Here is a 70447-nt window from a genome sequence, read left to right as displayed (position 1 = left end):
AGATCGCAAGTTATCATCTCTGCCTTATATTAGTTGATGTGTATGCTAGCGAGTAGCATTTGACTCTAGAGTGGGTTACGGATAGAAAAGGATAACCCTGATCTCCTCTAGAGTTAGTAGGGAAAGGCGTAGACGTGGTGTCTAGGCTGGACTATACCACTCAGTTGTCTGATAGTCCCACAGTTTGTAGAGGTAGCCGGCAGGGGGTGACAGCCCTGTTCGAGCCTTCTAGTAATCCTCCATGTTCGGATATCGGATAGAGCATTATATTGGAGCTATCGGCTTGTATAAACCAGTCGATGCCTTTAGCTCGAAGTATAACGGCGACGTGATCTCTTCTTCTAGGCATATATTCTAGATATAGAAAGTCCTCTCTTTTCTATCCTCCTACACCAGTGTGTGTGTCCTTGGACAGCCTGAACCCGTAGTTAGTGTACTCACGTTCCCTAGTGGATACGATACCCTAGAATACTCTTGAGTGAAAGCTACACCGGTATCCGTGCGCTTGCAGATTTATTCATGACGTTACAAAATACCAACACCTAGCTACGGGTGCATAGGTTTCACCGAAATCCAAACCTTCAATTTTTGTGAAGCCTTGAGCAACCAACCTTGCCTTGTTTCTTGTTACCACGCCATGTTCATCTTGTTTATTTCAAAAGACCCACTTGGTTCCTATGATGTTTTGTTTGGGTCTTTCTACCAAGGACTAGACTTCATTCCGTGTGAAGTTGTTTAATTCTTCTTGCATAGTCATCACCCAATCCGGATCACCAAGTGCTTCTTCTACCTTGAGAGGTTCCAAAGAAGAGACAAAAGAGTAATGTTCACAAAAAGTTGTCAAACGAGAACGAGTGGTTACCCCTTTACTTATGCTCCCAAGGATGTTATCCACCGAATGATCCTTTTGAATGATTTGATGAATTCTTGGATGTGGGATTGGATTTTCATGTTGAATTGGTTCAACTTCTTGCTCACTATGTGGTTGATCTTGATTTGAGGTTGATGGTTCTTCATTGGTTTTACTTGTTTGGCCAGTTGAAGTGGATGGCCCATGAAACATCAACCCATCATCTTCATCTTGATCAGCTTGTTCTTGAGGTTTTACTTCACCGGTAGCTAACTTCTTCATAGCCTTGCTTGATGGTTCCTCTGAGCCTACAACATTAACAACTTGCTCCCCTTGAGAGCCATTAGATTCATCAAATGTCACGTCACATGCGACTTCAACACAACTGGAGGTTTTCTTAAAGACACGATAGCCATGAGCATTTGATGCATAACCAAGAAGAAAACCTTCATCAACTTTAGGTGCAAACTTAGAGCTTTTGGGCTTCTTGTTGAGAATGAAGCACTTACTTCCAAAAACTCTAAAGTAAAACACGTTAGGCTTTTTACCAAGTAGTAGCTCGTAGGCCGTCTTGTTCAATATCTTGTGTAGGTAGAGGCGGTTGATTGCATGACATGCCGTGTTGATTGCTTCCGCCCAAAATTGATTCGAGATCTTGTATTCATCAAGCATTGTTCTTGCGGCTTCAATGAGGGTTCCATTTTTTCTCTCAACAATTCCATTTTGTTGAGGGGTATATAGAACCGAGAACTCATGACCAATGCCCTCTTCATCTAGAAACTCTTCTATGTTGGTGTTCTTGAATTCGGTGCCATTGTCACTTCTCATTTTCTTGATCTTGGTCTCAAATTCATTTTGAGCTCTTTTTGCAAACTTCATGAAAGTCTCTTGCACTATACTTTTGTCATGCAAAAAGAACACCCAAGTGAAACGAGAATAATCATCAACAATGACAAAACCATATTTGTTACCACCAATGCTTATGTATGCCACCGGGCCAAAAAGATCCATATGTAGAAGTTCAAATGGCTTGACGGTGGTGACTATGCTCTTTGATGGATGTGGAACACCAACTTGCTTTCTGGCTTGACATGCACTACAAACACGATCTTTCTCAAAAGAAATATTTGTTAGACCTAGGATGTGATCCACCTTTAGAATCTTGTTGAGATTTCTCATCCCAACGTGAGCTAGTCGGCGATGCCATAACCAACCCAAGCTAGACTTTGCTATCAAGCAAGCGTCAAGTTGAGCCTTCTCTTTGGAGAAATCCACAAGATAGAGCTTTCCCTTGAGCGCCCCCTTGAAAGCAATGGAGTCATCGCTTCTTCTAATGACGGTCACACCCTCGTTAGTGAACAAAAAATTGAAGCCCGAATCACAAAGTTGTGAGATGGACAACAAATTGTAACCAAGTGACTCAACTAAAAGAACTTTTGAGAGAGTGAACTTTGAGTTTAGAGAGATGTTACCGGTGCCAAGCACTTTTCCCTTTTGATTTCTGGAAAAGGTTATGAATGATCTCCACTTGATGCCGTTATAGTTTCAAACATACTTCTTTCTCCGGTCATATGATTTGTATATCCACTATCAATCACCCAAGTTGATCAACCGGAGGAGTATCCCTACAAAACAAGTTTAGTCCTTTCTTTTAGGTACCCAACAATACTTGGGTCCTTTAATGTTAGTCACAAGAACTTTGGGCACCCATACATGGCTTTTCACTTTTGTGTTCCATGTACGGTGTCCTACAAACTTGGCAACTACTTTATCACGGTGGTTCCTTGTCAATACATAATCGACATAAAAGGATACATGAGATGATTCTTGTGCCTTGATCTTGGTTGGGTTTGAGGCTTTGAACTTGTCTTCCTTAGATGAGGATGCAACAATCTTGGCACCCTCATCACATGTTGTACCTCTCTTAACAAACTTGACATGACCACTTTCTTGAGTCACATCATTTGTCATACGGACGGGAGTGGTCATGTTCACTAGACCTCCTTGTGCACCCAAGGTGGTCTTGTTCTTGTTCTTAACAAATGGAATGGCTTGTGGAGTACCTTGCCCATTCCTACCAAGTCCCTTACCTTTCTCAAACCCAAACTTGCTCATGTATTTTGATCCAAATTCCTTGGTATGCTTCTCAAACTCACCTACCCTTATTGAGGGATTTTTCTTTGAGACTTGCATATGAGATGGAGCTTCTTCTTGCAATAATTGAGTGAGTCTAGTGATCTCCTTCTTCATTGCATTTATTTCAACATGGTTAGTAGCACAAGTTTGCACATCAATATTATAGCACCGTGCACAACCATTACTTGTTGAGGGACTAGATGAGTCGGATGTCTCTCTAGTTTTAGAAGCACTTTCCCAAAGAGTATTAAATTGAACTTCAAGTGCCGTGTGATTGGCTTACAAGCTTGTTATGCTTTCTTAAAGTTTCTCATTATCTTTCCTCAAGAAAGTGTTAGTGTCATTAACAAAAGAAAATTTTCTAGTCAAGTCATCCACTTTTTCTTTTTCACTAGAGAGCGACTCTTTCATCTCAAGAAGTATGCCATCCTTGACTTTGATTGAGTTCAAAAGCTCCTTGTTTTCCTCCCTTTCATTGGCGAGGTTCTTTTCAAGTGCCTTGGATTTTTCTCTCTCAAGTCTAAGCAATTCTTCTTTTGATTCAAGAGTTTCATCCAAATCATCTAGTTTCATTATTAGTTTTATCATTTTAGTTGCAGATCCTTTGCCATATTTTTTGATTAGATTAGCAACTTCATGTTCATCATCTAGTTCATCATCCGATGAGCTTGGAGAAGTTACCTTGAGATTTTTGGCCATGAGACACATGATGGGATCTTGATCCTCATCGTCGGTGAGATCTTCAAATAAGCTTCTGGGATGAGGAGATGGTGCCTTGAATGCCATTGTTGCAACATCTTCCTTTTCGGATTCACTTTCTTCATTTGAATCCCACTTTTGACCAAGATGAGCTTCACCGTCCTTCTTCTTGTATCTTGATTTATCTTTCTTGGATGAGCTCTCATTGTTATCTTTGTTCTTTATCTTTTCTTCCAGACAATCCGCAATGAAATGCCCAACTTTATTACAACCAAAACATGGCCTATTTGATCTTCTTCTTGACTCATACTTCTTGTTCTTGCCAAAGTTTCAGAAGTTGCCTTTTCTCAAAACTCTTCTAAAATTCTTGATAAAGAATGCCATTTGTTCATCATCAAGCTCATCATCTTCATCATTGCTAGAGTCTTCATTCTTTGAGGATTGAGTGATCTTGTCTTTGCCTTTTGACTTTGCTTGGAGAGCCAAACCATTGTTCTTTGCAGCTTGCTCTTGAAGTTCGGCCAAATCTTGATTAATCTTGACTCTCTTTATTTGATCATGGTGAGCTTCAATTCTTCCTAAGACATTTTCAACAGTGAAATGCTTGAATCCTCTTTCGGCTCTTATTAGGCTAGGCAAAGTGACATCCCTAGCCATGTAGACGGTCAAGAGCTTGTCTACAATCTCACGGTCACCCCACTTGTCACCTCCAAGTGATTTGATTTGATTTGTAATCTTCTTCATGCGGTTGTACATTTCTTTGACACTTTCATCTTTCTTCATGGAGAAGAGACTCAATTCATCTTCCAAAGTTTTGATTCTTGATTCACAAACTTTCCTTGACCCTTGATGATTTACTTGGAGAGTGTCCCAAGCATCTTTGGTGGTTGGAGTATCTTCAATCTTGTCAAATTCTTCGGGACTCACGGAAGTATGGAGAATATTCAATGCTTGAAAATTTCTTTGTAGCACACCCTTTGTAGCACATATGCTTAAACCGGTGTAGGAGTCTCATCTTTATCCGGAATATCACATCCTACTTCCACAACTTTCCAAAGATCCTTATGGATTGCATTCAAGTACCCAAACATCTTTGTCTTCCATTGATTGTAACCGGTACCATCAAAGTAAGGTGGCTTGCCCATATGAATTGATGCATTGTGCTCACTAGGAATTTAAAATGTGTAATCAAGAGACACTCTACGATAATCACCCTTTCCTTTTGATTTTGATGAGCTGCCCTTATTGGAGGAGCGTGAGGCTCTTCTCTTGTAGTCGGTGTCGGAATCATCACTTGAGTCAATGATAATCCGGGAGCTAGATTTCTTTTTCTTGCGTTGCTCCTTCTTCTTCTTCTTCCAAGCCTTCCATTCTTCATAAGACATCTCATCGTCGGATGTCTCCACTTCACTCTCATTTCCTTCTTTCTTCTCTTTGTTAGATGGCTCTACTTCCTTATCCTTTCCTTTGTTATCGCCGGTGTCACCTTTTCCACTTTCATCAATTGGATTCTTCGGATCTCCTTGTTCACCCGCCATCTTGAACTCTCTGGACGGTTAAGCCCTTTGAATGGAGAGCCAAGCTCTGATACCAATTGAATGGATCTTGGTGATGCCTAGGGGGTGAATAGGCAAACCTGTGAAAAACCTGAAAAATTCTTCGCAGCGCATTAGTCTATCGGAACTTCCGACCCTGTGAGGGGAGTTCCGAGCAACGGAACTTCCTACACTGTGAAGGAACTTCCGACGAGAATAAGAATTTGAACGAATTACAAGTTTCAAGGAGAACCTGGGAAAAGTGTTTGAATAAAAAGTTCACCAGTAGTTCCTAGAGTAACCTGCAAGTGGTCTAGCACAAAGGAACACTCCACAAAAGTAGATCGGGACAAAATGAGTTCAAGGTCAACAAGAACGAGATATAAGCAAACAGAACAAGTGACACTCGATTTGTTTCCCGAAGTTCACACCCAAAGGTGCTACGTCTCTGTTGAGGAAGGATTCAAGAGACGACGCTCAAGAACCCCTATGCTCCTCCCCAAGGGCGAGATCACCTCTCAAGCCCAAAGTCACTTACTATGAGATGTTGTTGTACAAACTTCCCAGGGTGCACACACACGAGAGGACGCTCCACGGGCGGCGCCTAACCGTCTAGAAGCAAGCTTCAAGAGTAACAAACACGAATCGACGGGAGAAGATGCTTCTAGTGCTCTTGAGATGGGAATGGCTGCTCACAAAAGTCAAATGCTCAAGCTCACACTCAAATCTTGCTCTCACCCAAGCCCTAGCTCAAATCCTCACAAAGTTTAGCTCTTGGAAGGATTGGGGAGAAGTTTTGGAAGCTCTAGAGTGTGTTTAGTTCGTGGAGGCAGGCGCCCTGAGTGGAGGAAGTGAAGGGGTATATATACCTGTGGCCCAAAAACTAGCTGTTGCTGTGCAGTTAATGTGTTTGTCGGAACTTCCGACACTATATCGGAACTCCCAACAAAATTAAAACCCATTGGCCGAGCACCCTCGGATGGAGGTAGTGTGAAACTTTTGAGGGGGGTCGGAACTTCCGTACCCATGTCGGAACTCCCAACACAATTAAATCCCCTGGCCGAGGACCCTCGGATGGAGATAACATCGAACTTCTGGTGGGGGTCGGAACTTCCGACACCATGAGGGGACTTCCGACCTATACAAAAACTGCTGGTTTAAGTGTTTATGTGAGTGCTTTGTCTCTCAAGTTTATGTTAGCATTTCAAGGGCACTTTGGCATCTTCAACCAGACTTTTCGCATCCCTCTTAATAGTACGGTGTTTCCTATACTCAAATTCAAAATAGAAATTTATAAAAGATCTTCAGTGTAGCTCTAAACACCATCTTATTAGCAAATATGACATCGTTCATTGCTCTTTTGCATTTCAATGATTTTTGAACCTGCTCATCACTTGACAATCGCATTAGCTCCTTAATTGTGCATGTCATTAACACCAAAACCAACATAGGGGGTCAAATGCACTTTCAATAACTTTGGATCGAGTGCTTTGCTTTTCCAAAGGAGATTCGTGTAGGGGTAGAGTGAGGCCACAACGGCTATGCTTTATGGTCAGAAAAAAAAACTTCAGGAATTTTGGAGGGTTTTGGAAAGAAGCAACTCGGTTTCGTCAGCATCTGGAGATTTGAAAGGAAAGTTCCTTGAAATCTACGGTTGGGTGGTACTTCACCAATTCCATGCCACAAGAAGTCGTCAATGCCTTGTGCTTGAGTTTTTTTTATGTGAAGGTTTTTTTAGGGGTGATGGAAAGGTCTTGTGATTATTTATATGAATCTAATATGTTTATGCCGTTCGGCAAGGCCTATGAAGGAGCCTTCAAAACGACGTCCGGCAAGGCCCAGCCTAAGAATTTCGGAGTGGTACTAAGGTCCGTCTTAGTGGAAGTGTCATCGACACAGTTACCAAGACTGGAAACTTGAAAACTGTGCCAGCGAAGTGTCATGGTGATGACACTCCTCTTATATTTCATGACACTCCTCTCTTCCTATTAATACATGTTAGCAAATTTAATGTCTATGACACTCCTATAATACTCCCACTGATATTGGCCTGAGCTCGCTAGGATCAAAGCCACTCCGCGTGACGTTGCGGGTGAGGGTGGCGCAAGGCCCCAGCATAGGACACCGGGACACATCGCTCGGCCACGACGCATCAAGTCGATTAGTCGAATACCAAGCACGGCCCGGCGCGGGTGCGGTTATATGTCACCGGGATGACAATTCCACCAACAATCATATAAGGATTTTTTCATCATCCATTCTATACTATAAAGGATGAAAGAATTGAAATCCTTTCTCGCCAAGAATAGGCCCACCTTACTCCTCATAGAGGCTCCACTTGTCAGCGTGAGAGGTTTGACAAGAGATGTGGAGACCCATAGTTTTGATGTTTCTAAAATGTTTCTGCCAAAATGTCAATATTTTTTACACCAAGCACTTTTGTTTACCCACTTTTGTACCCACTTATTACTTTTCTTGTGTAATCTTAGCATGCATATTATTTTTTTTCTAAAATTTCTCTATTTAGTTTCATTATTCACTAGAATTTATTAATTACTTTTCTTGTGTAATCTTAGCATGTATATTATTTATTTTCTAAAATTTCTCTTTTTACTTTTCTTATTCACTTAGAATTGATTAATTACTTTTCTTGTGTAACCTTAGCAAGCATATTACTTTCCTTGCAGATCGATGCCCAAGGCCTGCACATCAATGAGAAGTTGAGTACATCCAGCACATCAATATGGTCGATTATGATGCTGCTTGGAATGGATCCACATAAGTCGCACCATTGTACAGTGGGGCTTGTAATCGACTTAGGAGAAGACATGGTGAGTCGGAAAAGCTAATGACTTTCTAGAGAGGGAAGAATGGCAGGGGCGTGGAATTTTTCTTGCATCTCTCTAAATATACACATGACTTTACATGCTAGGGATGTAATCACATGATGCTTTCCTATAGAAAAAGATTATATAAATCACTATATATCGAATCAAATTATGTAGCTTTCCAATAAAGATATTTACATTATGGATATTATTATAGATGAAAATCAATCGTGCATTCTCTGATCTAAGGAAATAAATAATGTATGATTATATATATGGCATGGATGTGAACAATAAATGCATGTCTCATGGAACAAATTATCAGCCTTGTCTTTTGTTGCACCCAAATTTAATTTATTCCTAAATTACTGTTCCTATTATTTGGTCATTAGTATCAATCAATTAATCAGCCTCCGCACCTCCACCCCATCCCCTCGCCCGGCGCCATGCGGCTCGCGCCTCCCACTCCCGCTCCTGTCCCCATCCCCCGCCACTCCCCTACCCCTTCCTTCCCATTCTTTCTGCATCTCACCGGTGCACAGGGGAAGGTGACGGGAGCCGTCCTTGGGATCCTCCTTGCCGTCTCTGAAGTAGACACCCGCCCCGCCGTGCCGCGCAACGCCTCCTGCTCTGCATCCTCAAACACGCGGAGTGGGGATGCTCTGCATCCTCAAACACGCGGAGTGTCCCCACTCCGGGAAGGAGCGTTGTGGCCTCCCTCCTCTGCTCGCGGCCATGGGAGGCGCGTGTCCGTCGCCAGAGTCGTGCCCGTCGTGGAGGTGGCAAGGGTAGCTGCCCTAGGCCGGCTGCTGGGCTGCGGCGGTGCGACATCGTCTCCACCGATGCCACTATGGAAACAGCATCATGACCACGACTTGGAGTCCAGACTCGGCGACGTCTGAGAGCAGCGGGATAAATTAGTTCACATCGTGGAACAATTTAGTCTACAAATCGAGCAAATAATTTATTTTCACGAACAAATTAGTATAAATGAATAAAACATTATTTTTCATAAAAATAATGTTATTATTTTACATGGGGAACAAATATGTCCACAAGACCAACAAATTATCTTTACGCATGAAAAATTTAATCTCATGGATGAACAAAAAAAGCAAATAATAATATACAAAATATTATGAAAACAAAAAGCAAAAAATGAATATAGGAATAGAAAAACAAAAATGAAATAGAGAGGGTAGTATACAAAAGCAAATAAAAAAAGAAAGGGATGAAAAATGGACAATAAGTGAAAATAAAAATAAAAATAAATGAGAATAATAATAAAATAAAATAGTATCACCAAAATGAGAAAAATGTAAATAAAATAAAAATACGAGGAACTTACTATTAAAAAATAAAAAATATAAAAAATTAAAATAAAATGTTACAAAATTTCTACAAGAAAAAAATGGAAAAATAATGTAAAACAATCAAATGGATACAAAGAAGAAATATTAGAAATAAAAAACACAATTTGCATAAAAAGAGAAATATCAAATGAATAGAAAGAAAAAACAAAAATAAAATGAAATAAATAGAACCAAAGAAAAACTAAGAGAAAAAAGTAAATAAAAATTAAGAGATAAAACTAGAAAAAATAAAAAACAATGAAAAAGTAATGCACAAGGTAAAAACAAAAAGAAAAAAACAAAACAAAAACAATTAAATTGATAATATGTTCGGCAAATGGGAGAGCTCGGTTTGGGAGGTGTGATCCATGGCGTGGTTGGCTGTGTTTCGAACATGATTTTTTTGGACCACTGAACATTTCAACTACAAAGTTTTAAATCTAGTTGAACTCTATAATTTTTAATATATTTTATTTTTAGCTGAAGTTAAATGAAAATTACGAATCTATTTGCACCATACTATTTGGAGAGACAGACCACCTTAACGAACAACTCTACAAATTGATTTAGAGGGACGTCTACATGTAGAATATCCTTAAAAATCGGCCCATTTCTTGGAGTAGTACCCGTAAAAATGATGATTTTCAAATAAATCAGTTCTGGAAATTAATTTTCAAAGGCAGACCAGCTGCAACAGTGCTGCATGTGGAAGGGAGTAGGGGCGGATGAACTCTTCGTCTGACTTGAAAAAAAAAACAGATCATCCTACAAATTATTTTTATAATAGTGCTACTCCATAGCGTAGTTAGATATGACCATGAAACTTGAGCCGGCCCCAAATCAGTAGGAATCTGCTATCATCGTAACTCGCAAGGACGAACCAATTATACACATCACACTGCATCACCGCTATATTGGTTATATTATATTACCAACAAGCAATCATTCATTACTATTTTACTATAAAAGATAAAAGATCAATGAAACAAACATAAACTGCGCCACATGCATGCGCCATCACATTCTGCAAGCTTTTCCAGGCACCACATTACATAGATGTAATTAGCTTGTGTGAGGTGACATTATTCAATCGATGAACACGCTCACGACTGACGGCTTCAACACCTTACTATTATGCAACGACAACGTTGACTGACCTATTCTTCAGCTACTTAAGAGTCTTGAACTGATCGTGCCACTCTACCATGCCTTCCAATAGAACAGCCCACGGCCGGGCAGGTGAGCACAGGCACATCAACGATCGTTGCCACAATAATACATCGCCGAGCGGCCATGTTCGTGATGTTGCTCGTCGTCATATATATATTCTTCACCACGTACGCACAGCAGCTACCAGCCGGTGGTGGTAATTTTGTGTAGCAGCACCGTCTAAATTAAACCGGCTTAAGTGCACTAACCATCATCTTAATACTTAATCAAGTTACTATGCACTTAAAACGGTATAATCTGACAGGCTGTCAGGTAAATCCCGATTAAACTACTGTACTCCATGATCACAATTGCACTAGTAGACACGTATGAAGACGAGCACAGGTGATACAAGCATACAACAAAACCAAATTAATTTACAACACTGAGTTTTACATATAAGTTCGATATATCAAATACAGTGCTTTTAAACGTACAGCAGAAGTTTTAAACGGGTTTCCGAATACAATACGGTAGATGCAAACGACGATAAAAGGTGAGCTCCACATCCTGCCCACCGATGTGATGCCGACCTGCCCGACCTTCACGAAGAAGACGGGACCCACTCAACAGTCCACCCAGGAGGAAGTGGTTGTCCAATCCAAGACGCACAGACCTCCTCGAAGTCAGCGGAGACACAACCTGCTCAAAGGGGTTACAACAACAACCCGAGTATACTAATACTCAGCAATTCTTACCCGACTAGTGGTATATACTTAGCCGACTCCTAGACATGAAAAGCTTTTTGGCTCTGGAGTTATTTTGCTGAAAAGCTATTAATAGTGGATCCTTACTTTCAGTATTTTAGCTCAAGTTTATTATACAAATACTGACTAGGTTTGCCTGAACATCTAGAGCACGCATGGTTGATCACATTATCTTTTCAGAGTAACACAGTCATACCTCATATTCTCAACTTTCCATTTGCAATTCAATCCTTTACTACGATGTGACAGAGAGATCAAGGTTCTCATATCCGCGAGTCACAGCGAATCGATTCGATTTAGCCTTGCAAGGTAGACCTAACCAACACGACACATGTAAACCTCATAGGGCCACAAGCATCAACTGTTTCCATCGTTACCACGACATTTGAATCACGCCTGCTAAAACCCAGGTGTTGGGCCCCTCACGGTGAACTCCCAGAGAACCCGAAGGTGGCATCCATCCAACACCCGCCAACTCCCACGCCCAGCGTAGCAGGTAGGAATTCAAAGTATCGTTGTAAAGCGGTACACAGCTTACCGGTTTCGACTACCTCCTACTTCCGGCATGTGGTTAGTACTGTTCAATCCTCGATCAGTAGTGCCAACAACGGTACGGTCCTCAATCGACACAGGCGGAGGCTCACTTTCCTTACATTCCATATCCATAACCAAATTCCTCTCCGCCCGGTCTCCATTTTTCCTTTCTTTTCTCAAGCCATAAAGCCATGAGTAACAAGAACCTATAACTCGCGAGTGACAGGAATCACTCGACATCTACCGAATCTTGATTAAGCATTGCAGTACTAACGACCTGTACACTAGTAGAGTGACTGAGGAAACCTAGGGATCATGCATCTAAGGTTTCAATCAACTCCTAGAAACTTAAATGCACAATAAATATATAATAAATATTGAATACTAAAATTAAGGGTTATGCTCCGGGGCTTGCCTTGCAGGTCAGCAGGGTTAGTGATTTCTCCGGGAGCTTGATTAACGGCCTCTTCGGTCTGCTGCTCTCCTGCTGGTGGCTCCTGGACCGTCTCGGCAATCAGCTCGTAGGCAACTTCGGTTCCAGCATCTACGCGAATAAAATATGCCATGCATGAAACTCATAAAATGATGCACTACAATGCAGTACTCATAAATAGAAGCGTAGGCAAGACTAGTAAACAGGACTCTCAAAACTATGGCTCAAAGAAATGGTGTAGTGGTGAGATGGGATTTTGGCTTCAAATTCTCTTTAGCCTGAAGTGTCTCCAACAAGAAAGACTGGGGTGCATTTGAGCAAAACAAGCTCAATTCCAACTCGAAAAATGTAGTTCCAGGCTTTGATTGCTCTTAAACAGGAACCAGCAAAACCATCTAGCAAAAGTAACAAAACTCTCAATTTCATGGTTCTATCAGATAGAGCATGAAATTACGAAGCTAATGCAACTGGTTTTGCCTTTTTAGCATTTTTCTAAGATTTTCTACGAATTTTGGAAGATTTCAGCCATTTATTCAATAAAAGAAATAACCTAAATTGGCTGACAGCTGGGCCCCACATGGCAGTGGAAGGCCCAGCCTAGCCCTCCTCTGTTTTGCGCCCGCGCGTGCCATGCCATGGCCGGCAGCGCGGCCAGGCACGGCGGCGGCGCTCCTGCCGGCGGCGGCCAGCCAGCGGCGCGGCAAGGCCAAGCCGCAGCCAGGGCGGGCCTGCGGAGCCGCGGCGCGCGCAGGGCGGGCAAGGCGCCCACGGGGCGGGCGGCGGCGCTTGGCGTTCCGGCCGGTGCGGCGCAGGGCAGCGGAGGAGCGGAGTGCGGCCGCGACCAGGGTGACCGGGCGGCTGTGGGGCGCACGGCAGTGCTGCAGGGCCCCGCGCAGGGGCGCTCCGCGGCGCGCAAGTGGCGGAGGCCGAGCGGCCACAGCGGCGCGACGGCACCCCGACGCCGGCGGTGGGGGATTCAAGCGGGGAAGAGGTCTGGGAGGAGGAGGAGAGCGCGAGGAAGCTCATCACGCGTTCGATTTGGGCGGAGGGAGACCGGAGAGGGAAGTTCGAGGTGCGGGGCGGAGCTCGATGGGGATGGTAATGGCGGCCGACGATCTGGAGGCCGATCCGGCTGGGGAGCGGCTCAATCGAGCTCGAGGAGGGGTGGTGGAGCTTCGGGGCGAGGCTAGGGAGGTCGGGGCGCGAGGAATTAGGGCGGGATGGCGAGGTTCGGCCGGAGGGACGTCGACGGCGAGCTTTGCTCGGCTTGGCTCCGCGCGAGCGCGAGGAAGGAGAAGGGGATGAGGAGGAACGGATGATAGGCATCGCGAGCGGATAAGGACGCGTCCGCGTGGCGTGCGATGATCGCTGACGGCCGACGCGTGGAGTCGCCGGCGGTCGGTCGCGGTATGGGCGCCGAGCCCAGTGGAGCACAGGGAAACATAGTGTTTGATTTTTGACCGTTTTTAGACTCACGTTTGACCATCTGAATCTCAAAATTTGATATAGGAACTTGAAATTTGGCCAAAATAAAAGTTGTAGAGGAAGAGAAGATCTACAACTTTTGTTTTGGGAGAAAGTTGATTTGAGACCCAAATCAGAGAGAAAAACGCTGTCGAACACGGCTATATCGAAGTTTACTATGCGAACTCGATTAGCGCTAATGACATCGTTTAGGTCCATGATTAGCGATTAAACATGTGATTAGCAACCTTGATTAACACAGGGGTGTTACAGCCTTTCCCCCTTAAAAGAATCTCGTCCCGAGATTTACGCACGATAGAATATATAAGGCGATAAGATTGAAAGGTGAAGTACCTGGATGAGCGTTTAAAAAGTCCGGATACTTGGATCTCAGAAATTCCTCTTTCTCCCAAGTAGCTTCTTCTTCAGAATGATTGCTCCATTGAACTTTGTAGAATCGGTTGGTGGTGCGACGAGTAAGTCGATCCTTGCGATCAATAATCTTGATAGGATGCTCAGAATAAGTGAGATCAGACTCAAACTGAATTGAGTCACTTTCTACAGCTTCAGTCGGAACTCTCAGACACTTTTTGAGTTGCGATACATGGAAAATGTTATGAATTACGGAGAGATTTGCTGGAAGATCCAACCGATAAGCCACAGGACTGCATCTTTCCATAATTGGATATGGGCCAATGTAGCGGGGAGCTAACTTTCCTCTTACTCCAAACCTTTGCACGCCTTTCCAGGGTAATACTCTTAGGTAGACATGGTCACCGACCTCAAATACCAGCGGCCTGCGCCTTCTATCAGCGTAGCTCTTCTGCCAAGACTGCACGATCTTCAAGTTCTCTTGGATAAGACGGACTTGTTCTTCGGCCTCTTGAACCATGTCGGGCCCAAAAAATAGTGCTTCAAATGGCGCCATTTTGATGCTTTCTTGATAACTATTGTTATAAGAAAACTCAGCCAATGGTAAGCACTCATCCCATTTCTGTGGATAGGCTAAGACACAGGCGCGGAACGTATCCTCCAAATTTTGATTAATCCTTTCCGTTTGGCCGTCTGTTTGAGGATGATATGCAGAACTACGAATAAGATGGGTACCCAAGCTAGCATGTAGTTGTTCCCAAAAGCAAGCAACAAACTGGGTCCCTCGATCAGAGATGATGGTTTTGGGTACACCGTGTAAACACAAGATACGGTTAATGTACAACTCAGCATACCTCTTTGCCCGGTAGATGGTATTAATTGGAAGGAAGTGTGCTGACTTGGTCAGTCTATCCACCACAATCCAAATAGAGTCGTAACCCTTTTGAGTTCGAGGTAAACCGACAATGAAATCCATGATGATGTCTTCCCATTTCCATTCAGGAATATTCAAGGGTTGAAGAGTTCTAGCTGGTCTGAGATGACTGGCCTTAACCCTTCGACAGATGTCACATTCGGACACATACTTGGCAATTTCTCTTTTCATCCTCGTCCACCAAAATCGTTGTTTCAGATCTTGATACATTTTATTGCTACCAGGATGGATTGATAGCCGTGAAGTATGAGCCTCATCAAGAATTTGTTTTCTGAGCTCAAAATCCTTAGGCACCACTAATGTGTTTTTGAACCATAACACATTCTCATTATCTTGGTGGAAACAATTGACTTTAGGATCTCCTTCTGATATCCTTCTCTGAATTTCCTTCACCCCTTTATCTTTCTTTTGTGCCGCGATGACGACATCACGAAGAGAAGGAGTGAGTTCTAGATGGGCCAATGTGCCATGTGGTACAATACTCAAGTTCAACTTTTCCATTTCAAAGCAGAGAGACTGGCTTAATGGTATAGCCGAAAGACAATGACAGTGAGCCTTGCGACTTAGTGCCGCAACTACATTTGACTTGCCAGGATGATAATGTACTTCGAGCTCATAGTCTTTAATCAACTCAATCCATCTTCGTTGGCGCATATTCAGATCAGCTTGAGTAATGAGATACCTGAGACTCTTGTGATCTGTATAGATATTGCAGAGTGTACCAATAAGATAGTGTCGCCAGATTTTCAAGGCATGGACCACAGCTGCTAATTCAAGATCATGTGTAGGATAGTTCTCTTCATGACGCTTGAGTGATCGAGAAGCATAAGCAATCACCTGATTTTCCTGCATTAGAACACAACCAAGTCTTGTGCCTGAGGCATCACAGTAGACATCAAATGGCTTTGCAGTATTATGTTGGGCCAAGATTGGAGCTGAAGTGAGAAGTGTTTTCAATTTCTGGAAAGCTTCCTCACATTGATTACTCCAATAGAACTTGACACCCTTCTTCAGAAGCTCAGTCATAGGTTTAGCTATTCTGGAGAATTCCAAAATGAACCGACGATAATAACCAGCTAAACCCAGAAAACTGCGGATTTGAGGAACTTAAGTTGGAGCTTCCCAATCTAGTACATCTTGTACTTTACTGAGATCAACAGAAATACCTTCAGCAGATATGATATGACCTAGAAATGGAACTTCCTTCAGCCAGAAGTCACACTTGCTGAATTTGGCATATAGCTGGTGCTCTCTGAGACGCTGAAGTACAATATGAAGGTGTTGAGCATGTTCTTCCTTATTCTTGGAGTAGATCAAGATATCATCAATGAATATCACGACGAACTTATCTAACTCTGGCATGAATACTGAATTCATGAGATACATGAAATAAACAGGAGCATTGGTTAATCCGAAGGACATCACCAAATACTCGTAAAGACCATAACGAGTTGAGAAAGCTGTTTTTGGTATATCTGTCGGTCTGATTTTGATTTGATGATAGCCAGACCGAAGATTTATTTTTGAGAATACTTTAGCTCCTGCTAACTAATCAAAGAGAAGGTCAATACGAGGGAGTGGATATTTGTTCTTGATGGTTACCGCATTCAGGGGTCAATAATCGACACATAACCTCAACCCTTGGTCTTTCTTCTTTACAAACAGAGCTGGGCATCCTCAAGATGAAGTACTCGGTCGAATGAAACCTTTATCTAGCAAATCTTGTAACTGGATTTTTAATTCAGCTAACTCACTCGGAGTCATTATGTAGGGCCTTCGAGATATTGGTGCTGTACCAGGTTGTAATTCAATAACGAACTCAACATCTCGATCTAGAGGCATGCCTGGCAATTCCTCCGGAAACACATCGGAGTATTCACAAACCACAAGAATTTCTTTTAACAGTTTCCCTTCCAAATGATAAACTGTACTTTCTGGGATCTCGTAACGAGAAAGATGAACATCCATCGGACCATATGTAGAAGAGTTTAACCGAATGATGCGAGAAGTGGTATTAATGATAGCACCGTGCTTTTTCATCCAACTCATTCCAAGTATGACATCTATCCCTTGACTTGGAAGGACAATGGGAGTGATCGAGAAATTTTTTCCACCCAAGTTAAGAGTCACATTCCGAACTACCCTGCCGGTAGTTAACCGTGTGCCTGGTGTCTGAATAATGTAGGGTCTTTCTAAGTATGTTACTCGTAATTGATGTCGAGCAACACATGCTTCACTGATAAAGGTATGGGATGCTCCAAAATCAAATAACATAGTAGCAGTGCAGTGATCAATGGAAAACATAACAGCCATCACATGAGTACCCTCAGGAACATCCTCCAGTGTGGTATAGTTCACACGTCCGGTTTTAGCAGGTACGATCTTCTTCTTCTGATCTTGCAAACTGGAACCTTGACTCGAAACGAAAGCCTTGTAGTTATTCTGCTGAGGTGGCATAGGGCAATCACATGCGAAGTGCTCCAGATTACCACAATTGTAGCAAGGGTAGTTGTTGGGACGTGTAACTTGTGGCACTAGAGACCGCTGCCCCTACTGCGGTGGTAGAAGACGTGGTGCCCATTGCGGCTGTTGCTGTGGTGGCCTAGCGACCCAATGACCTTGCTGCGGAGGGCGGCTTGGAGCCTGCTGAGTCCCGGTCTGAACCCACTTGTACCTCTGGGGTGCATGGCTGGAGGATCCCACAGGTGCCTTTCTTTTCTTGTCAGCCTTGTGTGCTAGCGTGGCATCTTCCTGAATGATAGCCTTATTAACTAGCTCAGTGAAATTGTCACAAGTAGTGAGAGCTAGCTTATCCTGAAACTTTTGTATTGAGTCCCCTCCTGAAGCAATCTTGTTTTTTTCATCAGTATCCACATGATAACCACCATATTGAGCTAACTGATTGAAAGTTTGGGCGTATTGAAGAATAGTTTGACTTCCCTGCTTCAGTGCTAGGAATTCTGCCATCTTTCTCCTCATCAAGCTAGTAGGGATATGGTGGGCTTTAAAAGCTGCCATGAACTCATTCCAGGTGAGACGCATACCAGCGGGGAGTAGAGCCTTGTGATTAAACCACCATATCTTCGCTGGACCTCTCAGCTGTTGCGCTGCAAAGGCGGCCTTGTCTACTTCTGTGCAATTGAGGATACTAAACTTGTCCTCAATGGTACGAATCCAGGCATCGGCTTCAAGGGGATCATCTGCCTTGTGGAACAGAGGTGGTTGGGTGGCTAGAAAACTGACGTAGTCAGTTTCTGCTGGTGGTGCTTGTCTGCCTCTGTCAACATTGCTTTGCACCAGTCGCCTCAACAATTCGGTCTGCTCATTGCGGTCGGCGATAAGGGCCGCAATAGCCTGAGCCAAGGAGGGAGGTGGCGGTGGCTGTGATCCTTGACCCCCATTTCCATGGTTAGCAGCATTGTTATTGCCCATCTGCAAAAGCACCATCCCTTGATTAGCCATTCCGCTATCGGGACTAATCCATGCAAATAAATAATGTGCATAATTAATATGAACACACAACATGAATTGTTCCCTTCGCGATATGGTTCACCAAGAGAACAAAATGACTTGCTTCAATTGAAACCGCATCTAATCGGATTGAACAGCAGGTTGGTAGTTCGACTAGCTACAACGTTGCAGTCTTAAGGTTGCACAACTATTAACTACGAAGCGACCAACCAACTCGAATATGCAAGATGCATGCACGTTCTATCGTTTCTCACCCAAACAAGTACCAAAATATGGTATACGAGGACGACCGGTGGCACAATTACGTACTCTCACTATATATACTAGTCGTTCCTACGATCAAAGATTTCATAACGCGCTTAACGTGGTTAGTTTCCTGCAGAAGAACACAGAGTATATATAACCACTTTTGGACCCTTCGTGCCAGCACTCACGAACGGCACCCATGTGTCCTACGCCACACGGGTAACGCATATGCAGTTTCCCACATATTCACACATACATTACCATCCACTTTAGAGATGGCACCCAAACGTTCGACGCTGAATGGCCAGCGCTGCATACGTTACCGAGGCAATGTATTCACTTCCCGTACAAATCGCCTTACAGGACACCCAAGGGTAAGCGTGTCCCAAGGTACACGATTATGACCAACTGCATAACGAGTCTTCATCTCGTAACATTGCCTTAGATATGGCCGCGATTACAATCACACAGTGGGAAGTCCGCACTCCATATCAGGCGGCAGATAGCGACAGGCTCGTTTGAATTGAGTATTATCACCTCCTCGTATGCCCATCATACGGGACCCGCGCACGTATAAAACACGTGGGCTATTCTAAAGGACTACCAAGAATGCTTACCTTAGTGTAGGTGCGTCGTTACCGAATATAGACACCAGTTGTGCACAAAAGTAAGGTTTAACGAAAAGTAAATGCTGGAAGTGCTGGAATAAAATAGATACCTAGTTGCTGCCTAACTCTTATAACATATAATTAGGGCATATGAACTATCTATCATATTCCTTAGTGCATCTAGTGTCAACTTTCCGAAAAACCCGAAAGTTTTTTTTGCAAAACAAAAGTTGCTTAACTTAATTAAGCACACAAGTAATTACCCCCAGTGCAATTTAGCTCTGATGCCAGCTGTAGCAGCACCATCTAAATTAAACCGGCTTAAGTGCACTAACCATCATCTTAATACTTAATCAAGTTACTGTGCACTTAAAACGGTGTAATCTGATAGGCTGTCGGGTAAATCCCGATTAAACTACTGTACTCCAGGATCACAATTGCACTAGTAGACCCGTACGAAGACGAGCACATGTGATACAAGCATACAACAAAACCAAATTAATTTACAACACTGAGTTTTACAGATAAGTTCGATATATCAAATACATTGTTTTTAAACGTACAGTGGAAGTTTTGAACGGGTTTCCAAATACAATACGGTAGATGCAAACGATGATAAAAGGTGAGCTCCACATCCTGCCCACCGATGTGATGCCGACCTGCCCGACCTTCACGGAGAAGACGGGACCCACTCGACAGTCTACCCAAGAGGAAGTGGTTGTCCAATCCAGGACGCACAGACCTCCTTGAAGTCAGCGGAGACACAACCTACTCAAAGGGGTTACAACAACAACCCTGAGTATACTAATACTCAGCAAATCTTACCCGACTAGTGGTATATACTTAGTCCACTCCTAGACATGCAAAGCTTTTTGACTCTGGAGTTATTTTGCTGAAAAACTACTAATAGTGCTTTCAGTATTTTAGCTCAAGTTTATTATACAAATACTGACTAGGTTTGCCTGAACATCTAAAGCACGCATGGTTGATCACATTATCTTTTCAGAGTAACACAGTCATACCTCATATTCTCAACTTTTCATTCGCCATTCAATCCTTTACTACGATGTGACAGAGAGATCAAGGTTCTCATATCCGCGAGTCACAGCGAATCGATTCAATTTAACCTTGCAAGGTTAACCAACACGACACATGTAAACCCCGTCGGGCCACATGCATCAACTGTTTCCATCGTTACAACGACATCTGAATCGCGCCTGCTAAAACCCAGGTGTTGGGCCCCTCACGGTGAACTCCCAGAGAACCCGAAGGTGGCATCCATCCAACACCCGCCAACTCCCACGCCCAGCGTAGCAGGTAGGGATTCAAAGTATCGTTGTAAAGCGGTACACAGATTACCGGTTTTGACTACCTCCTACTTCTGGCATATGGTTAGTACTGTTCAATCCTCGATCAGTAGTGCCAACAACAGTACGGTCCTCAATCGACACAGGCGGAGGCTCACTTTCCTTACATTCCGTATCCATAACCAAATTCCTCTCCGCCCGGTCTCCATTTTTCCTTTCTATTCTCAAGCCATAAAGCCATGAGTAACAAGAAGCTATAACTCGTGAGTGACAGGAATCACTCGACTTCTACCGAATCTTGATTAAGCATTGCAGTACTAAGGACCTGTACACTAGTAGAGTGACTGAGGAAACCTAGGGATCATGCATCTAAGGTTTCAATCAACTCCTAGAAACTTAAATGCACAATAAATATATAATAAATATTGAATACTAAAATTAAGGGTTATGCTCCGGGGCTTGCCTTGCAGGTCAGAAGGGTTAGTGATTTCTCCGGGAGCTTGATTAACGGCCTCTTCGGTCTGCTGCTCTCCTGCTAGTTGCTCCTGGACCGTCTCGGCAATCAGCTCGTAGGCGACTTCAGTTCCAGCGTCTACGCGAATAAAATATGCCATGCATGAAACTCAAAAAATGATGCACTACAATGTAGTACTCATAAATAGAAGCGTAGGCAAGACCAGTAAACAGGACTCTCAAAACTATGGCTCAAAGAAATGGTGTAGTGCTGAGATGGGATTTTGGCTCCAAATTCTCTTTAGCCTGAAGTTTCTCCAACAAGAAAGACTCGGGTGCATTTGAGCAAAACAAGCTCAATTCCAACTAGAAAAATGTAGTTCTAGGCTTTGATTGCTCTTAAACAAGAACCAGCAAAACCATCTAGCAAAAGTAACGAAACTCTCAATTTCATGGTTCTATCAGATAGAGCATGAAATTACGAAGCTAATGCAACTGGTTTTGCCTTTTTAGCATTTTTCTAAGATTTTCTACGAATTTTGGAAGATTTCAGCCATTTATTCAATAAAAGAAAAACCCTAAACCCTAAACTGGCTGACAGCTGGGCCCCACATGGCAGTGGAAGGCCCTGCCCTGCCCTCCTCTGTTTTGCGCCCGCACGCGCCATGGCCATGGCCAGCGGCGCGGCCAGGCACGGCGGCGGCGCTCCCACCGGCGGCGGCCGGCCAGCGGCACGGCAAGGCCAAGCCGCGGCCAGTGCGGGCCTGCGGAGCCGCGGCGCGTGCAAGGCGGCCAGGGGCGCGCAGGGCGGGCAGGGCGCCCACGGGGCGGGCAGCGGCGCTTGGCGTTCCGGCCAGCGCGGCGCAGGGCGGCGGAGGAGCGGGGCGCGGCCGCGACCAGGTTGGCCGGGCGGCGGTGGGCCACACGGCAGCGCTGCCGGGCCCCGCGCAGGGGCGCTCCGCGATGCGCAAGTGGCGGAGGCCGAGCGGCCTTGGCGGCGCGACGGCACCCCGACGCCGGCGGTGGGAGATTCAAGCGGGGAAGAGGTCTGGGAGGAGGAGGAGAGCGCAAGGAAGCTCACCACGCGTTCGATTTGGGCGGAGGGAGACCGGAGAGGGAAGTTCGATGTGCGGGGCGGAGCTCGATGGGGATGGCAATGGCGGCCGGCGGTCTGGAGGCCGATTCGGCCGGGGAGCGGCTCAATCGAGCTCGAGGAGGGGTGGTGGAGCTTCGGGGCGAGGCTAGGGAGGTCGGGGCGCGAGGAATCGGGGCGGGACGGCAAGGTTCGGCCGGAGGGACGTCGACGGCGAGCTCTGCTCGGCTTGGCTCCGCGCGAGCGCAAGGAAGGAGAAGGGGATGAGGAGGAACGGATGATGGGCGTCACGAGCGGATAAAGACGCGTCCGCGTGGCGTGCGAGGATCGCCGACGGCCGACGCGTGGAGTCGCCGGCGGTCGGTCGCAGTATGGGCGCCGAGCACAGTGGAGTACAGGGAAACACAGTGTTTGATTTTGACCGTTTTTTGACTCACGTTTGACCATCCGAATCTCACAATTTGATATAGGAACTTGAAATTTGGCCAAAATAAAAGTTGTAGAGGAAGAGAAGATCTACAACTTTCGTTTTGGGCCAAAGTTGATTTGAGACCCAAATCAGAGAGAAAAACGCGGTCGAACACGGCTAAATCGAAGTTTACTATGCGAATTCGATTAGCGCTAATGACATCGCTTAGGTCCATGATTAGCGATTAAACACGTGATTAGCAACCTTGATTAACACAAGGGTGTTACACTTTTCAGCTCCCAGTGGAAATAGCACATGTTGGGTGTTGATCTAGTGGAAATAGCAACCTTGATATGGAGCTACCATTGTAGATGTAGCCATGTAGGATATATAGGAACATGTAAAATAAACTCAAATATTCGCAGCAACCTAGCGTATTACTAGCTTCAGTCAACAGTATTTTCCGTCTAAATGTTCACTATTATTGATTGGAGGTAGTAATACAATATTTGGGTCTGCATTTTACCTGCCCTAGCTCGTTCTTCAAAAAGTTAGTTTATGCGACAGAAACCAGTAAACCAGGTTTGGGTCAACTAACATGTCACCTTCGGCAATTTGAGCAGAAACCAGTACATAGATGTAAGCTTGCGTGAGGTGACAAGCAATCAATACCTCGCTATGGACTTGATGACTTTTCTCTTTGGCCAAGACGTTGAGTGTCATTGACGGACCCAGTCTATTGCAGACAACTGAGTAAATGACACATTATTAGAACTGACGGTGCCATTATTGCTACATACCATGCATGCCTTCTGATGGAAGGAACAATATCCATGGGCAGTTTAACATAGGAGAACCGTCGATTGCTGTTGCCATTGCCATTGCCCATCATGCATCGCCCAGCTTCTATTTTCGTGTTGCTCGTCATCACCTGCAGCTTCTTCCTCACCACGCATGCCCAGCAGCAGCCCCAGCCACCAGCTGGTGGTAACACTGCGAGCGTGAGCTGCCTCCCGCACGAGAGGGACGCACTGCTGGCCTTCAAGCACGACGTCACCAGCGACCCTACAGGGCTCCTCAGCTCGTGGCGGCGAAATGGTGGCCACGGCGAGCAGGATTGCTGCCGGTGGAGAGGCGTCCGGTGCAGCAACCGGACTGGCCACGTCCACAAGCTTCGACTTCGCAACACCGGCGGAAAAGCTTTGGTGGGCCAGATAAGTCCTTCTTTGCTTTCTCTGGATCATCTGGTGTACCTTGATCTCAGCAACAATGAACTTGAGGGGTCAACCGGTCGTCTTCCCGAGTTCTTGGGTTCTCTGAAGAGCCTCAAGTATCTTAACCTCTCCGGTATACATTTTCGCGGTGGCTTGCCTCCCCAGCTTGGCAACTTATCAGCGCTGCAGCATCTGGATCTTTCCTCAATGGGAGGCACAAACTCAACTGACCTCTCATGGTAAACACGACTTTCTTCCCTACAATATCTTAACCTCAACAAAGTGAACCTCAGGCCCTCAGCACAGTAGAGGATTGGCCACATGTCATCAACATGATTCCTTCTTTGAGGGTCCTTGATATTTCTAGTTGCTCTCTTGCAAGAGCAGACCAGTCACTGCCACACCTCAACCTCACAAACCTTGAGGAGCTGGATGCCTCCGAAAACTCCTTCAACCATCCATTGGAGACCAGTTGGTTCTGGAACATAACAAGCCTCACGTACCTTAACCTCGGCTCCACTAGTTTGTATGGTCGAATTCCTGACACACTGGGAGACATGGCATCCCTGCAAGTCCTTGATCTTTCATATCATAATGATGATGACATGAACATGCGCATCATGACTACAGACATGAAGAATCTATGCAATTTGGAGGTCCTGAATCTTCGTTGGGCTCTATTTTATGGAGACATAACTCAGCTGTTTAAGAATCTACCTCGCTGCTCACCCAACAAATTGCAGGATCTGAACCTCGGTGGGAACCAATTATCCGGGATACTACCAAGATGGATAGGGCAGTTAACGAGCTTGGTCCTTCTGGATCTCGGTTGGAACAACATCACAGGACCTCTCCCAACGTCTGTAGGGCAATTTACTGGTTTGCGAACCCTTGACCTTTCTTGCAACCACATGACTGGACATGTTCCATATGAGATTGGTATGCTCAGTTGCTCACTAATCTTACCTCACTTTACTTAAACAATAATGATTTGGATGGTGTGATAACGGAGAAACACTTTGCTAGCACGAGGAGCTTGCAGTACATAGACTTGTCTTATAATGCCCTGAAGATTGAGCTCAGGTCAGACTGGCAACCACCATCTAGACTAACTACTGCACACTTTGCAGCCTGCCAAATGGGCCCTATGTTTCCTGGGTGGCTTCAATGGCATGTTAGCATTACCGACCTCGATATCTCGAGTGCAGGCATAGCTGATAGGCTTCCACAATGGTTCTCTGATGCCTTTAGAAATGTTGAACTCTTGAACATCTCCAACAATCAACTCAGCGGAGGTTTGCCTACCAATATGAGCTATATGTCACTTTCAGAACTCCATCTCAGCTCTAATCAATTAACTGGTCAGCTACCCACTCTGCTACCAAATCTACTCATCTTGGACTTGTCTGATAACTCCTTGTCGGGACCTCTGCCTGCTGAGATTGAAAACTCAAATCTAATAGAGCTGTCTCTATTCTCCAACCAAATAACTGGCCATATTCCAGAGTCTTTTTGTAAATTATGGTTGGCTGTGCTAGACTTATCCAACAACTTTTTGGTGGGAGAATTGCCACCATGCCTTGGGGTAATGGAAGATATGGAATTTATGGCCTTAAGCAACAATAGTTTTTCGGGAGAGTTCCCATCTTTTGTGCAAAACTTTATAAGTGTGCTATTCTTAGATTTGGCTAGGAACAAATTTTCTGGAAGATTGCCCATGTGGATTGGAAAGTTGAAGTCACTAAGAATTCTAGGGTTAAGTCACAATAAGTTCTCTGGGAACATTCCAGTGAACATCACAAATCTTGATTGTCTTCAGTATATAGATATAAATAACAATGAGATATCAGGCTCTTTGCCGAGCTACCTGTCAAATCTGAAAGCAATGAAAAAGACAGACACGACAAGGGTATGCTACGAGGGTGATATAGAACACTTTCATCTTATTAGTTTGTTTCCAGTCTTGAAGGGGAAGGAACTGAACTACGGTTCCATTAGTAGAGTCTTTGACATAAATATGATGAGCATTGATTTATCTTCAAACAATTTAAGCGGCGAAATTCCAGAAGAAATAACTACTCTTGATGCGCTGGTGAATTTGAATTTATCACAGAACCGCTTCAGCGGAGTTGTTCCAAACAAGATTGGGGAAATGCAATCGCTGGAATCACTCGACCTCTCAAGGAACAATCTTTCAAGGGAAATACCAGCCTCTCTGTCAAGTCTGACATTCTTAAGTTACTTGGACTTGTCGTACAACAATCTTACAGGAAGAATTCCATCAGGACAGCAGCTTGATACTTCTTTCAAAAAAAAAGACAGCAGCTTGATACGCTGTATGCAGCAAACCCATCTATGTACATTGGTAACATTGGTCTTTGCGGGCATCCTCTTCAACACCATTGCTCAAGGGAAGGTGATATATCAAAGCAAGGTCGCCTAGGAAGAACTGAAGAAGGTCATGGGATAGAATTCTTTTATCTTGGACTTGGGTGTGGCTTCGTAGTTGGTACCTGGGTGGCTTTTGGTGTTCTGTTGTTCAAGAGAAGCTGGAGAATTGCTTACTTCCAGCTCCCGGACAAGTTGTATGACAAAGTTTATGTCCTTGTCGCTACATGGACAAGGCAACCATAAACTGGTAACCATGAAGCGGATGCAATGATTGATGCTTCGACTAAATTTGGCCAAGGGTTGAATGAATAAATCGAAGCAGAGAAGTCTGTTCGCTGGTTCGACTTCTGTTACTATTCCATATTGCTGGTTTTCTTTTTTTCAAATGAAATGTAATATCCCTGTTATAAGTCCTGCCCCCACCCACATTCTTTGGGGACACGAGTTGTGTAATATTACCTTTATGGGATGGTGAATGGTATATTTTCTTAATCAGGTACCAAGAGCCGAAACGCCAAAATGGCGCAACATAGGTGCAGGGTCAGGGTTTAAGCATGCAGTAGCAGTTGCCTATTGCTGCTATCCCCCTGTAAAATTTTCGGCATTAGTATACTTCTAGTAGTAGTTGGAGGAGTGGAAGCGTGTGCATGGAGATGGAGGGGGTAAGAAGTAAGAACTCTCTATTCTAGTGCTTCATGCTTTACCGTGTGTCTTCTCCATCTCTTACTGGTAAAATCTTTTGGCATTTTTACTGGTAAAAGCTTTTTTTCTCGAACAGAAGCCGGCAGGCACTGCCTATAGACAGGACTGGTAAAAGCTTTTGGCACTGATTTATTTGCTCAGATATGTAGCGTTTTTCACTTAGGTTTCTGCTTGCTTTGTGCTGTGCTTGATTAGAATTGGTATCTTTAGTAAAAGAAATTATTGCGTTAAGTCAGTGGTGGATCTAGGATTAAGATTCACCTATGACATACCTACCACTAATGACTAAGGAAGAAGCAACACAAGCAAGAGGCAACAGGACGATGGAAGGGGAATCTATGTACTACCCCGCAGAAGAAGCTTCCATACATATGCGATATGAGGTACAAATAATACTAATAGATCGAAAGCATATACTGCAAATATAAATGATAGAAATAAGGTTGACTTGTGTGTAATGCAGAAACTTGAATTGAAACTTACATTCATTTCTCCCGAACCGTAAAGCCCTAGCATACATCTATATCTATATATCCTATATAGATAGCACCCACTAACTATTTCTCTCTTCATGCAAGGTGTCCACATCATTCTCCACTAAGTGTCCTACTAAGTTTCAACTATCTTATTAATTATAAAAAATATTCATGTCATCTCTACAATATGCAATATTTTTAGTCTTTAATTAACTAAAATAAAATCATATACATATGTTATTTTTTTCATCACCTATTCTTCTATAATGTGATCAAATATTATATTGGTGTTTCTTCTTTTAGCTTATCGATTTTTACGAGATTCAATAAACAAGAAAAAGTCCATATGATCTCTACTATGTACAATACTTTTAATCTTTAATCTATTTACATAAAGTCATATACATACTCTATTTTTGCAATACTTTTAATCTTTAATCTATTAAGATAAAGACTCATATACATACTCTATTTCTTTGAGCACATATTCTTTTATAATGTGATCAAATATTCTATTGACGTTAGTTTATCGATTTCTACCAGATTTTGATAAAAAATAACATACAAGTAAAATTCATATCAACTATATAGCCTATATAGATGACACTTACTAAAGTCATTAACTCTATTTCTCTTAACATGCAAGTTATTCGCATCATATAGGAATCCATTATATCAAAGGCCACATCAATGTCCACTAGGGCCATCTATTTATGTTTTCCATTGATTTTTTTATGAATGTTGCCATGCAATCATCTTAATTTTTCTACTTTCAAATTTCATGTTAAATTTGAGAAATCCCGCAGCTACGCGCGGGTATCACCTAGTTTGTTTATACCAAGGCTTCCTGGATCCTGAGGGCGAGAGCAGAGGAGCTGCCTTCTGGGCGCTACGGGTGCTGTTCCTCCCGACCAGGTGAGCACTGCGCCGGGCGCGCGGCGGCCGCCGGCACACCCTTCCTCGTCGCCGCCAGGCGTCCAGAAACCGAAGAGGCGGTATAGATTGGAGTTGTTCGTTTGTAGACTGGGCCTGTTCCAACCTCGGCTCGGGGCTCTGTCTGGACTGGAAGTAAGTAGGAGTACGAGTACTTTGTGCGCGCCTTGGCGCGCCCTTGGCTTAATTTTTTTATATAAGTAAATCTTAAATTTATATGCTTGTAATAGAACATTTAAGCAGCACAGATACTATTTATTTATACTATAGGAATCTAAACGAAGAAGTACATTTGCACATAATGATATTAAAGCTGACATCTACGATTTGCATTGAAATTTATATGCAGAAGTACATATCAGTAGGGAGATTCTACAGCTAAACATTTTTTTGGTCCTGATACATTCGATCATAAAATCCTTTGGGTCTATGGCGGCTCTTGTTACCTGTAGGCTTTGGCGCTCCTTTTTTTTCTTCTTTTTCTCAACATGAGTAAATATAGAAATCATATATTTATAATGCCACATGTGATCTACAGAGAAGTATCATTTAGTCTTCTAGTACGAATCTAAATACATAGGTAGATTTGTTTACAATGGTAATAAAGCTAACAACTATGTTTTTCCCCCTAGAAGCTACACTAAAATATTTTATTGGTAACTGAGAAATTGGATTATAAAGTTCCTAGAGTCTCCAGTTGCTTTCATAAAGCATTTGTTGCACATGGTCTCCTGCAGGCCATTTAAATTTTAAAATATAAGATATCAGTTCAGTTGTGCTTCTGAAATAGGTAACAGAGTGTGATATTACCTGTAATAAGGTTATATTTATTAGTGCTCTAGGAAGTGACATGATTTTCCTTTTTTTTGGCAATGAAGGCTGGAAGGATATCATTCGTTGAATTGAACTGAAAGAGGTATGTTTTTTCATGTAGAAGTTGTTTGGCAACATTTGAATTTAGAAAATTTTTGGTAGCATCCCAAGCTGTGTAAACGACTTCAGCACAATACAGTACATATGTCATTAATAGGTGCAGTAGAAAAGAGTTTTGGGGCTCTGAAACTAAAGGAACCTCCTAACCTCGGGACACATAACCAAAATACAATGGTTCATACTGTTGTTGGTGAGATAAGAGTGCCTAATAATCTGTATAAGATAAGCTGTTCCATTTTCTTTCCAAATGGTATTGACTGGTAGAGCTATGGCCATGGAATAGCTGAGGGTGTATTGGTATGGGAGAGAGGTAGGTTTCAATATAGCTGATGAAGCATTTTGAAAATGGGCACCATATAAGGGGCTGCAAATGTGGCGAGGATGATTGTTATGATTAAACGAATAAATCTTTTCGTATTTCTTTGATTGTGATTGCCCTGCGCGCATATTCTTTTTTAAATTTTAGGAGGAATCAGCTAATGATGGGCAGTGAGGGAAAAAGGTGAATTATCGAATAACTTCCAAGTTTTAGTCATGCTGGTCGATATAATGGAAGGAAAATATAGTTGTGTAAGTTTGGAACTGTATGAATGGAAACAAAATAAATTTATTATTATGATTTTATACATTTGAGAACAGAGCCATTGTGTTTGAGTAGTTACCTAGCATTTGCACTTCCATTCTCCGGGTTCGCTGTAAGGCTGAAAAAAACATGATGAGTCATTCAATCTATCTGTATCTATAGTGTAATAATCATCTCTAGTATCGGTTCACAATTGGAGTTCTACTCAAAAGTTTCTGCAACCATATTTGGATCTTCGAAGAGATATGGTTTTCGTTTTTGTAAATAAATGCGGATAATTAGCATTTGGTAAGAAATAATGGACGGTGAATACCAATTCTATAGGCATTTATTTTGTTTACATGGATCTTGGCTGGATGAAGTATCCTGTAGATCAGTGTCTATCCATGGTAATACACATCACGCCATATATGACACAGTACATACTCGTAAAAAAAATAAAAAAATGACACAGTACATTGTTTTGGATACCCTAAAAACCGATAGACACAGGTGGTAGTTTAACATGGGCAGGCATATATATTTTATAATGTAGTAAACTAAGAGAGCCTGCAGCTGTTCATAGCCTCATGGGAAAAGAAATAATCATCCCAGAAGGTAGTGCACATCAGGGCTGCATGGTCTGTAGATAGCTTTTCTAACTGTACATGGAAAGGAGAAAGAAAAATACTTAACTGGTTCAATCCATTGACATTCTATAGCGCCCAAGTAGCAGCTAAACTTGAACAGCACTCGAATCTCCTCAACCCTGCTTCTCTCCTGAATAGCCTACATAAATGATAAAGACAGCATATGAGTTCCTGAAATGTGCTTTTTAATTTCTGTTACTGCAGAACTACATGCACAGTAGGTATTGGCGAAGCAAAATTTTTCCAAATGAAAAAGTGTAGTACAGATACGGAAATCAAAAGCATACTTAATCTGGTTTTATATTTTTCATTAAGTCTGAAACAAATTTTGTACCTTGCCTGAAGCTTTTTTTTTCCGCAAAACTTAACTGAAGAAAAATAAATGCTTGATGAGTAGATAGGAAATCTGCTGGGACATAGAACTGGAACCTTCTACCAAGAGCAAACCCTGGTGAGGCATGTGCTGCACATCAATTTCAAACTATGATAAATCTGTTTTAAAGGTTTCAGTGATTTAAAACTATTTGACATGTAATTGTCAAAAGAGTAAAAGGGTAGCCAGCTTAGAATTTTAAACAGTCACTTACCTGTAACTTGGTAAAGTCCACACTAATAGTATCATGCCTGCTGTTTTTGTGTAGACTCTGAACCAATATTCCTGCAAGGATTATTTATCTATCGCCTAGGCATCTTGTTTTGCTGTGATCGATGCAAAGCAATTGGATTTAATTATGCTGCAAGGGATAGCACACTTCTGATATAAACGGTGCAAATAACTTGATTCTAGAGTCTTTGTCATTCTGATCTACTAAGCAATAAAGATGAAGAACCCAGCTGGTATACAAAATAAAGCGGAAAGAGAAATTGAGATTCTTTGGAATATTGAAGGACCGTATAAGCTAAAGAACAAAAATTTTCTTTTTCTTTCCTCTTTGTTGCAAATGTATGGATATACGGTGAGTAGCTAAAATACATAAATCTGATGTCTAAATGCAGTAACAAAAAGTTGCAAAAATATGTATTAGAACTTTGAATAGTATGCATACCTGAATGTTGTTGTTCAGTGGTGAGGACCACTTCCGTAGCTACACTGCAGGATGCAAGCATTGACCGACTGGCTTGCTAGGCTGCTACCCTGTGTTCTCATAGAGTTGTTCCTCGCCGAAATCGGACTACTGCATACTGGGTCAATCTTCTGTCCACCCAAAGGGTAAAGGAAGCTAAAACACAGAGGTGAATCTTACCTTGCCTGGTGAGGAAGATGAAGGGAAGGGAGGAGAGGGAGGACGGGGCATCCATGGCCACAAGCAACCCGTGATAGTCGCCCCGCGCAGTTGTGATTGCATCCGACAGGAACCAACCCAAAATGCGTGCAAAGAAAGGGGAGCCGATCACCTGGCCTCCAACGACTGCATGGCCGGCAACAAGCTTTGGAGCGTTGGTAGGGCGCTCTGCTGGCTGTGGTCGCCGAGGGCCGCGCAGGCCCGCTGCAGCTTGTTGACGAAAGAGATCAGCCTCTCCATGGCCGCCGTGCCGGGAGGGTACGATCTGTCCGGGTCGCGAGAGGCGGCGTGGGAGGCGAGATGGAAACGCAGAAAGGGAGGTGCGGTGGAGGTGAGGTGAGGCCGACTGCCTAGCCGCATCTAGGCGCCGGTCATTGAAGTCGAGCTAAGGGCTTCGGGCGGAGGTCGCCGCGCTGGCCGGGGCGGGGGACCAGGCAGAGAGGCCTGGGTAGGGGGAGGGGGAAGTTGAGGTGGAGGCGGTGGGAGGAGTGGAGGACGAGGCGAGGGGACGGGTTCTGCGCCGCAGAGGAGAGGCACCCCATCGCGGTGCGTGGATGAGGTCGGCGCCGATGGGTCAGGGAGGGCCCGCGGCCGGCGGCGGGGCAAAGCGGGCCTGTGGCCAGCGAGCCCCGGAGGGGCCGGCGCGCTCGGTGGCGTGGCACGGCTCTGGACGCTTGCGGCTCACGAGGAGCGCGGCAACAGCGACGGCGACGGGTCGACCATGGCGACGCGACTGCGTTTCGGCGCCGGCGATGTGCGAAACAGAGGGAAACAACCCGGATGGATCGAAGGCTCACCGGGTATTCGATTTTTGCACGTGGGTGGGCAAGGAGGAGGCTGGAGGAGGGTCGTCGACGACAGACCGGAGCGACGGGCGAAACTCTAGTGGCGGCCGGCAGTGGCAGGATCGATTCTGGCGGATTCGGCCGGGGAGCAGCTCGACCAGGGGCTTGGGAAGCTGGAAGAGGTGGTGAGGGAGGTGCTCAAGTGAAGAATCGAGAAGGGGCTGCCGGAGATGGTCGGAATCGACCAGCGAAGGGAGCTCGGTTCGGTCCGAGCCGGAGGAGATGAAGGAGAAAGCAGCGTGTGCTGAACTGCTGATAAGGCTCACGGGCTGTTGAGAAGGCGCCAGAACCTTCCGCCTACTGGAATGGCACGACATGTTTCAGGGAGGTCAGAAGCTACGACGACCGCATGATGCGCATCGGACGGTCCAAATTAATTTTGCTATCGTGGCCAGCCTGGTTGAGCTCCAAGCGGTGCGCAAATGACATATAGAAACAAGATAGCAAGAAAAATCTATGGAGCTCCCACCGGACGGAATCATATTGTATACAAGCAGGCAGCGATCTAAGATAGTTACTGGACAAATAAAAACACACGTGTACCAAGAAAATCATCAATTTGTTGTACCAATAATATGCAATATAGTATTTAAGAGGACATATAGCTCTATAAATATTTTTTTAGCTCGATGTAAGGACAGCATTGTCAAAATCATAATTCTGAAATTAACAACTATTAAGCATTTAGAGTGAATAGACTTTATTTAATAATCTTAAATAGTAAGATTCTCTATGGCTAAAAAATAGCTCTGAGATCCAAACAAGCCCTATATATTGAATAGACCGACTGTGCAACATGATAAAACCTAAGCTTTCAAGACCTGGGCAACCAAAGCTGAGGTTATCCACCATGAATGGATCCTTGAATCTCATTAGCTGTAGATGCAGTTAGCTTCTTTGAGATTAATGATATAGGAGCTCTTAATAACTTAAAATCATAGGATCTCTCAATAGTATGCAAATGTAAAGTCATATAAGCTCTCGCTATAAATATGTTATAGATCTAAAGAACACTAAGTCTGGACCATACTACGTCCATATCACAAGCTATGTTGATGTCAACTGATATAAAAGGGAAAAAAATCAAAGGACAAGGCCAAAAAAAATGTATGGTAACAGTTAATGGTCCTAGCATAGATCATGCATGAAGTAAGTAGAACCTACCAAGCCAAAGGTTTTGCAGATATACTCCAGTTAGTATGGTTGAGACTAATATGAATTTTGTTTCTGCATAGTCAGTAGGAGGCATTGTTGTTATTTTTTTTCTAATCTTTGTAAGTGCTGGTTATCTGTGTGCATTTAGTAAGTATATAGATACTCTAGTTTGATACTAACGATTGTTAGTGGCTATCCTTGTATGGCAAATGCATACATTAAATTTAATTTTAAGAATAGAAGTAATTGTAAAGAACATAAGCAAGAACTGATATAGTTCTTAATTGTATTTACAACTTTGAAATAGCCGAATAGGTGGTTTATCTTGCTTACCTAGAGCTATAGCGCTGGTTCTTGCAGACTCTCTGATCGAATCACTTTAGAAGTGAATGAGACTTCTTCTTCTCCACCTAGAAGCAGCAGTGGAAGGGGAAAAAATTAGAAAATACTTCCACGAAATGGCTGGAAGCCTTACAGAGTTTCCACACTGACATTTTAAATGGATGTAAGCTGATTCAAGAAACAGTGCGGTAACTGATGCAAGACAGGTAGTAAATATGATATGCCTGAACTAGCAATGTCACTTGGCGATGTGTGGATAATTTTTTCTAGGTAAACTCGTATCACTGGCCTTATCTCATGAGAAAAGGCCTAGTGTTAATAAGCAATAAAAAATGTACCAGATGTAGTATAAATTAAGGCAGCCAAATGATAGAGATATAGCAACCCATCATATTCTGATACCTGACAAACGAAAAAAAAAAGAAAAATAAATGGGAGTCAAGTGATTGTATGAACCCATAATCCCTATTCCTACAGCTTCTACTTGAAGGGTTGAGGCATTGGAAAAAAACTTTGAGGGCCTATCATGGAAATGAACAGCAGCTTTAAACAGGATTGCATAAACCTTTATTACGGTAATGCGGAAATGGAACATTATAAAACAATTCAGAGAGAAACCAATATTAAGTGTCTTCAGCAGAAATAATGGTAAAATTATGCAATCAAGCTCAATGGAAAACCAGCAACAGTTTATGTCGGACACACAAGCTCCCGGTTCAGTTTCAATGAAAATTCAGCAACTACTAATACCTGCGAACTCTGCACTTGCCACTTGAACTTCAAAATATTTGGACTCCTGCAGCATCTCACTCTGCACGTAGAGAAGCAAGGCTGTTGGTAGTAATGGAACATCAGAGTTTATCAACAGGGCAAATTCATGGCTAACGGTTCATGTAGATGTCCCATTCTATTCAATGGAGTCTCTGCCATTTGACAGAACAGAGCAGTTTATTAAACATCATATGTGGCAGCATCGATACGTACCAAAGGTGAAAGGCCGCTTGCCATATAGTGTATGTTACGATGTTGAGGCCGTAGCTGCCCAACATCTTTGACAATAGCTTAGAATAGCAATTCAAATAGGCCCTGCATTCTTATAGCATATTAAACTTATGTAAATTGGTACTCAGTACTAACAAATGTAAATCATGACATGCTTACCAAAGTGATGAGCTTGGCTTGGCACTAACATCCAACACCTTGGTAGGCACAAACTCTGGCAACCTCCATCAAAGCTGATCGAGAGAAGCAGCACCTTGCGGTTCATGCCCGCCTTGTCTTGTTCTGCGAGTGCACACGCAAGTGGTTTGGGGGAGGGCAGGCAACTCGTCGAGCAGGTGGTGGGCGAGGAGGGTAGGTCGCGCGCGGAGGTGGTCGCGCTGGCCGGGGCTGGAGCGAGGCCAGGCAGAGAGGCATGGGTAGTGGCCATCACTGGGCAGCGGGGCTGCCGGAGCCGCGCCAAGCTCATGCTCCGCAGGTGGATCCGTGAGCGCCGACCCCAAGCCATGTGCGGGACCATGGGACGGGGCGATCCTGGGCGGCCGGCCTGCGGGGCTCGCAGCCTTTGAGAACGTAGGAGGAGAGGGGGACGAAGCTGGGAGGGAATGAGGAAGGAGCGCCGGGCCACCTTACCGGACCTCCTCCTCAGTGGCGTTCGCGTCCGGCCTTTGGTGCTGTGGATGGGCAGGCCGCCAAGGCTCTGGATGTGGGATAATGCCTTGCGCAGGCGCCGATTATGGTCGGAGCCGATGAGCGTCGCGGCCGCCCGTCCATAACGGCTGTGAAGCCGCCGTCCGCCAGCGGCGGCAGCGCTACAGTGGCCGCCGCCTTTGCTTCGCCATCCACAGGAGGTCGAGCGCCATCGGAGAGGTCAGTGGAGCGTCGAGGCCGCTGGATGCTTCGCGAACCAAGATTTTTTTTACAGCAGCTGGGTGAAAGATGGGCACCGCAGGATACAGATCAAACGGTCAAAAAAAATTTTACTGTCGTGGACCACCTGAGGTTGCGCGGAGCGGCGGGGGAATCATATATAGAAACTAGTTGAATACCCCGCGCGTTGCTGCGGGATTTTAGAGCAAAAATATTAAAGTTTAATGTGCTGAAAAGATAGAGTTATGAAATTACAGGTAATTTTAGCATTGGAGATATATGACATGGTTGTATATAAAAAATGCTTAAATACTGATGTTGATGTATATATAAAAAGTTATAGTTGCTGAAACTGATAAAAGAGGAACCATAATAGTTACGATAAGGACTCTTTAATGTTGAAATGGAAATGTCTGCATTATTTTGTGAAGCAAGAGATTGGACTTTGCATCGACTCTCTTTGGATAAGTCAAGTTTTTACAAAAAAAAAATTAAAAAAATTAAGTGTGGGCAACACAGTTGTGTAAAATATTGATAATTGGAAAGAATATATTTTGTTTAATAGTTTCATTGGACAAATGTAGATATTTGAATTGGTTATGGATTCTCCACCATCGTGATCCACATTACTGTAGTATAATAGGATGTTAGAAATGGATGTGATAAAAATGAACGAGGGATCTTAGCACATACATTATTTTTTTGACGTTTTATTGCTAATTCCGTCATATGACAATAATAAAATCAAGTAAAAAAGGTAAGAACTCTTAGTGGGTTGTGGAAGGCCAGGATATGAGGTTTCATTCAGATCCAATGATGGAAATAAAATGATGATGTGGCTTCACCACATGTGAGAGAAATAGCTATTAAAGATTCTTAGTGGGTTGCACTTATATATGACAATAATAAAACCAATTAAAAAGGTAAGAACTCCTAGTGAGTTGTGGAAGGCCAGGATATGGGGTTTCATTCAGATCCAATGGTGGAAATAAAATGATGATGTGGCTTCACCACATGTGAGAGAAATAGCTATTAATGACTCTTAGTGGGTTGCACTTATATAAGATACTAGTTGAATACCCGGTGCGTTGCTGCGGGATTTGTGGACAAAAATGTTGAAGTTGAGTCTATTGAAAAGGTGGAGATATGAAGTTGTAGTCAATTTTAGCATTGGAGATATATGGCATAGTTTGTATATAAGATATGCTTAAATACTAAAATTGAAGTACATATAAAAAATTCAAGTTGATGAAACTGATAAAAAGAGGAATCGTAATTGGTATGGTAAGATCGCTTTAATTTTATTTTAGGAGAAAATGGAAAAAGTCTGCATCATTTTGCGAAGTGATTCGACTTTGTATCGACTCTTTGGCTAAGCGAAATTTATGCAAATATTTTTTTAAAATGAAATGTGAGGAATGCAGTTGTGTGTGAAATGTTGATAATTGGAAATATAGTTGTACAAATATAGTTGTATCAAACAGTAAAATATTAAGGAGGAACCAAACATAGTGTCAATATCAGAACATAATGAATGAATGTGTAACATTGAAGAGAAGAGACCTGGAACAATCCTTCACGGTGCTCTTCCTGCATGCCACAGTGATGCAAGACAAAATTTAAGAGTAGCAAAACAGCTGGAGAAGGCAAGGAGCTACCAGAACCGAATGTAATAATGAAGTCGAGAGTGTGTGTAACGCTACGATGGCTTCGACTAAGCAAAATATATAGAGCGTTGGGTTCTACAGATCATGAGAAGTGGAAGGGGTGGTGGTGGTAGTGTATTGTTAGATAGAGAGATTTAAGGAAATGACAGCTTGGATGATCAAGTTACAAACATGAGAGAAATGAAGAGACATAGTAAGGTGGATGAAGGAGTGCTTCTTCCATTATTGGTGGCTCAATGAGGATTGAGAGAAATATAAATTAACATTTTTCTAGTGGGATGCATCAATCTTAGAAGACAGAAATACCATATGAGACTAATTGTTTTTCTTTTTGTTAACGTTTCCTAGTGGGATGCATCAATTTTAGAAGACAGAAATACCATAGGAGACTAATTGTTTTTCTTTTTGAAACAAATGTGGATTTATTTATTAATATTAGATAGACTAATATTTAATTGATAAATGAAAATAATGTTTATGATACAATGATAAAAGAAAATAAAGGGAGGGGATTTAACATATGTATGTTGCATAGAGTAATATTTAATTGATAAATAAAAAAATTGGCTGTTGGGCTTCTTCTTTATTTATACTTTTGATGAACCGCAACATATTGAAAAACATGACTGAGAGAAATAGAAACTATAACACTTAGTGGGTTGATGACATAGCAACATGGCACTTAGTGGATTGATGACGTGGCAGCACGAGGATTGAGAGAAATACAATTATGACACTTAGTGGGTTGCATCTATATAGAATATATAGATGTGCTGCTCTTGCTTCGGTAAGGCTAAAAGGCCCAGTAGGCCCAGGTGAACAAATTCTAACAGAGTGGCAGTAACTTTTAACTGGTCATCTTTTTGTGATACAAACTTTCCCCAAAATTTAACATCTCTCGGCCACCTTAAACCAATGTTTCGTATAATTTTAGCGCAAGTTCATTGTCTGAGGAGAATACTAGTTGGTTTTACTGGCTTTTAGTTTTTGGAAGTTTGCACCAACCTGGTACTGGTAGGATGTTTGATGGTGCAGAGATGAGTCCTAATTGTGATGTGCGTTAAGCGTTGCAGTAAATGGAAGCCACCTTTTATTTTCACTTCATCTGTTACCTCCTCGCCATCGTCAATGCTACAATAAATTCTATCCTCGCTATATATAAGACTAGGATGGTAGGTGCGCTAACGCTGCGCCTGTAGAGCATTCGCGCATGCCAGTGTGCATTTAGTTGCACTTATCATGTAGTTATATATCTGCAAGTACAACTTGTAGTTAAGTAAGCTAATTATGGGGTTAAGGATGGAGGATTAACATCATGCAAGTGCAGCAGAGATACTTGTTTATCTTAACAAAGAATATCAATTGATTGCAATGACCTTATCTACCTGAATGTCCGAAGCAAAGGATAGTTGACAAATGTAGCATGCTGCTGATCCTAACACCCCTGTTTCAGAGCCTACCTCGGCTTGCAAATAGCTCAACTCATAACCAGTCCCATGAGCACAGAAGCACATCAAAAAATATTCAACATACAAAACCTATTACCATAGCCATGAGATATGTAATACCCCTACTGATGACATTTGTCCTCTACACAAGCACATACATTTTAAACAAAAGAAAATATATATGCTATCAACATATTAGTTTTGACAGAGAGGTGCACATTAGTGGAAGAGATAAACTATAAATTATCTGAACACATAAATTTGGCAACTAAAAAGCAGCTGGAAATGGATACCTGACCTTATGTCTATTGTCCTTGAATCCTTGATGTGGCCACAAGAATTTGAAGAGGCAGGGTGTCCTACTCCAAGTTCCTACAATTGCATAACTCCACCTATCAAGAATATTTTAGGTCGATCAAAACATATATTGCACTTTCAAGTTTTCGAATACTATTCGATAATTTATACAAAAACAATAACAGATTCTTCTATCAAAAAAGATGTCACTCAGGACTAAAGACTTCTCTACTTTTTACAACCTAGAATCTAATTCGGCCCAAAAAAAAGTCTTACGAAAGAAGGCAGTATGTTAAAAGAGAGAAATTTTAAATTTTGGTACTGGATCCTTCGCTCGCCTCCACCGTGGCAGCAAATGTCATTTTGTGTTGAGCCCCGCCTAACTAGGTTCACGGACAGAAGGCATAGTCGAAACAAAAAAACAAAATACAGCTTGAGATTGTTAGGTTGTAAAATTGCAACTGATCTTGTACCTTTACAAAATCCTGCTTGCTGGACATGATAGGAGACACTGAAGGTATCACAGAATGCATAGGCAGTCTGAAATTCTAAATAGGCATTCAGATTTAGTGTCATTGCTTGTCAAAGAAATCCAAAGCATGAGTGAAAAGAATATAGATCATGTACCTCTACCTCAGTTTGCCAAGCTATGAGCAAATCTAGAAAAAAAACTCACCTCAGTTTGCCAACCTATGAGTAAATCTAGAAACAAAACACAAAAAACTGAAAAATTTGAAGACAACCAAGAAGACTATTTGAACAGCAGCTGTTAGCAAAATGACTTGCTCTATCACTGAACAAAACTGAAGGACTAAACTAATTATTGATATTCAGTAATCCTAAAGGTTGTGCAAGTCCCCAGCTATTTTTTATATCATGGCAATTTTTTGCACTGGATCTTTGTTTATTGAATAGTGAGAAACAATATTTCGAAATAAAAAATGTCACTCAGGGCCAAGGCTACTCTACTTCTTACAACCTACAATGCCAAATCGTCAAACAATCTTACCAAGAGAATAGATTCAGACGCAGGTGACTATTCAGTGAAACCAAAGATGAAATATTACATCAGGCCTTCCATATGTCAAGGTATAGGGAACGGTCAATTTGACAATACGAGGCAAGCAATCATGGGAACTAGGAAGTTTAGAATCAAAGGTGAAGTTCAGAATCAAAGGTGTAATTGTTGAGATGAACGGAAGAACTCCAAATGGATGTTCGTGGTATTGAAAAGAAGAAGAAAGTGCAGAGGTGGCGAAGCGCACACATACTTGCAGCAACATTCTTGTTTCATGTTCGTGATTTGCCCCAGGAACACACCGAATGGCTCGCCTCCGCTGACGGCGGCGGCAGCAGCAAGGACGGTGACAGTGGCGACATGGCGAGGCTTCTTGGTCGTGTTTCCTGGTGCGCGTGCATGTTGGGGATCCACCTGCGGGCTCGATGAACTCGGGCAGCAGCACAGGTAGTGTGGCGGCACTGTCGGGCATGGCCGTAGATGAGCGGGGGCAAGGCGGCGGACTGGGACTTGGCGAGCTCGAGGAGGCGGCGGCTGACCTCCTTGGAGTACTACACCTGGAGGACCTCTATCACCCCCTCGACGGAGGCCGGGGACGCGCCGGCGACGGACTCGGAGGTGGCGGCGAAGGCCTCGGTCTGGACGGCGGCGGCTGCGTGCTCGGCCTCGGGCTCCGGGGCGGCGCCGTAGCCCGTAGAGCTGGGAGAGGACGCTGGGCGCCGCGAGCGTCTGCATGAGGTAGCACACGACGGTGTCGCGCGTGCGCTGCGACGGCGGCCAGATGGTGAGCGACGGGAGCAGCGCCTCCGTGGCCTTCGCGTCGGAGGCAGGCGGGGCAGTGTCGGCGGATCCCTCGGTGGGCGCGGGCTGGGTGCCCTCGGCTGCGGTGTTGGGGGTGTCCTCCGGCTTGCTGTGAGTGTCCTTCCGAAGAGCCCACCATGGCTTGCTGCTCGAGCGGCATTGGCTTGGAAAGTGTCGCTCCATGCTGCAGGAAGATGGGCAGCTTCTTCGAGGCGGGCCGCCCAAACGGGAATCGTGGAGACGATGCGGGAAGCGCGGACCGGAGGCGCGACGCCTCTGTGAGCCCGGATGCCGCTGCCTGCAGGGGCAGCGATGGGCTGCAACGAAGCCGCCGAAAGGGTAGGCGCTGAGCGAGCACCGGTGCCCGCCCTTCCTGCGCCGCCAGCGACGAATCCGTCGCCTCCTCCGCGGCCACAGCATCGAGCCTTCTTCACGGCCAACGGGGGAGGAGGGCCCTGGGATCGAGCTGAAGGGCTGGCTCGGAGGAGGCCGGTGATGGCGCTGGGACTGCGAGGTGGAGGAGGCGACGGTAGCGAGGTGAGGCAGGACACGACGAATCAGGCGGAGATGATTTGGTCCGCGGACAAGCACGACGCGCAGGTGTTGACCTCCCTTCTGCCGCGAGCGGCGTACGACCGACGCGACTGGCCGGAGGCTGCCGCGTGCACAGCTACGTGCCGCAACATGAATGGCGAGAGCAGGAGAGGCTCCGGCGGCTGATGACACACGCAGTGGGCCCCATGCGAAAACAGTAGCACGGGCCTCCGGAGGGCACGCTTTGGTTCAGCGATATAGGTTTACTTATTATTCATGACGAAGGGACATTACTATTTGCACAAACGCAAGGCCCGGCTCATCCACGGACCACGGCAATGGCAACGGCAATGAGCATCGCAGCAGGAGCAAACCCCAAAGCCCTCCTCGCCGCCCAGCTCTGCGCCACCGTCGCCGCCTCCTCCCTCCCGGGATCATCCGCCGCCGGCGCGTCGGCCCTGGTGTCCCAGACCTGCCGCGTGACGTCGAACCCGAGCCTCTGCCTCGAGCTGCTCCGGTCCAGCAACCGGAGCGACGGCGCCACGACGGTCCGGGAGCTCGCCGTCGTCGCGGTGACGGCCGCCAGGAGGTCGGCGCTCCGCGCCAGGATGCGCGCGATGGACCTGAGCCACGGAGCGGCGGGAGGAGGTGGGGCGGTAGCGGTGGCGGCGCGGTGCGTGGCGCTGTACGCGGACTGCCTCCGCGCCGGGGCGGAGGCGCTGGGCAGGGTGTCCACCATGCGGGTGCACGACGCCCGCGCGGCCGGCGCCGTGAGCGCCCTGCGCAGGTTCCCGCGGAAGTGCGCGGGCCTCTTCCACGCGCGGAGGATCGCGTCGCCGCTGGAGAAGGTGAGCAGGGAGACGGAGGAGAAGCTGGGCGTCGCGTCGGAGATCGTTCGCCTGTCGCGCTAGGAGTGTTGCGTGCGCCGATCTAACGGCGATAGTAGAACAGAAAAGTGCGCGGTTGGCATGCTACAATAAGTCACGGTGACGCTGCAATGGATTGTTCGCGTCCACTCCGGTCAATCTCCGTTCAACTCTTGTGATGTGAAGAACAGGGGAAGCGAAGAGAAGGAGCTCTCGCGCTAAAGAAGAAAAAGATTATTGCTTGCTCATACTACTTGGTTTTACTTAGCACGCCGCAGTTGGAGACGACGACCTTGGTGTATGGACGGTTGAATCCTCTCTCTGCAACCACTGCTCTCTTGTCACCGATCAGCTTGGCCACTCTGCAACACACGAACAGCCAGATGTGGTTAGCTAGCGAGACAGCTAACTCTAGCTAGAGTAGGATCGATTTCCGACAGGAATGCGGGGCAGAGCTGATGGACGGCCGGATCACCTGAAGTAGGGCGAGGCGGCGTTGTCCCTGACGGTGGGCACGGCTGCGATCTTGGCCACGACGTCCATGCCGTCCAGCACCCTGCCCACCAGCACCGCGGACGCGTCCAGCTCGGGCGCCGCGCCGGTGGTGATCACGAACTCGGTGCCGTTGGGCGCCACGCCCACCTGCTCCTCCTCCACCTCCAGCTTCCCGCCCCTGGCCACCAGCTTCGGCTTCGGCGGCGGCAGGCTCGGGTCCCGCACCACGATCGACACCGCGCCCGCCGCGCCGTGCACGGCGCCGCCCGGACACCGCGCGCGCAGGGCGTCCGCCTCGGCCGCCAGCCGGTCCGTCACGGCGGGGACGGCCGGGTACGAGACCACGCCGCCGTGCTGCACGTAGCCCGGCACGATCTTGACGAACTCCTTGCGCCGGTACCCGACCCCCGTGGCGAGGGACAGGAACCGGGACGCGGCCGCCGGGGCAGCGTCGCCGAACAGGCCCACCGTGATGCGCCCCGCGGGCTCCCCGCCGATGGACACGTCCAGGAAGGCCGTCGCGGTGACAGGCAGCTCCTCGAGGCACGGCGCCGCCACGGTGGCGGTGGCGGTCGCGGCACCGGCGACGCCAACGGCTTCGGGTTCGAATTCCTGCGCCCTGGACGACGCCGGCGAGACGCTCCGGAGCGCCGGCGCGGCCGCGATGGCGATCGCCGCGGAGGCCGCGCGGCGGCCGAGCTTAGGCGGCGGCGAAGGGTGGTGGCGCTGGGTCGGTGCTGGCGTCGGCTTGGCAGTGTTGAGGATTCGCTGCGACATTGTTGCTTTGCTCAGGCTGGCACGGCATGCCGCGCATTTGCGAAGTGTGGTGACGAGGCCGGTGCGTGGATAAGGTGGCCAATCAGGTTCCTTTGCCGGGCGGGGGATTGGGATTCTCTGCCACCTCCCGGTTAGTGGCACTTTGGCAGATGCCTGCCACTGCCACCTTCACCGGTTCGCAGTGATACAACCTAAATATACCAACCTGACAATGGCAAGATTCTACCATTTTTAGGATCCTTTTGTAACAACAATTCAGCAAATAGTATTTGTTTGGAAATTGACAAACAAAAAAAAGAAACAAAAGAGAAGATACCAGTCACCTAAGGGGCTGATTGGTTAGCTGTAGGCCGCCGAACCTGGCTCGCCGGATGCAGCGGGAGCATGATTGGTTAGCTGAACTAGCATTTGAGCCTGGTCCGCGGCTCCGCGCGATGCAAAAAGGTTCTCTGGGCCTGGCTCACACCATGCAACCAAATCGGGCGTTTCTGGGCGGCCAGACTCGCGCGGTGCAAGCTAGATATATGGGAAAACGTGCACTGAGATGAAAAAGGAGCCAGACCGGTGCTACACAGTGAACCAAACAAAATCTCTGGCCGGCCTGGCTGATTGCAAACGTGAGCCAAACAAAAGGCTGCCGCACCTAGCGAGCCAAGCTAGCGGGAGCTAGGATCTGTTGCGCGAGCCAGGCTGCACACATCGCAAACCAATCACGCCCTAAGTTCTTTCTATGTTCCACCCGGAGGGGCTTACTGTGCGGGGAGCTAAAAAGATGCTACAGCCAACTATGCGAGGGGAGGAGCCGGCGGAGCGGGGAAAAATGACTTATCCAGCTCCGCACTACAGTAGACAAAGCTGAAGCCTGGAGGAGTCCGACCAAATGGACCCTAATTTTTTAACAGTTTAGAGGCTGCCTCATCATTAGGTCACTTGCATGTTACCATAGTGTATAAGCATTACTTTCATGCCGAAAGCATACCATCAAGGTTGAGCATGAAAGCTCCAATCAAACCAAAGTATAAGCACGTGTACACAAAACCGATATCTCGAAGGAAAAAAAATCAATTTACTCCCTTCAAGTATAGTCAAAGTCTAAATAACCCTCTAAACTATAACTTTGTTCAATTTACCCTTAAACTATGTAATTTGGTCCATTTTACCCCCTCCATACACAAGTTGAATTTTAATTTCAAATTTTGCAAGGTAGTAGAGGATATCAACACTAAAAAAATTATAATTTTTTCATCATTATTTTTCATATAATTTTGTACTCCAATGATTAAAATTATGATGTATTTTTATAAGATATGTTATGATGTGTACTATCATCTTGTAAAATTTCAACTTAAACTCCACCTGTGCATGGAGAAATGAAAAAGACAAATTATATTAGGGGATAATTTGAACCAAATGGTATAGTTTGTAGTGTAAAATGAACCAAACCATAGTTTAGAATGTTATCTGAACTTTGGCTATAATTTATAAGAGTAATTTAGATTTTTTTTTTCTATCCAGAACATAGGCGAAACGACAGTACGCAGCACACCTTTTGATGCAACCATGTGAAAATACCAATTAATTAGATATGATACTTGATACACCGTATGACATCGTTTTTGATAGTCCATGATTGCAACATAAAAATGATAAAGGCTAATACATACAAGCTAAGGGGTTGAAATTCAAGTTGAAAGTTGAAAACATTTAGTTGGCACGGGAATCTTTTGGTGTTGAAACTTTTGGTACGTCAAAGTTGAAAGATAAATTCAAAGTCACATGCCCAACTTGGAAGTGATTCTCGGGCTAGGAGGTTCGATCATAGATGTCACAACTCTGTACCTCGTAGAAAAGAGATATAGATCGTGTTTGAAGAAATAGTTAATGATTATTTTGAGGTTTAAAATTTAGCTTAACAAAATAGTTATTTAATAAAATAGCTCTTGAGGTGTTTGGATCCAATGGCTATTTGGCTCCTAAAATACTTTTCCAATTATTTGGTAGCCACTTTTTCAAGAGAGGGAATCAGTGGGTCCCACTTGAAATAGCACTAAATAGCATCCGTTGTGGGAATATTTTTTGGTAGACTATTTGCAAATAGCTCAGAAATAACCTTCCTGTTTGGCTTCTCTCGGGCGATTTGGGAGGGTCAGAAATAACCTTCCTGTTTGGCTTCTCTCGGGCGATTTGGGAGGGTTAAAAATAGCCCGGGGTTCAAATAGGGCCATAGAGTTTGTTTCTAAAAAAAGAAAGGAAATATTGGCCATGTTTGGAGAAATAATTAAGAGTTATTTTGAGGGCTAAAGTTTAGCCCAAGAAAATAGTTCTTCAATGAAATAACCCTTGAGGTTTTTGGATCCAAGGGCTATTTGGCTCCTAAAGCATTTCCAATAATTTGGCTGCCACATTTTCAAAAGAAATAAAGAGAGAATTAGTGGGCCACACCCGAAATAGCACCTCTTGGGGATAGTTTTTTAGGCTATTTGTAAAGAGTAAATTGCACCCATCATACAATAACTTGGCAGGTGGGTGCAAATTGGTCCAACAACTTGTAAAACGCTCAATTTAGTACAATAACTTGATAGCTGGGTGCAGATTGATCCAACAACTTAGAAAATACTTAATTTAGTGCAATAACTTGGTAAATTAGTGCATTCAGTTCAAACATTACACGATAATATATTTACTAACGTCAAGTCACAATAAAGAGTATATTCACGTCGAAACGTATTATTTGATCGTAGATTTTTGTGTCGCAATGGACACCAATAATTTTTTTCTCAGAATAAATTATTATGGTTTTATTAGAAATGATATATTATTTAACCACAATTACAACAACAAGATATTAAGCAAAGTAGATAACATCAACAAGTCTTAAATTTTTATAAATAGAAATTGTTGATGGTGATCCGGTTGTTGCTTTTCAACTATGTATAATTTTTTATTAGTTCAAATGCAAACAAATTTTAGAACTACACCATTAGTATCACTCAAACATTGAAGTTGATAAGAGAGACCCTGAAACCTTAGGTTTCTTTTGCGCTTCTGCTCATGTATTAAACAATGCTCATGTTTATTTCTGTTTATTTAGCTCATTTTCCTTTTTATTGAATATATGAGGCTTTAAAAATATGTATACCAAGTTCCTAATAGGTATCAATAGTTTGTATCAACGCATTAGTTTTTTTAGTTTAACAGTGCATATAATCAAACATATCGGAAACAGTGAGGTTGAATTTTTCAATATTGAATATCAAATTAAATAATTTTAATTAAAATTAAATCACTATACAAAAATAATTAATGTAAAAACATAACATTAATTTCTAAACAGTGAGGATTTTTTTATCCTGGCCAAATACATTACCACGCAGGCGCAGCACAAAAATCAATGGTCAAATAATAATACTTAATAATTTATCCTAACTTGAATATACTCTTTATTGTGACTTTGCGTTAGTTACATTGCCGTGTAATGTTTGGACTGTGAATGCACCTATTTGCCAAGTTATTGCATTAAGTTGGGCATTTTACAAGTTTTTGGACCGATATGCACCCATCTGTTAAGTTATTATACTAAATTGAGCATTTTACAAGTTGTTGGACTAATTTGCACTCATCTGATAAGAAGTTGTATGGTGGATATAATTTACTGATTTGTAAATAGTCCATAAATAGCCCTATTGTTTGGCTTCTACTAGGCTATTTGGTGGAGGGCTAAAAAATAGCTCAAGGATGCAGGGGTCATTGAATAGATTCAGTCCTCGACATTCAAAATGTGAATTCGATAGTCACTCCATTCGGCTGCACCATTTTTAGCTGCTGGACAGCTGTTGCGCGGATTCCGGGTGGCTGAGCGGCCCAAGTCGTTCAGCTGGCCAGCAGTAGCTTTTCGGCTGACCTACATGAGTCGCCTGCCCAGCTTGTCGCTGCCTTCTTTCTCGCTCTCTCTCCAACTCTCCATCGCCGCCGTGTGCCTGAGTATGAAAATGGACGAAAAAAATCCCGGCTTGTCTATCTCGTCTGTATTTGCGGGATATCATTTTTAACCGGAATAATACCGTATTAGTCTCGTATTTATAAAATACGGAAAAGATTTATTAGACACACCATATATCCATTTTTGTTCCACAACATCAATTGCTGCATTTCATGTTTAAATATAGAAAATATGAAGCCTTAATCATATTTTTCGAAAAAATAGCTTGCGTAAAAAAGTGTGTAGTGTTATATTCATACAAGATGAATAGAGATTAAACAACAATATTTTTGGTAAATTTTTTGATTCCCGTCCGTTCTGTAACTCGTATATTTTATTTTTGTTCTTTTTCCTGATTAATCTGCTCTCACTCTTATTTTCTGTAAAAAAATTACACAACTGGTCAAAGAATTTTCCCGCCCGTTTCCAACCGTTTTCATCCGGTGCCCAGATCCAGCAGGCGCCCGACGTGACGTTCCACTCCCGCGCGGACCGATTCGCCCGAACCGCCGGCTCCCTCGCGCTCCACCCGCTCTTCGGCTCCCCCTCCGGCCTCCTCCTGGCGCGCAGGCGCTCGCGACCGCTCTCGTCGTCACGGCCGGCGCGCTGTCCCTAGGCGCCGCCGCTGCCAGTGTCCCTAAGGACGCCGCGCGCCCCTGGCCGCCCAAGCGGCTCCACCCGTCCTCGCGACGAGGGCCGGGGGGCACTCGGCAGGGGCAGACTGTACGGGAGGGGCCCCACCTGGCAGTGAGGGCTACTATAGGTACATCTCGGACCACTACTATAGCAACTCCACTCTCTCTCTCGCCTCACACAAAGTCGCAGCGACCCAACCTCCTCGCGCCTCTCTCTCTCTCTTGATGTCCCTCTCGCTTTCCTTCCCTCCTCCGCGCGGCTCCGGCGGGCGGTGCGGGCGGGGAGAGGAGGGAGCGGGGCGCGGCGGGGCGCGGCGGGGCGCGGCGGTCTTCCGCGGCCGAGCTCCTCGTAGGGGCCAGGGGGAGAGGCCCTGTTCCTTCCGGGGCTGTTCGCCGCATCGGGTTCTCCGAAGATCAGGGGAGGATCGCGCTGCGCGGGGGGGACGCGCCCGATCTGCTCCGCCGGCGAGGTGAGCTTCTGGAGGATATGGGTCTGACCCGCGCCGTGTTCTTCTCTCTGGCGTGCTAAAATGTGGGTCCTGGCGCGGGGAACCGTGCGGGTAAATTCGCCTGTGGTGGTGGGAGGGGGCCGCTCCCGTTTTCCCCTTTTTTTTTTCTGGGTCCTTGGATGGGTTTTGGTTCGTTCGGGTGTGGTTTAGGAGGTTGAATCGCGTTTCTGTTGGGTTTTTGTCCGCCTGTGGTGTAATTTGGGCTCGGATTGCCAAGCTCGGGAGTTGGATTGGTTCAGAGGCGCGAAAATAGGGAAGACGGGACGTTTGGGTTTTAGAGACGAGCCGCGGCTTCAGGTCCGGTTCCTTATCAAATGCAGCTCTGTCATGTTGTTTTCTAGGCTTTATTTCGACGAATTACTCTTTTAATCGCGCGAAAGGATGCTGGCTATGTTCATGTTTTTTTTGGATTGGAGTATCGAGGTGTTCTTAGTCATTGGTCAAGTAGAAGCTGTGGCACATGGTGTGGATGTCCTGAAAAGTTTGCGCTAGCTATATGGCATTTCTTAGTTTCTGAAAAGTGACCAAATGCTCGAGTTCTGTGCTATTTGTAATGTGTCATTGTCCTATGATATGCTTGCTGCGTGAGATGTTGTTTCTGGTCTTCCATCTCATTGAGCTTGCAATATTTTGGAGTAGGGAGCTGTAAAAATAGAGAAAAAAAAGCTTCGTTCCAAAGCTAAATCCTCCCTGCACGCAGCTGACATGGTGTGGGGCGGTGGGCTTGGCTGGTTACAGCAGCTCTTGATAAAATCCTTAATCCTGCACCAATGTTCACAACAATTGTGTGCGTGCCTCTGTGTTTTAGGAATTATAAAATATATTTAGGAAAACAACTTATTATAAATACGTGGTTGCCTATTTTACTATTCCCTCATTAACTGTTTGAGTTAATGCAGATTGCACTGACCCTTTGGTTATGAACAAGATCTTCACATCTTTTACCATATTGAATTGTATGTTTAGTATAGTATTGCTGTATCTTTTAAATACCAATATGCACATTTGGTTTGATGTGATAGCGTTGTTCATTGTACCAAATAAAAGTTGGAAAAATGAAGGTTTCCTTCTTTTGTTCAATTCGTGTGCAACATATTTTGTTTATGTAATAAAGTAGGCTATTTATCTGACAAAATATTTACTGTAGAAATCACAGAGTTAGTCGGCTATTATTGAAAAGAATGGCAGATTTGTGCTGTGACAGCTCGTAAATGTCCTGCATACTTATGAAATCAATTAAAGCTAGCCTATGTGGCTGAATGTGATAAATGGATTCCATTCAAAACTTAAGTTACATTCACACCAAACATTTCTGATGAAAAACAACCAAGATGTCCTTTTGCTTCATTTCCCTTCAACTCTCGTGTGCAAGGAATCTTCGAGGCTTTGACTACTTGCCTTTGGCTGAGGCACGCTGTGGTTTGAAGCTTAGGCAATGCCTCTCTTTTGCTTGGCTATTTAGGTTCTTGACTTTTGATTTTGAGAAAAATATTCAATCCCATTTTCTAATTTGGATTTTGAGTTAAGTAGTTAAGTGTCATGGTTAATTTTCTGTTTGATATGTAGAATTAGATTTTGGTGGAGAAAATCTGCTTTACTTTGATATTTACCTCTGGGTTCAATAGTTTACAATTATTTCACTTGATAACCTACATGACATAAAAGCTATACTCATCTAAAAAGTTGCCCTCCACATTTTATACATGTCTTGAAAAGGTCCCAAGAAACCGGTGGCAGTACCTACTGACAATTACTCAAGCACTGAGATGTTGTCAACCTGATCATGTCAACACTTGTCAGTTAGAGATTCTCAGCATGCTAATCAAACTCAAGGACATTGATATTATTTGAAGTCTCTTGCATTGATGTTTCATGTTTGTAACGAGTGCAACCGGCTCATTGTCCTGTTTTCATAATATTGTGGTTAGACTGTGATCTTTTGAGTATCTGTAACAGTATTGTGTCTTCATGACTTTCAGGTGAAGTCGACTGTGAGTCTTGATAGGCCTGTGGTTAATCTAACCCTGCACCTCTGGAGATGGAATGATACGACTTACCTCATGCGGATAACAATTTGACTGGTGCCATAAATTTTGGAAATATGCAGGAGGGGCTAGAGCAAAGGGTGCATGTACCTCATGGTATCAATCTGTGTTTCTCAACTTCTCTGCCCTTTCAGATGGATTCTTCCATTGAGCTGGGCACTGGAGAGGTTACTCCCCCTGTAACATTTGAGAAGTTATCTGCTAACCCACAACCTGTTAGTGATGATGCTGGAGCGGTTGAAGTTACTGAAATGAATGGAAAATCAGTTCAAAAACCTAAGAGGAAAAAACATAGGCCAAAGGTCATTAAAGAAGGACAGTCATCAAAGTTGCAGAAGCCTAAAACTCCAAAGCCTCCCAAGGAAAAAGGGAATCAGCCTACTGGGAAGAGAAAGTATGTCCGGAGGAAGGGACTAAGTACACCAACCGAACAACCTCCATCAGGAGGTGCTGATACACATACTAGAGTTGAAACAGGAGTAGTTCAAAGATGTTTGAACTTTGATGCAGGAGACGAACATAGGCATTTGGATCTTGTACCACAAGCCCACACGGCGGACATACATACTGGTCCTGGGGACAATCAACCATCAATATCTGGAGTTGAAAGAGGTAATGTCCAGGTAGCATGCCATTGGAGTCGTACCAGCAGCACTATTTGTTCAGTTGATCCGGTGGCTGATTTGCAAGAATTACGGGTAGACAGCATGCCTAAAAGGGTTAATTTTGATCTGAACAATTCTATAGTAAATCAGATGCCAGGCAATTATTCTAATATAATGGACAGCTCTGGTCAAAATTTTCAGTTTGGTGTAAGAGACAAAGTTCAAACAAATCAGTTACTGGATTCTCATTCTAGTCTTCCAGTTAGATGTTTCTCTCATCTCACCAGATCATTAGATCATATGCAGCACCCATCAGCCAATTTTGATCAGTACATATGCACAACTCAAGCTTGTACAGACAAATCACCTAGAAATTATCAGATGCTTCATGGTTATAGAATGCCGGAAAGTATGACTGCAGCTTCTCAGCATACTGAAAGGGTCTCAATGAGGGGCAATTTCAATCCTGAAGCTTGTGTAGGAGATGGTGCCATAATCAAACAAATGGCCCAATGTTACAGAATCCCAGAAAGTCCACTTGTACCACCCAAGCATAGTGAAATAAATGTGACGAATGGAGATCTGAATGAATTTTCTGTGAAGAATGATTACTTGAAGTTTGCTACCAATGATAACTACCAAACTGGGCCAGCTTTTGGTGTTCATGATGCCCCAGACTATTCAGATGTTCTCGCAATGGGTAAAAAAAGAGAACACAATGCTATCAGTGATCATCAAATTTCTTTTAGAATTGATTTCGACAACTCAAATAGAGCAAGGCAGTTCTGTAGTAACGACCCCCATTCCAGTAGCTCTCAAACATCTTATTATCCTGAAACACGCAAAAAAATGAGACCAGAAAATCACAGCAATAACCTCAATGGAGCCACAGGAAATTTTTCTTCCTCATTGACATTTTCAGATAGTCGGAATACGGATAAAATTTCATCTGTAAATCCTGGAATTTGTACCTTGGCTGACATACAAAGGTTGATGGTCCTTGAGAAATCACGAGCTTTCCAAAAAATTATTGACTTTGGGGTGTCACGACACAACATGGTCCAGCAACAAGTTGAACCTGCTGTGCAAAATACCGTTGATGAAGAGTTTATTGCATTAGCTGATAAGCAGTTCAGAAGCTTCAGTGCGCAGAACATACCATTATCTGGCAGTACAGTGAGCCCTCTGGGAGAAAGTAATATTCTGAGGAATGGAATGCATCAAAATCAGCCTTGGGAAATCACATCTATGCAGGATCACAGTAGCAAAAATTTTGCTTTACCAGACAAATTATCTGGATACTTAACAGCAGGGTACACACAATTGTCTAGCAGCGTAGTGAACCCATCCATGGAGAACTATATTCAGACTAATGCTATTCATCAGCATCAATCCTTTGAAAATGTTATGGCTAATGAGCCAATCTTGTTGTCTGAAACACACAACACATCCAGTCAAGAGGCTCATAAGTACTGCATTGCTGCTGCTACTGATGAGCATATCAGAACTACAAGTGATGAAGTTGTGTGGGCCCTTTCTCAACCTACAAGCCAGTCAACTAAAAGTGGGAACTGCCATCTGGACCCACCTAGCTCGACTGCAGAAGAAAACTCCACTGAGAAGCCAAGAAAAAGGGGCCGCCCAAGAAAAGAAGCAAAGCCCAACGGGAAACCAAAAGAAAAAGGTACTAAAGGAAAACAAAATGTTGGTCATGCAAAAACTGCGTCGTCAAATGGTGCATGTACCGACTCCTTAAAAACTAATGGGATTACATATGCTTCTGAACTTTCCACTGGAATTACTCCTAGGATGGCAAATGTGGAGTCGAAAAGCTCTGACCATGATAAGCATAGTGGCATAACCACCAAAGCTACTTATGGAGGAATCATTCCTCAAGCTACAGCACCGACGCTTGATCCCTTAGATGGAATAATTCAAAAGATTAAGCTCTTAAGCATAAACAGAACAGATGAGATTGTGGCAGACATACCCCAAAATGCTCTTGTCCCTTATGGAGGTGAATTTGGTGCACAGGTTGCATTTGAGGGGAAGGCAAAGAAAAGTCGTTCTCGGGCCAAAGTGAACATCGATCCGGTCACCACTATGATGTGGAACTTATTGATGGGACCAGATATGGGTGATGGTGCTGAACGGTTAGACAAAGATAAAGAGAAATGGCTTGATGAAGAAAGAAGAGTGTTCAAAGGACGGGTTGATTCATTCATTGCTCGTATGCATCTAGTTCAGGGTATGGAAACCATTTGAATCTTATATTTTTAGCATTATTTTTCTGTATTTAGTACTATCCACTATCTCAAGTTTTTGTTTTCATGGGGTGTGTTCAGTCAGCCCTTTTCTTAGTGTTGGTGTATATGTGAGCCCATGTATAGAGGCACATCTAGAGGCCCATGTATAGGATCTATATATCCCACCCTTCTAGGGTTTGGAGGAATACAAGCCATTATTCTCTCCTATCCTGTCTTACACGGTATCTGGCTAGCTCATGGCCGCCGCCGCCGCCTCCATGGCCGGCTAGCCGTCGGCGCCGCCCCTCCCTTCCCTCTCCTCCTTCCCTCCTCTCTCTTCCTTTCCCGGCGGCAGCCCCTCTGCAGCGTGCATCACGGCCGCCACTTCTTCCTCTGCTCCTGCGCCGCTCCTGCTCCCATCCGCCACCCCTGCGCCGCGCGCGTGGCCGATTCGGCCTCGATCCGCCGCCGCCGGGTCCCCTGCTCCGTCCGCCGCCGGGCTCACTGCTCGGGCCGCCGCCGCCGCCGTCCTGGCGGCCCTCGCGCCGCTCCCTGCGGGCGCCGAGTCCGCAGGGGCTGCGGGCGCAGAGGCAGGGGCTGAGGGGGCCGATCCGCCTCAGCGGCACCTGCCGCCGCCCGCTGGGCCGCATGTGCCGCCCCCTGGCCCGGCCCAGCCGTCGGCGCCCCATGGACCGCGCGCGCTGACCCCGCAAGGGCCGCCTGGGCACCATGTGCCAGCCCAGACGCCGCCGTCTGGGCCGCACGCGCCGGCCCAGACGCCCCAGCTGCCGCCGGCAGCCACCGCTGATGCCGAGGCGCCTCCTCCGACCTACACGGGCCAGGTCGCGGGCGCCGCGGCCGTGGGCGTGCCCAGCGCCGCCGCCACCTACGGCGCGGGAGCCGCGGGCGCGGGCGTGCATCCGCCGCCGCCGCCGCTGCCCGCCTCGCAGCCGCCCTGGCCCGCCGCTGCCGCCCACGGCGATGCGCCCACGCCACCCATGGCCGCGCCCGCGGCGCCTCTTCCAGCGTCTGCGCCGCCCGTGGCAGCGCATGTGCCCGCCGCCGCCCCTGCGCGCGCGTGGCCCGCCGCCGCCTCCGTGGGCGCGGCCCCTGCGAGCGCGTGGCCCGGCGCCGCCTCCTCTGCGCCCGTGTGGCTTGGGCTCGGGATGCCCCCGCGGATGCGCCGTACGCCGCTGCCGCCCTCCATGGGCAGCAGGCCGACGCTGCTCTCGCCGCGGCCATCCTCGCCGCCAAATCGGCGGCTCAGGAGCGCATCCGTGCGACTGCCTTCGCTTCGGAGCATCTTCAGCCTGTCGTCCCCTTCACCGAGCACGGCGTTCTGTCCTCTGGATCTGGACCCCGAACCGACCCCCTCCTTGGCGCTCGTCTCACCAGCCACACCGGGGGCGGGGGAGGCCGCGGGCGTCGTCGTAGGGGCGGACGTGGTGCTGGCAACGCTACTTCTGGTGGTACTGGTGGAGGCCGTCGGGGCACTCCGGTCCCGACTCCGGCTCCCACTCCTGCTCCTGGCCCTGGAGGTACGTCTTGGCCATCCTTCGGCGCACCTTGGTCAGGGCGCATCCCGATGTGGCCGTTCCAGGGTCGGGGGGCCCTCGTCCTCAGCCCCAGCCGGCTGCCCTGTTCGCGCCGTTCTGGACCCCGCCCGCTCCGCCCAGCCAGCAGCCGGCCTGGCTTGGGGGGTGGGGCCAGGCCGCACTGGCGCAGTCCTGCAGCGCCATGGGGCTGACGCCGCCGGTCAGCATCGAGTGGATCGCCGACTCGGGTGCCTCCTTCCACACCACCCCAGATGCTGGTATCCTCTCTTCTGTTCGACCCCCACACCCCTCTTGTCTTTCTTCCATCATGGTTGGTGATGAGTCTTGCCTTCCTGTCACTGCCGTGGTTTTTGCTCCTGGTTCTTTTCGTCTTCCCAATGTTCTTGTTGCTCCTCAGATGGTTCATAACCTTCTTTACATTCGTCAGTTTACAGTTGACAATTCTTGTTCCATCGAGTTTGATTCTTCTGGCCTCACTGTAAAGGATTCGGCTTCCCGGCGTCCGCTACTCCGGTGTGACAGCACGGGGCCCCTTTACACCCTTCGCCTTCCTTCTTCTTCGCCCTGGCCGTCTTGGTCTGCCGTTTTTGCCGCGACGCCGTCTTCCACCACCTGGCACCGCCGTCTTGGTCGTTCTGGCTCAGCTCAGCCGTAGTACCGATGTTTCTAGTACTAGGGCTCCTGCTGAGCCCCTCTGCCATGCGTGCCAGCTCGGTCGTCATGTTCGGCTCCCTTTTTCTTATTCTTCGCATGCGACGCATGCATTTGATCTTGTTCACTGTGACCTGTGGACCTCTACTGTTCTTAGGCTTTCTGGCTATAAGTACTATCTGGTGGTGGTCGATGACTTCTCGCACTACTCTTGGACGTTTCCTGTGCGCGCCAAGTCTGAGACCTTCCCCACCCTCCTCCACTTCTTTGCCTGGGTGTCCACTCAGTTTGGCCTCACCGTTAAGGCCGTCCAGTGTGACAACGGGCGGGAGTTCAATAACACCTCCCGTTCTTTCTTCCTCTCTCGGGGTGTTCAGCTGCGTATGTCTTGTCCGTATACCTCTCCTCAGAACGGCAAGGCTGAGCGGATGATTCGCACGACGAACGACATAATGCGCACCCTTCTGATCCAGGCCTCTCTGCCCCCGCGCTTCTGGGCTGAGAGCCTCCAAACCGCCACCTACTTGCTCAACCGTCTTCTGTCCACTGCTTCTCCTGCTCCCACTCCACACCACGCTCTTTTCGGTACCCCTCCTCACTACGACCACCTTCGGGTCTTCGGGTGTGTGTTACCCTAACACCTCCGTCACTTCTCACAAGCTGGCGCCCCGCTCGACTCGTTGTGTGTTCCTTGGTTACTCCCCTGACCACAAGGGGTACCGATGCTTTGACCTCACCTCTCGCCGCGTCCTGATCTCCCGACACGTCGTCTTTGACGAGTCGGATTTCCTCTACACCTCCACACCTTCTCCTGACCCCGAGCTGGAGTCTCTGTTTCCGACTGACCTGGTGGTTCAGCCACCTTTTCCTGTCTGTCATTTCCCTGCAGGTTTTCCCGGTACACCGGCACCGTTCCCGGTGATCCCTGCTGCGCCGAGAGCGGCCCCGGTGCCCGCAGGCGTGCCACGCGCGGCCCCCGGATCTCCGATCGTGCCGCGCATGGACACGGTGTCTCCTGCTGCGCCACGCGCGGGCCCGGTGTCTCCTGCTGCGCCACGCGCGGCCCCGGTGCCTTCCCCTGCACCTGCGCGGTACGCTCAGCCGGTGCAGGTGTATCGGCGTCGTTCGGCGCCGACACCGGCGCCGCTGCGGTACGCTGAGCCGGTCCAGGTGTACCGGCGTCGTTCGGTGCCGACACCAGCGCCGCCTCCTGCTCCGGAGGCTCCTACGATGCCTCCACCGGAGCCGTCGCCGCCGCCGCCTCCACCGGCTCCCTCTCGAGTCGAGCCGGCGGTGTACCACCCGCCCGTCGTCCATCGGGATCTTCGGCATATCCATCCCATGGTGCCTCGGCGGATGGCGTCTCAAGCCGCGACTCTCTCCGCCACCGAGGGAGAGCCGCGGGTCTCTCCGGTACCCTCCTCTGTCCGCGACGCCTTGGCGGATCCTCACTGGCGTCGCGCGATGGAAGAGGAGTACGCGGCTCTTCTTGCCAACCAGACGTGGGACCTCGTGCCGCGTCCGTCTGGTTGTAATGTGGTGACTGGCAAGTGGATCTGGACGTATAAGCGTCGGGCTGATGGCACACTGGAGCGCTACAAGGCTCGCTGGATTCTCCGGGGGTTCACTCAGCGACCTGGTGTGGATTATGATGAGACCTTCAGCCCAGTGGTGAAGCCTGCTAATGTGCGCACGGTCCTCTCGCTTGCGCTCTTGCGCTCCTGGCCTGTGCACCAGCTGGACGTGAAGAATGTGTTTCTTCACGGTACTCTGTCAGAGACTATCTACTGCTCTCAGCCAGCGGGATTTGTGGACTCGAGTCGTCCGGATATGGTCTGCCGGCTCAACAAGTCTCTATATGGTCTGAAGCAGGCTCCTCGGGCTTGGTACTCTCGGTTTGCCACGTTTTTGCTGACATTAGGGTTCACCGAGGCCAAGTCTGACACGTCTCTCTTCATCTACCGCCGTGGGGATGAGATTGTATATCTGCTGCTCTATGTCGATGACATTGTGCTCACAGCCTCCAGTCAGCAGTTGCTTCAGAGTGTCATCTCCTCTCTGCAGCAGGAGTTTGCTATGAAGGATATGGGTCAGCTCCACCACTTTTTGGGCATCACTGTTGAGCCTCGCTCGTCTGGTCTTCTCCTTCACCAGCGGCAGTACGCACTCGATATTCTGGAGTGGGCTGGGATGATTGATTGCAAGCCCTGCTCCACTCCTGTCGACACTCAGGCGAAGCTGTCTGCTGATCTGGGTGATCCGGTGGCTGATCCTACTGCCTATCGAAGTCTGGCTAGCGCTTTGCAGTACCTCACCTTCACCAGGCCGGACCTCACCTACGCTGTTCAGCAGGTTTGTCTCCATATGCATGATCCCCGGGAGTCACACCTTGCTGCGCTGAAGCGTCTCCTCCGCTACGTCCGTGGCACTGTGGACCTCGGCCTGGTGCTTCACCGCTCGTCCTCTGCTGAGCTGGTGGTCTACACTGACGCTGACTGGGCTGTCTGCCCGGACACTCGTCGCTCCACTTTCGGCTACGCCGTCTTCCTGGGCGGCAACCTGGTCTCCTAGTTGTCCAAGAGGCAGCCGGTTGTCTCCCGCTCCAGTGCTGAGGCGGAGTACTGGGCTGTCGCTAACGACGTGGCGGAGGCGTTCTGGCTACGAGTTCTGGCTACGACAGCTCTTGGTAGAGCTCCACAGTCCGCTCGCCAAGAGCACGCTCGTCTACTGCGACAACGCCAGCGCCGTGTATCTCTCCACCAACCCCGTCCAGCATCAGCGGACGAAGCATGTGGAGATCGACTTACACTTTGTGCGCGACAGAGTCGCCATCGGCGATGTTCGGGTACTCCATGTCCCGACTACCTCCCAATTTGCTGACATCTTCACCAAGGGACTGCCCTCCTCGACCTTCTCGGAGTTTCGCTCCAGCCTCAACGTAGCCGGTGGCTAGTTGTGGCTGCGGGGGGGGGGGGGGGGGGGTATTTGCCCTTTGTACTATCTTTTTGTCCAGTCTTGCACACCGCTGCGCCGGTAGTTCAGACTGCGGGGGGTGTTGGCTTTCTTGTTGTCCAGTCTTGAACACCGCTGCGCCGGTAGTTCAGACTGCGGGGGGGTGTTGGTGTATATGTGAGCCCATGTATAGAGGCCCATATATAGGATCTATATATCCCACCCTTCTACGGTTTGGAGGAATACAAGCCATTATTCTCTCCTATCCTGTCTTACACTTAGTCATTGGTCTATATTCTGCAAATATTCAGTTTGCTCCTATGAAAATCATGTTATCAGGTTTGCCACTAAATTGTCTGGTTATAGAAAATTGACAATCACAATTGCATTGGTAGACCCTGAAAAGCAGAAATCATCTGTGGTTTGTGATCAATGGGATCATATGGGAGTTCACTTGAACAGTGGTTCACAATGTAACATGGGACACCGGAATAATTCATAAGATGTGAATCACAATGTGTTTTTGTTTCCACAATGAAACTTAATTTTTCTATAATCTAATTTACTTACAGGGGACAGGCGTTTCTCTCGATGGAAAGGATCAGTCGTGGACTCAGTTGTGGGTGTATTTCTTACCCAGAATGTTTCGGATCATCTTTCTAGGTGAAATATAAACTTCTAGCCTAGTTGAAGTAAGAATGCAGTGTGCAAATTAGCGCATCCATATACTAATTTGTCTTTTTCTATTTTCAGTTCTGCTTTCATGGCAGTTGCTGCCAAATTTCCTGCAAAGACAGAAGTCCCTGAAAAACCTGTGGCTGAGATGTCTCACACACCTGAACAGAAGGATAGTTGTTCTGGACTTTTTGGCGATTCTATCAAGTTGCAGGGGAAATTATTTATGGAAGAGATAAGTGACATTAGATCATTAGTTACTACAGAAGATAATGAAGTAAGTAATAGTAATGACTTGATTGGAAGCTCTTCTGGATATGGAGTAAACCATACAGCTGGAGGATGCCAGGTCTCTTATATGATGTCCCATGAAAATGGGCCACCAGGTTCTGTTCTTCGTGCAGCCGGCTTTTCAAGTGTGGTAGAAGCTGAAGCTGGGTCATTGGAGGATGTTATTTCTTCACAAAATTCTGCCGTTTCTTCCCAAAATTCCCCAGATTACCTCTTTCACAGAACTGACCCAATAGGTTCTAGTTCATTGAAAAATTTCACAGAAGAGGGCTATATCATGAGAAATATGTCCAATGGGATTGGCAGCTCAACTGAGTATACTGGGCTTCAGCTAATGCAAGAGCCAAAAGGCATGCTCGGATCATCAGAGTATGATGGACTTAGTCTCTTTCCAGTCTCAGGTGTGAACAAGGGTGTGTTGCTTGATCTAAACAGATCATATCAGACATTACATACTTTGTCCTCTGTTCAGAATGGTGAGTCTGATTTCACAGGTGTGTCATGCTTCAGCCATATAGATAAATCATTCTGTGCAGGCCCTGATAGAGTGCATCCTTCCAGTGTGACACAATCTGAGGCTAGCCTTTATCATCTTCCACCTGCTTCTGCCATGGGCAACAATAATAAAGCCAAAGTAATTGATTCCTCAAGCCATTCTTTGTACAGTGTAAATGCACCACTAAGTCAAGAGAGGAGAACTTGCCCTTCTGGCCCTTCACAACAAGGCGATTCATCACCAGTAATTAAACAAAATTTCCAACCGCTACATAGTTCAGAGAAAGTGCCATTTCCCAAGGAGCACTCTTCCTGTGGAAACGATTTTGTGAGGGACAAAACTGAAGCTCCTTTCATGGAATCGCATGTCTATACAAACTTTCAAGAGGTGTACACTAACACAATAGAGCAAGTTCAATCAGGATGCAGCCAACATGATAACAGTGTTAGAGTTCAGAAAACAGCATATGAGAAGCATCACTCTTCAATCTTGCATGAAAACCAGAGCTTTCATTCAGAGGTCTTGCAAGGAGTTTCTTCAGACTCGACACAGAAGTTCAATGATACTCAAAAGGGGCCATCAGAAATTTCTCAAGATGGATCGAAGGCTAAGAAGGTACGGGGCCGATCTAAAAAGAAAACCTATGACTGGGACAGTTTACGGAAAGAAGTGCTTTCCAATGGTGAGAATAAACAACGAAGTCATAATTCAAGGGATACTGTTGATTGGGAGGCCGTTAGACAAGCAGAAGTGCGAGAAATATCTGAAACTATCAGAGAAAGAGGAATGAACAACATTCTTGCTGAACGGATAAAGGTGAGTCTGATAGAAGAAAGCTCTACAAAAACTTCTAGTCATTCAAGCATACCCATATTTTCATTTGCCCTTGAACCATTTTAATGTTTTGACTATCTTCTGTGCAGGAATTCCTGGACCGATTGGTGACAGATCATGGAAGCATTGATCTTGAATGGTTAAGAGACGTTCAACCAGACAAAGCAAAGTAAGTCTAGTGGAATACACTGAGAAAACTATAAGAACTACTGAGTTGCTACTTGCTAATCTTATAAGGCACCTTGTATGCATATAGTTTAGTGATACTAATGCATTTTCACTTTGAACAAACCTGAGGAGTTTAAGTGTCTAACAAGTTTACTGAATAAAGAGTTTGGAATCATAAAAAAAGAATTTATTCAGTAAACTTCCCAAAATTTGTTGTCAATGCAATCTTTTTTGTGGTCATGTCCCAATATGAACAATAAAATGGAGAGTGAAAAACTGAAAAGTTCATGCACATCATCTTTGTAATAATCACAGTAGTTAAATATTTCATTTGAACAAGGTGTTATTGCCTTTTCACATTTCTTTTAATTCTTCCAGGGACTACCTTCTAAGCATTAGAGGGCTTGGACTCAAAAGTGTTGAGTGCGTTCGTCTACTGACTCTGCATCATATGGCTTTTCCAGTATGTTTTTTAGTCCCTCGACCTCCTAAAATTTTTTCAAGTATATTCCTTATTCTGAAGCTCTGTATGCTGATTCAGGTGGACACCAATGTTGGTCGGATATGCGTGAGGCTTGGATGGGTGCCACTTCAACCCCTGCCAGAGTCTCTTCAGTTGCACCTATTGGAAATGTATTTATCTTTATTCTCTGTTGTTGATCTTTGTCGATATATGATCAGCCATCACATATAAGTCTGATCTTCTATAATGAAGGTATCCCATGCTGGAGCACATACAGAAATACCTTTGGCCTCGACTATGCAAGCTAGATCAACGGACATTGTAAGATTAGTTCAATCAATATATTTGATAATATATTTAGCTGGCCAGATTCATTGACGTCTTCCATTATGCAGGTATGAGCTTCACTACCAAATGATTACTTTTGGAAAGGTGGTGAACATGAAACTACAAATCTAGTAATCTAACATGGACTGTTTTACTGTGAACTGACTTACTTTTTCGCTTTCCTCCACATTTAGGTTTTCTGCACAAAAAGTAAGCCAAATTGCAATTCATGTCCAATGAGAGCTGAATGTAAGCACTTTGCTAGTGCATTTGCAAGGTAATTTCTGGAAATGTAAATTATTCAGCTAATGGACATGCTGAGTGATGTTATTTTTTATTCGACACCCACCTTCTATTACTAGCAAAAATAATCATAAAAAATACTGAACTAAATTTACCAAGTTACTGAACAATGTTTCAGTAATAACTTGCCGGTTACTAAACTACTGAAAATTTCTTCAGTAATTCTGCTCAGTTTAGCTATTAGTGTAGAATAAATTGCTACACCTAAGGTTTATAATAGCACGTGTGTGTGTTTGGGGGGGGGGATACTGTTCATTTTTTTTGAAGTGAATTGATATACATAGATATCACACGATGAATCTCATGACAGAATGTACATACCAAATAATCTTTTAGCTATCAAGAAAGTTGTTATATTGTTGTAGACGACTCTCAATGCACTCTGATAGTCTGATGTAATCTCTAATCAAAGAGAGTGAACTTCCTTTTAGAGAAAGTTATTTGCTCTATTTTTGCATGTGCTATATTCATAACATATCTAGAATGTCTTGTAGCTAGATATCAAACTGTAATGTAACATTGCCAGTGAGCCTTATTTTGCTCCAGTGTGAGTTCAACAAAAACTTCAGAGATATGTTGGCTTGTTGCATTTTCTGTGCTTTGAAATGTCCATTTCCACTAATTGGAGCAGTCAAAACTTTTTTTTGGGTCTTGTGTCAGTTTCATGATTTTGCATGACTTTGAAGAGACAATTGGTAACACTCTGTATAAATATAGTGCTAGGCTTGCTCTTCCGGCACCTGAAGAAAAGCGTTTGGCTACATCTGAAGATCCAAGTGTTGTAGAGTTTTTGCACCAAGCATACATAAACTCAAGGAATGTAGGCCAACTTGAGTGGAATGCAAATTATCCTAAGCATGCTGTTTCTGGTAACCATCAGCCGATCATTGAGGAACCACCAAGCCCAGGACCTGAACCTGAAAATGCAGAAACAAAGGAGGGCGTAATAGAGGATTTCTTTTGTGAAGATCCTGATGAAATTCCTACCATTGATCTTAATATTGAGGAGTTTACACAAAACTTGAAGAGTTATATGGAAGCAAACAATATTGAGATTGAAGATGCTGACATGTCAAAGGCATTGGTTGCCATTACCCCTGAAGCTGCTTCCATTCCAGCTCCAAAGCTCAAGAATATTAGTCGCCTGAGGACAGAACACCAAGTGTATGACAATAGCCTTGACAAAATTTAATGCCATTAAGAATAACTTAGTTCCTTCGATCATTGTACTATCTGTATCACTGATGAGATTCACACCTGTTTTTCTGACTTGTTTACTTTCATCTGCTTGCAGTTATGAACTGCCAGATTCACATCCACTTCTGGAAGGAGTAAGATCTCAGCAGATATCAACTAAACACTGCTTCTGTATTGAATATTTATTGCGAATTTAGTTTTATTTGTATCTTTGCAGTTCGAACAGAGGGAACCAGATGATCCCTGCCCGTATCTTCTTTCTATATGGACCCCAGGTAAGACATTTGCTTGAAAGCTTAGTTCGTCTACATTCTTCTAATGTTTAATTATTGAACAGGTGAAACAGCACAATCAACTGATGCACCCAAGACATTCTGCAACTCTGGGGAGACTGGTAGATTATGTGGAAGTTCAACATGCTTTAGTTGCAACAGTATACGAGAAATGCAGGCTCAGAAAGTCAGAGGAACGCTCCTGGCAAGTTTCCTTGAGTCCTATTTTTTGGTTGTTGGGTATTATTACATTGATAAAACTAAGATTGTTCATTCTTTGATCAAATTTAAGCAGATACCATGCCGAACAGCAATGAGAGGAAGCTTCCCACTTAATGGGACATATTTTCAAGTTAATGAGGTGAATATTAGATTCCACATGTTTTTTTTTGTTTTTTTTTTTTTGCAATTGCAGTAGAAGAACTAACTCTTTGCCCATCAGATTTATCAGTGTATGAATGTCATTATGCAGGTATTTGCTGATCATTACTCAAGCCAAAATCCAATTGATGTTCCACGAAGTTGGATATGGGACCTCCCAAGACGAACTGTTTACTTTGGAACCTCAGTTCCTACAATATTTAGAGGTATGGCTCCTGATGATAACCAAGAGTTTGAATCTTACATGAACGTTTTATATTTTCTCGAAAGTTTGTTCCTTACTGCTGGTTATGGGATTCTGTAGCATTGAACCATACAACTTAAAAATAGACAGCAATATTCAAGTTTTGTGTTCATGATTAAACCATCAACAGACCACAATCTGACAGAATACAGCAATAAGCAAGAAAATATTTGCAGTTGGATAGGACTGTTTATGGTTTATGCAGCGTATTTTGTTGGGCAAATTTTTATTGTTTTGTGTTCACCAAGCGCTAACTATATACTACATCCTTTTGCCAATAGGTTTAACGACTGAAGAGATACAACAATGCTTTTGGAGAGGTGCCCACTTGATCTCTTTGCTTTGATTATGTACGCACAAAATGATGAAATCTATTGTTGACGCCTATACATTAGCGTGAAGTGTACGTGGATTGGGGGCTTCTTGGCTGTGTGCTGCGTTTGGTACCAGCATCATTTTCTAATGAATATGATAGTACTGTTGAATGATAAGACGGCATAATACCACTAAGGTCATTAAGTCAACTAGTCAAGTCACCACTGGTCCAACTATTTGTCTTGGTAGACTAGTACCATTAGTCTCGACAAGTTGTTCTTAGGCAGGAGGAATATTAGTATGATGGATCTCATTGCGCATAAGATCACACTCTTGCATCCGTTGACCACCCACGTGGCCCCATGGCCCCAACTTTGAATAACAACAATCACCATTGCTTTTTCAGTGTATAGACAGAAACAGAAGCTGCTGCCAGCAGGCTCTCCTTGCTGCCCTTTCCCTCACTCTCTCCCCTTCCTTCCATGTTCGCACATGTGTCTGTGCGCAAACTTAAGATATCACTAAAGGAAGCTTTGATTGTTTCATTTTTTATTCATGTTGTTTTCCTTAGTTTTTTTCAAGCATCAACCATGGCAATTATGACATCGATTGTGAACTATTTCCTCCTTGATGCATTTCTGGCTAACAATTGCTTTATTCTTGGCATGTATAAAGGTATTTAGTTTCATAGTTGACTTAATATATCATAATAGAAGATTTGGATTTTTTTTTCATTTGTAGACTCATGTTTTTTTCCCTTGATTTTATCAAGTGTCAACCATGACACTTGTGACATCAATTGTGAACTTTATTTTCTTATCTGACTTATGTACTTATTTTCTCAATACATTTGTTTGATTTTCTGCATAATTTTGGGAAAACTAAAAGGAGTTTTGGTCAAAAGAAATAATAATAATTGGCCAGAACAATCATCTCTTTGACCTGTGCCCATTGCTGCCTTAGTTTCTCAGGACATTGATGTCCACAAGTCGCTCAGATTGTATGACATCTCAGTAGCTAGCGGGAGAGAGGAAAAGGGTAGAGTAAAAAGAGGAGTGAATGCTGACCGCTAAGTGAGAATATAGATTAGTTTAGCTAGCATCAGGAGGGCATTAGGCTGGCAGCTGCTGCTGTGGGTGGCGGTCAACACTATTGTGCATGCGACCCAAGCTCACATGTCATAGGAAAGGGTAAATTTAGCTAAGGTATGGTGGAGAGATTGCCTCATTGTTGCAACCATCTCATGGCAAATGGATATTACAGATAAATAAGGATAAAGTTTTGTAAAGGGAATCACTATGGAAACGAGCATTATTGAATGGAAGATCAAGGTCTAGGCAATAATCGGCATGATATGGGACACTTTCAGATTTGAGAACACAAGTGCCTTTATTTTATTTTATTTTATTTTATGGCTCTCAAGGGAATACCTGAATCAATTATTGTTTAACTGATCAGCCAAACTCTTCTTCCCTCATAAAATATGTCAGTTTACATTAACTTTGGTCCATTCCCAAATAAATCTGGGACGTTTATTATTTTTTTTGTATTTTTTAGTGCTGGTTTCTCTTTCTTTTGATTTAAAAGTACCAATATATAATATGACAAGATATGCGAAAAAGAATATGGTACTTTTTCGGTTCTTCTTTACCCTTATTAGTTTAAGGAATACATTTTTTTGTAAATTGCATTCATTATTCATGTTTTATGTATATATAGTGTATTCTTGCCATATCTTTTCTGCAAAAACAACAGGTCTTAAGGAAATTGAGCAAGGTTAATGTAGCATTTACAAACTTTGTTTTATCATCTAGAACTTGCTTATGCTTAGATGCCTTCTGCCTTAAATTGTGTGCAGGATTTGTGTGTGTGAGGGGCTTTGATAGGACACTGAGGGCACCAAGGCCGCTTTATGCAAGGTTGCATTTTCCTGCCACCAAGGTTGTTCGAGGCAAAAAACCTGGAGCAGCAAGAGAGGAAGAATAATACATTGAAGAAATATAGGGGAGATAACCAGTATAGGGTTCTCTGTGCACATTGTACATGACCTTATCAGCCCCACTGGGCATGGCAATACAATTGAGTTGCTCTTTCTAACAAATAATACATTGAAGAAATATAAAGGAGCTAACCAGAAGATGGATATCCCATATCGAGGTGCTGACCCAATAAGTCGCCGAATCATTTCTAAACGGATGTCTTGCATTTGTAATGAATGCCGGTACTCTGTGCTTTGATGCTGATGTTATTTGGTGACATGACCCGTTAAATTAGGTTCCATCTTTGGTAACAGCCTAGCTGTTCTTCTTGTCAAGCCAGATAGTGCATAGCCAGCCGTTCTAATTGTACCTGTGTAAGTGGTATCAGTTGTTGTACAACAGGATTATGAACCTTGCAGTACAATGGTCATACAGTTCTTTGATTATAGTACAAACAGTGTAAGCTTCATCAGTGTTATTTGATTGTTCAAATCAATGGAAAACCTTTTCAATTCATAATGCAAACGAACTATTTTATATTTTGCCTCTTTTCTTTTGCGCTGGAAAACTATTATTTCAATCTTTGGTGAACTGAATGTGTGAAGAGTAGAGAATGAGGAAACACCTCTCACCCTAACGAGGGGGGTTGGGGTGATCATTTGTATATATATCGAATGGGTTTGGTACACATGGAAGCTAATCAAGTATACAAGGCAAGCAATTACAGATATATCTGAAAGCAAGTATGGTTTGGGATAGTTGATTGATTAGGGTGCAAAACATATGTACAAGATATGTAGGCAATGATGCCCTAGGCTTATGGAGGTCCTTGCTTAATCTGGATACTTAGGCCTCGTTCGGTAGCAAAGGCTTGGAATCAGGCTAGGAACGGTTCGAGGCAAGGAATCAATGGGATCCGGCTCTTTTCACTCATTCCCGATGTGGAATTAATCCAGCAGAAATGATTCTAGGCAAGCAATTGTTATGCGTTCGGCAGCAAAGGATTGGATCCTGTCACTTTAGTCCAAAATAACTTCAGCCCTACATAAATTTCAATCTGTAAAATATGCATGATTCCCAGAATGAATAGGAAAAGAAAAAACACATAAAACAAGGATTGATTTCATATCAAGAATAACACAAATAGAAGTTTCTCAATTCACAAGTCTGGTACCAACCCAGACATGTAAACATAAACCTTGGCCGCCAAAAAAGGAACTTGGGCATTTGCATCTCAAAAAGAGCTGGTCCTATCTAGTATGTTGGTAATTCGTATATGGCAGCTTTTGTATATCGTCACAGTGATCGGTTTCTCACTTGAACATGAGGCGAACATCAGCAGCGAAACACGCAGCATCATGTATCAGCACTCAGGGCTTGTGGTGCTTCAGTTGGGCAACTTTAACCTCCAGGATAGAGGCATGACCAAAGAATTCATAGTATGCAACCGCTGAAGGCTTCTCTCAATGCGGCTTCGTCCAAATTTCTGCCAATAAACACTAGTTTGTTGACTCTCTTCTCATCAGGTTCACAGGGCTTTGCCGGGCATCCTTCCAGCATAGAGTGCACACCCTCTAATTTTGGAAGTTAGCATGGGCAAAAAACAATGTCTTTGTGCTAACACAAGATAACAAAACACACCATTAAAATCAAAATTATACCTGGAGACATCAAATTTATAGAAGTAAATGGGCCGAAAGATAATAAATCGACGAGCCTCTCCTACCAATCCATCCATGCAGACACGATTTAGTAACGAAGAAATAAATAGCAAAAACTCATAATATTTCAAGCAAGTTCTTCAGCACAATGAGCTAACCCAAGTACAATTTACCGCATCAAGATCAAGTACTCCCTCAAAAACAATGCTCACACTAGTGACAGCTGAATCATGGACATGATCATGATGGTGTCCTACAAGCCAGCAGAGTAAACTAAAATTCAGACACAAAGTTAACTATTGACACGAAAATTTCCCCACCGCTGAACGGGGGAAACTCACACACTCCACGTACTCTAGGGCCAGAGAGATCTGCTTTGCTCCGAAATACCGTAACCAAGGATGCGTGTGCTGTGCGCTAGGCGTGCCAGTCAATTTGACCTGCAATTGACAATGTGGATATAACGTTAGATACAAGGAGGTCATCTGCTAGCCAGCCGATGATGACACCAGCAATCGGCTATTGTACAACTGATTGTATGGGGAGCATCCCACGCCTAAAACAGCATGACCTGCGAGCAACACCTAGATCGGATCTAAATCGGCCTACGTGATCGGATCACGAGAGGTAGCCGATCAAGATGGATCTAGGCTGGATAACTTGTGACAAAAACTTAAAGCAAACTAGATTAAACGTGTTAACCTGCTGTTTTTGCACAGCCAAAACAATTCCCCAAATCCAACAAAGGAGACCACAACTCACAACACCAGTCAGATCAATGTAGACGAGAAGCCATCAAAGTTTATGGTCAGATTTTGTTACAGCTTACAAAAGGGTTTGTGGTCAAATATATTGTGTTATGGCTACAAGTTCAGAAGCTAGCGTAAAAGAAGTCGGAGACTTTCACGCACATGCATGCGTAGCCTAGAGGATTTGCTGTTCCAATGAGAAGAATAAATCAGAGAAACCTCCTAGACACAAGCAAGATTCCTGTGTGCCTAGGGCTTATACAGATCGCACGACCAATCAAGTGCCAAATGTATTGATGTTCCACCGTATACACCAAAGTAAATCAAAGTATCAAGCAATCAGTCATCACAATACGCAATAAAGTCGAGCAACTAGTCACCACAAGCAAAATCAGAGCAAATCAAGAACCCTAGGCTATAGGCCAAGAACCCTAGAACATGAGAGAAAGGAGAGGAGCGATGAGAAACTTACCGGTGAGAAGGTAGCTACCGGAGTTTGGAGCTGTTGTCGGGGAGCCGAATTCGCCATAATGCTAGGAAAGAGCTAGATGGTGGTTTTTGTTGTTCCCGCGAAGCGAAGATCATTCGCTTGGCGAATGAAGTGGATCAACCTCTTTTTGGCTTGGGCCAAGAACTTTTTGTCGCCGCTATAACTATTCAAGAACACTCGAAAAAGGATGGATAAACAAACCAGGATCGCGCCGCCCAGCCGCCTCCACTTGCACTGCCACCCGCCAGACTCGCGCAACCGTGGCTCTGGATTGATTCCTGGAGTCTTGAGGTGGGAATCGATTCCGACCTGAATATGGGTTGGAAACGTCTGGAATGGCCCGTTTTTGTTCCGGACCGAGCCTAAACAAACGAAGATTCCTTAATTTCAGTTCAGGACGAATTATTCCAGGTGGAACAGGTCGTGTTCCAGATCATTCCGGGCCAAAATGTATGAGGTTTAACCTAGAAGCAATCCCCCCCCACCCCCCACCCCTCAGGGCCCCTACATTTGCATGCTTCCACTC

General features: G+C 45.0%; 6 protein-coding genes across 8 annotated transcripts; 3 read left to right on the top strand and 3 right to left on the bottom strand.

Moving 5' to 3' along the window:
* Nucleotides 1–4015: 4015 nt before the first annotated feature.
* On the bottom strand, nucleotides 4016–5223 carry LOC120674550 (transcriptional regulator ATRX homolog). The gene is made up of 2 exons (XM_039955715.1): nucleotides 4899–5223; nucleotides 4016–4263 (listed from the first exon to the last, which is right to left on the bottom strand). The coding sequence occupies exons 1-2, from the start codon at nucleotides 5221–5223 to the stop codon at nucleotides 4016–4018; spliced, it is 573 nt and encodes a 190-aa protein (XP_039811649.1).
* Nucleotides 5224–23503: 18280 nt separating this feature from the next.
* LOC120676189 (receptor-like protein EIX2) lies at nucleotides 23504–27376 on the top strand. The gene has a single exon (XM_039957422.1). The coding sequence runs from the start codon at nucleotides 24993–24995 to the stop codon at nucleotides 26295–26297; it is 1305 nt and encodes a 434-aa protein (XP_039813356.1). The 5' UTR covers nucleotides 23504–24992; the 3' UTR covers nucleotides 26298–27376.
* A 1454-nt stretch (nucleotides 27377–28830) lies between these two features.
* Nucleotides 28831–51083, bottom strand: LOC120674547 (peptidyl-prolyl cis-trans isomerase CYP26-2, chloroplastic-like). Its single transcript, XM_039955711.1, has 9 exons — nucleotides 51079–51083; nucleotides 43102–44064; nucleotides 35288–42988; nucleotides 34877–35212; nucleotides 34118–34528; nucleotides 30836–33146; nucleotides 30548–30640; nucleotides 29952–29990; nucleotides 28831–29087 (listed from the first exon to the last, which is right to left on the bottom strand). Exons 1-3 carry the CDS (start codon nucleotides 51081–51083, stop codon nucleotides 42877–42879), a joined length of 1080 nt encoding a protein of 359 aa, XP_039811645.1. The 3' UTR covers nucleotides 28831–29087; nucleotides 29952–29990; nucleotides 30548–30640; nucleotides 30836–33146; nucleotides 34118–34528; nucleotides 34877–35212; nucleotides 35288–42876.
* LOC120674549 (WPP domain-containing protein 1-like) lies at nucleotides 34515–41409 on the bottom strand. The gene is made up of 3 exons (XM_039955713.1): nucleotides 41091–41409; nucleotides 34877–34957; nucleotides 34515–34528 (listed from the first exon to the last, which is right to left on the bottom strand). Exons 1-3 carry the CDS (start codon nucleotides 41407–41409, stop codon nucleotides 34515–34517), a joined length of 414 nt encoding a protein of 137 aa, XP_039811647.1.
* LOC120674548 lies at nucleotides 41722–42671 on the top strand. Its single transcript, XM_039955712.1, has 2 exons — nucleotides 41722–41826; nucleotides 42231–42671. Exons 1-2 carry the CDS (start codon nucleotides 41722–41724, stop codon nucleotides 42669–42671), a joined length of 546 nt encoding a protein of 181 aa, XP_039811646.1.
* On the top strand, nucleotides 47873–67546 carry LOC120672998 (protein ROS1A-like). 3 transcript variants are annotated; one of them, XM_039953668.1, is made up of 18 exons: nucleotides 47873–48640; nucleotides 51001–53919; nucleotides 59649–59739; nucleotides 59830–61354; nucleotides 61462–61541; nucleotides 61919–62003; nucleotides 62082–62173; nucleotides 62256–62324; nucleotides 62399–62435; nucleotides 62525–62607; nucleotides 63351–63797; nucleotides 63928–63964; nucleotides 64048–64105; nucleotides 64168–64307; nucleotides 64398–64463; nucleotides 64575–64689; nucleotides 65009–65047; nucleotides 66901–67546. In XM_039953668.1, the coding sequence occupies exons 2-18, from the start codon at nucleotides 51123–51125 to the stop codon at nucleotides 67026–67028; spliced, it is 5889 nt and encodes a 1962-aa protein (XP_039809602.1). In that variant the 5' UTR covers nucleotides 47873–48640; nucleotides 51001–51122; the 3' UTR covers nucleotides 67029–67546. The 3 variants fall into 3 exon arrangements, with proteins under 3 accessions (XP_039809602.1, XP_039809601.1, XP_039809600.1); XM_039953667.1 differs by lacking the exon at nucleotides 47873–48640 and adding an exon at nucleotides 48677–48982; XM_039953666.1 differs by lacking the exon at nucleotides 47873–48640 and adding an exon at nucleotides 48677–48982 and having other exon boundaries at nucleotides 64545–64689.
* The last annotated feature ends 2901 nt before the right edge of the window (nucleotides 67547–70447 follow it).

The sequence above is a fragment of the Panicum virgatum genome, chromosome 5N, assembly GCF_016808335.1.
Source record: "Panicum virgatum strain AP13 chromosome 5N, P.virgatum_v5, whole genome shotgun sequence".
Classification (NCBI taxonomy): domain Eukaryota; kingdom Viridiplantae; phylum Streptophyta; class Magnoliopsida; order Poales; family Poaceae; genus Panicum; species Panicum virgatum.
The sequence above is the reverse complement of the archived record's forward strand: the minus strand, read 5'-3'. Positions and strand labels throughout refer to the sequence as shown.

What these genes read in the sequence shown, in the direction of transcription:
- LOC120674550 (XM_039955715.1), bottom strand. Translation starts at nt 5,223, where the DNA reads ATGGCGGGTGAACAAGGAGATCCGAAGAATCCAATTGATGAAAGTGGA. An exon ending in ATCAAAATCAAAAGGAAAGG is followed by an intron (nt 4,264 to 4,898) that starts GTGATTATCGTA and finishes AAAATGTCTTAG; the next exon opens with GAAGAATTGAAGCTCACCAT.
- LOC120676189 (XM_039957422.1), top strand. Translation starts at nt 24,993, where the DNA reads ATGGGCCCTATGTTTCCTGGGTGGCTTCAATGGCATGTTAGCATTACC.
- LOC120674549 (XM_039955713.1), bottom strand. Translation starts at nt 41,409, where the DNA reads ATGGAGCGACACTTTCCAAGCCAATGCCGCTCGAGCAGCAAGCCATGG. An exon ending in GCGCCGCCCCGGAGCCCGAG is followed by an intron (nt 34,958 to 41,090) that starts GCCGAGCACGCA and finishes TACTACCAACAG; the next exon opens with CCTTGCTTCTCTACGTGCAG.
- LOC120674548 (XM_039955712.1), top strand. Translation starts at nt 41,722, where the DNA reads ATGGCGCTGGGACTGCGAGGTGGAGGAGGCGACGGTAGCGAGGTGAGG. An exon ending in CGGACAAGCACGACGCGCAG is followed by an intron (nt 41,827 to 42,230) that starts GTGTTGACCTCC and finishes CTGGTGTCCCAG; the next exon opens with ACCTGCCGCGTGACGTCGAA.
- LOC120674547 (XM_039955711.1), bottom strand. An exon ending in GCCGCCTCGCCCTACTTCAG is followed by an intron (nt 42,989 to 43,101) that starts GTGATCCGGCCG and finishes CGTGTGTTGCAG; the next exon opens with AGTGGCCAAGCTGATCGGTG.
- LOC120672998 (XM_039953666.1), top strand. Translation starts at nt 51,123, where the DNA reads ATGCAGGAGGGGCTAGAGCAAAGGGTGCATGTACCTCATGGTATCAAT. An exon ending in AAATGATTACTTTTGGAAAG is followed by an intron (nt 62,436 to 62,524) that starts GTGGTGAACATG and finishes CTCCACATTTAG; the next exon opens with GTTTTCTGCACAAAAAGTAA. An exon ending in AAGTCAGAGGAACGCTCCTG is followed by an intron (nt 64,308 to 64,397) that starts GCAAGTTTCCTT and finishes AAATTTAAGCAG; the next exon opens with ATACCATGCCGAACAGCAAT.